This window comes from Amblyomma mixtum, chromosome 9 (genome assembly GCF_055824585.1).
Source record: "Amblyomma mixtum isolate Tamu chromosome 9, ASM5582458v1, whole genome shotgun sequence".
Classification (NCBI taxonomy): domain Eukaryota; kingdom Metazoa; phylum Arthropoda; class Arachnida; order Ixodida; family Ixodidae; genus Amblyomma; species Amblyomma mixtum.
The window spans coordinates 86,737,574-86,809,463 of NC_143020.1; the positions used below are offsets into that span (position 1 = coordinate 86,737,574).

General features: G+C 44.0%; 3 protein-coding genes, 3 long non-coding RNA genes and 1 pseudogene across 7 annotated transcripts; 5 read left to right on the forward strand and 2 right to left on the reverse strand.

The window, feature by feature from the left end:
* Positions 1-7,179: 7,179 nt before the first annotated feature.
* LOC149329995 (zinc finger protein 711-like) lies at positions 7,180-8,581 on the forward strand. The gene is made up of 2 exons (XM_089559339.1): positions 7,180-7,726; positions 8,083-8,581. Exons 1-2 carry the CDS (start codon positions 7,566-7,568, stop codon positions 8,579-8,581), a joined length of 660 nt encoding a protein of 219 aa, XP_089415465.1. The 5' UTR covers positions 7,180-7,565.
* A 7,792-nt stretch (positions 8,582-16,373) lies between these two features.
* Positions 16,374-22,500, reverse strand: LOC149329996 (uncharacterized). 2 transcript variants are annotated; one of them, XR_016285478.1, is made up of 4 exons: positions 22,400-22,500; positions 22,210-22,292; positions 19,581-19,659; positions 16,374-16,778 (listed from the first exon to the last, which is right to left on the reverse strand). It is a non-coding gene; the product is annotated as an uncharacterized LOC149329996 (long non-coding RNA). The 2 variants fall into 2 exon arrangements; XR_016285477.1 differs by having other exon boundaries at positions 22,210-22,494.
* A 956-nt stretch (positions 22,501-23,456) lies between these two features.
* On the forward strand, positions 23,457-30,142 carry LOC149329997 (zinc finger Y-chromosomal protein-like). The gene is made up of 3 exons (XM_089559340.1): positions 23,457-23,586; positions 29,079-29,244; positions 29,632-30,142. The coding sequence occupies exons 1-3, from the start codon at positions 23,457-23,459 to the stop codon at positions 30,140-30,142; spliced, it is 807 nt and encodes a 268-aa protein (XP_089415466.1).
* A 12,190-nt stretch (positions 30,143-42,332) lies between these two features.
* LOC149329998 (uncharacterized) lies at positions 42,333-45,689 on the forward strand (annotated as a pseudogene).
* On the forward strand, positions 44,701-50,939 carry LOC149329999 (uncharacterized). Its single transcript, XR_016285630.1, has 3 exons — positions 44,701-44,743; positions 50,043-50,121; positions 50,396-50,939. It is a non-coding gene; the product is annotated as an uncharacterized LOC149329999 (long non-coding RNA).
* Positions 45,697-49,604, forward strand: LOC149330000 (uncharacterized). The gene has a single exon (XM_089560713.1). It carries the CDS (start codon positions 45,709-45,711, stop codon positions 48,958-48,960), a length of 3,252 nt encoding a protein of 1,083 aa, XP_089416839.1. The 5' UTR covers positions 45,697-45,708; the 3' UTR covers positions 48,961-49,604.
* A 3,658-nt stretch (positions 50,940-54,597) lies between the features above and the next one.
* LOC149330001 (uncharacterized) lies at positions 54,598-55,996 on the reverse strand. The gene is made up of 2 exons (XR_016285479.1): positions 55,902-55,996; positions 54,598-54,725 (listed from the first exon to the last, which is right to left on the reverse strand). It is a non-coding gene; the product is annotated as an uncharacterized LOC149330001 (long non-coding RNA).
* Positions 55,997-71,890: the final 15,894 nt, after the last annotated feature.

The following is a 71,890-nucleotide window of genomic DNA, read 5'->3' on the forward strand; positions in this document are numbered from 1 at the left end:
CCAATTTACCGATGACCAAGGCATAGAGTCCCCCAGAATTTTTCCTTCCTCCTTGGAAAAGGCGTTCAAAAGCACTAGGGCCATTTTTTTTTACCTACACTGGCTACACTGCTCTAGCAAGTGCATCATAAAATTATGATACACTAGTGTAGCCAGTGTAGGTAAAAAAAAATAACTGTAGTGTTCAAAAGTTATACACAGTTCAGATAGACCACTACATGACCACTATGACGAGGACAGCTTAGGATAAGTGGATGGATGATGGGAGCGTCTTCTTTAAATTGAGGTAATGACAGCTGCAACCAAGCCCTAGTTTTTTGCTTTATAATTCTTCAACAGTGTTTTTATTATACATTTCGTAACTTTAGATGGCTAATGATTATTTACAGAATACGTTAGCAAGGGTGCGCGCGGGGGCGCTGGTGGCGGCGGCTCCACTGATCTCCACTAGGTGGCTGGATGCCGCAGTCCCGCTTTCCGATTTAGAACTTTTATTTAGATTTAGAAGAGCTTTCCGAGACGAGCGCGAGCGAAGTCTTTTTAAGCATGAAATGCTTCTAGCTCCCGTTGTCGGCAGTGTGGTGACGTCACTCCGAGACCGAGTTTCAATGCAAAAAGTCGCGTCTTTCGCCCCTTCGTTCTCAATTTTTTGCATTGTTCGCGTGTAATTTCTGCTGTTCTATGAAAGGAACAAGCAAGCTGAACGCGAGAAATGTGAGCATTGTGTCTAGAACGTTCCCTGTAATTCCAGAGAAACCGAAGATAACAAGCATGCAGGTCTCACCCTGCCGCGGCAAAAAGGCACGTGCATTAAACGCTATGTTCTTGTCTGGTTCTTGTCTTCCGAGCGTGAAGGAGAAGTAGTGGAATGACGATGAGGCTAGGTCATCTTAAAACCGAATTTTCATGCAGCAAAGATAATTCACAGCGCGAGAGGAACGACTGACAAGAAAGACGAATGCTGCAGTGCGCGTGAGAAGCGCTGCTAGAAGCTGCACCAAGCACCACGAAAAGCCCATTCAGGCTTAGCTTGCTACAATACGAAACAGTACATGATATGCTCCGTTGAAAAAGCAGTACCATACCTTTTGGAGGCGCTAATGTGAACCAACCGAACATCGTCGACACCTCACCAGATAGTAGCCTAGCCCTCGCTACGGTTCGGTCTAAACATAATTCGTTAAAATGGTCGCTTGAAAGTCAGCTGCTTGGTGAATGTTTCCTCCTATTCTTTCTTATATTTATCCCCTTTTGTTAGCGTAACTTGGTCTTGAGCGCGGGAACAAGCATCACAGTGAAGAGACGAGTTGGCGACGCTACCACGGGACGACACAGAGTTGGGCAGACGAAGCTCCACACTGGCTGTATACGTCCTGTCGTAGTGTCGTCCCATTGCGATGCAATGGACCCTTACTTTTGAAACGTCTTTCCCGAAGACTTCGCTGGTCTGCTCACTCAGTTGACGGCGCAACAGGTAGGCATTGTCATGTAAAAAGACGAGAACGGCGAAAAGACGGAGTGCTAAGTGGGAAAACAAAACTGGAACTGAAAAACCGTGCTGAGGTCGGATTTCACGCACTGCCAAAGGCTGACTTCCGGGACAAGGCCGCTTACTTCCGGTGGCTTCACTTTCGGGCGCTCAATGCGCCATCCAGATTCCTAGTGGAGATCAGTGGCCGGCTCTTACCTTCTGACCTCCCATCGCCATCACACAAACGCACGCTTCGCGCCTTCGCGCGTTTCGCGGCTTTTTTGCTCTGTCTCTGTTTCTGTTTGCTCTGTCTTTTTTGCTCTGGCCTCCGGAGTGCACGTGAACTTGTTGGTAAGTGCACCATTTTCTACTAGCCATTTGAAGCCTGTTTAACAGCAATGAGTAGCAGAATTCCGAAACTATAGTTTGTTCTCGTGTTCAGTGCTTGCGTGTTGAGTGCCATACCGCTACCGCGAGAACGCTCGCGAAAAGGCTGCGGGGGAGGCAAAAAAACTTTACAGCTCCTTGGATGTGCTAATATGGACGAAGAGGTAGTGCGTGCGTGCGATGTGAAATCAAAACACTTGTTGTTATACCCTCACTTGTAGCCATTTATTTACACTGTCTCGTTTTAAGACAGCTACCTCACCATATAATCTGCTTGTTGATGCCCTTCTTGCTCAATGCACACTGACAGTAGTTTTCTTTCATGGTGCAGCACAGATAGTGTGCCATATGATAATTCATTCAGTGTTGCATTTCACACAAGTGCAATCTAAACACATCTTTAGTTTTGTGTATTCTCATATTTTATTAGGTTTACTTTTTTTCTGAAACATCAAAACATCTTGCTGCGTGTATGAAGGAAGCCAGTAGTCATTGAAACCAAGGAAGGCTAATTATATTTCAGGTAAAAAATTATTACACTGCTAATTTCTTATTGATCAACACCACCAATAAAAATAAAAACGTTCCTCTATGCTTTTCTTGGTTTCAATGACCGCAGGCCTTCTTCATATGCATGTCTTAATGAGCCCGTCATTTTGTATACCCTTGCCTTCTCATCTTGCTGTGTGGTCATTTAACTGTGCAGAATGACTGAGTGACTGCCGACCCGAACCATTGCTACTGCAGAGTGACAAATTGAAGTGTTTCCTGGGTGGACATTTTTTTCTGGGCTGAGATTCAAGACACTTGTGCAGTCTTTTCCCTGATCTCCAGCTGTGGTTGCCTTGCATATTTTTTTCTCACCACATTGTTGCAACTTGTCCAGTAATGTGTCATATTGGTGAAGTTTTCATTCATAGGGTCACACTGTGAGGTTCTTGAAATTCCGCAGGTGGTGTGACGCTCTTCCTATGTTGAGATTTTTCTTCTTTTTGTATGGTGCTTTTAAACCTAATTTGTGCATCTGAACTATTATTAGGTATTCCAGTGACTTGTTTAGTGCTATGCCAAGAGCTGAGGTTTTTTGTTCTGCAGCTCTCATTTCTTTTCCATTTCCTCTGTTTTAGCAACTTGTTCAATGCTGTGGCATATCAATGAAGCTTCAGGACTATGAATAAAGCCTTAGCACTCAAAGGATGTAAGGAAAAGCTGGTCACCTTAAACCTCTTTCAGAGCAGCGTATTGAGAAACTCAACCACGATAGTTTCTTCATTTTTTCCCCCCTGATTTCTCGTCCTAAAATTTTTTACGCGGGTGTTAAACAAGTAAATATGGTAGCAATCGTACAACGGCCCTTAGGTTTGCAGATTTTCACATTTGGTCCTCCTGATCATGTCATGACCCTCTTGACTAATCGGGGAATTTCGTTACGGAGAAACCCCTTGGTTTGCGCAAGACGACAATCCAAATTGGCACCAATAAATGGCACGCAACCATGCACATGCACTCACATACGTACGTACACGTGCACGCACAAACGAATACATGCCCACTGGACGGGGGTCTCTTGACTGAGTGTTCACCTTTGTACGAGTGGACTACTCTAAAAATGTACTTACTGTTTTACAAAAGTTGTGTGGGCACGCAAGTGATACTGTCCCTTTTGAGACAGTACAAGACACCAGGAGTTTGGAAATTCTCGGTATGATTTTTTGCCCGGCACATACCTGTCTTAATTATGCCATGCCTGAATTCCTGGCAAAACTGACCATTAGAGAAGCTCTCAAACACCTTCTGAGGAGAGTACATAAACTAACATAAACGCCTAACATATCTTAAAGGACTATAGACACCTGGCTTTTGGGTGCATGTCTTCTGTTTGCAAAATGATGCGCAAAGCATTATTATACATGGATTACAACCGCATATTCTTGGTTGTGTGTCGTGTGAGGCATGAAAAAACTGCATATGGTCGCTGCTTCCCCATTCGTTGTCATTCTGTCTCTTGAAGAAAACTGCATTGTAGTGAATTAAAACAATTAAACAGTGAAAATATCGGAGTTTTCCCATGCCTCACGTGACAAAAATCCGCTCTTTGATGTCACAACTATCGTTTTCTGTTGAAACTGACACCGAAACAGTCATGACAAAAAATTAAGAGCGGCCGCCGTGGTGGCTCAGTGGCTATGGTGCTCGGCTGCTGACCCGAAAGACGCGGGTTCGATCCCGGCCGCAACGGTAGAATTTCGATAGAGGCTAAATTCTAGAGGCCCGTGTACTGTGCGATGTCAGTGCACGTTAAAGAACCCCAGGTGGTCGAAATTTCCGGAGCCCTCCACTACGGCGTCTCTCATATCCTTAGTCGCTTTGGGACGTTAAACCCCATAAACCAACCAACCAACCAAAAAATTAAGAGTACATATGTAGCGGCCGTAAGTGAACTCTGCAAGGTGATTCACGTGTTGTAATGTCTTCTGCATGATTGAAAAGAAGGAAACATGCCACGACAATTAGGTTTCTATATTCCTTTAACATATATAACGTAAACACCTGAGCCAAATCACGCTCTTCTACATGCAGCAGAGAATGCATACAAGTTGGCAAGTGCTTCTGGCTGCCTTTTCATGCTCGGGGACTCCTCCGTTGCATTTGCACCTGCCGAGTTCTGTTCGGGGGTGGCATTTGGTTAGATTCTTTCAAATGTAAGGGAGCTACCATGGCCACGCCAGTCAGCAGTCAGGAAGCTCCACCCCCTGGGGAATTACCGCGCGAGGGGCGCCAACCTTTGAAAGTGCAAGAAGTGACGAGAGAAGAGGGAAAGGCACGAAGACAATGAGATTTAAATTTCGACCGCTGTTTTAAATTTTAGGTTTAGATTTAATGGGCCTAATTGAAGATCAAAAAGCAACTCAGGCTATGAGGGACGCCTTAGTGAAGGTCTCCAGATAATTTCGACCATCTGGGGTTCTTTAATGTGTGCTGACATCGCAGAGTATACAGGCCTCTAGCATTTCGCCGCAATCGAAATGTGACCGCTGCGGCTGGTATCGAACTCTCGTCTTTCAGGTCAGCAGACAAGCACCATAGCCTCTGAGCCAACGCGATGGCCTGTTCCAGTAGTAGTTTTTGATCACAGATAACTAAGTTTCTACAGTTGGCAGAGCACCGGACGTGAGATTCGAAGGCCATGGGTTCGGATCCTATCAGTGACATGGGATTGTTTTTCATCTCCGTTGTCATGAATTATCTTTAAAATAATTACCCACTTAATCTTTGATTGATCAACATCACAAATTAAAAAATCCCTTATGCTTCTTGGTTTCGGTGTCTGTTGGCTTCCGTCATGTCCGTCCTTTATAGTACGCTCGAGTGTCAGCTGCAATCACTGCTACTTGCTGCTTTTGCAGAGCCAATCGAGGCGTAGGAGAGAAGGCCACAGGAATAGAAAATTAACTATTACAATTATTTATTTATTTATTTATTCAATAAACCCCTAAAGGCCCTCAATCGAGGGTATTACATAGGGGGGAGCAATGACACACAACGCAAAATAAGAATGAGCAAGCACCAAGGTGCAAAACATAAATACAAAAAGCACATGTAGAAAACAAAGCAAGAAACAAACAAAAACCTGTAGTATACATTGTAATTTACACGAAAAAAGAACAGATAGCGTTTTAGAGGCAATAACAATCGCAGGAACAAAAAAAATAATAAAACAGCTCAATGCAGCAAGTGGTACAATCAATTAGTAAAGCTAAACAGACATTTGGGTTAGAAGGTCGTGAAACTTGTTAAGATCCCTTTCAGAAGCGATGTGTGATGGTAGATTATTCCAGTCGACTATAGTACGTGGTACGAAAGAGTTAGCAAAAGAAGAAGTGTGGCATGATATCCGTTTAACTTTCAGCGGGTGGTCGCGACGTGGAAAAAAAGATTCAGGTGATTGAAAAAAAATGTTATGGAGCAGAACATGATGGTAAAGTTTATGGAAAAGGGTCAAGCGTGATAGTTTGCGGCGATGTGATAACGTATCAAGTTCGGCGCGAGCCTTTAGTGCGGTGACGCTAGTATGACGAGAATAATCAGAAAAGATGAATCTAACGGCACAGTTTTGCAAAGATTCCAAGTCATCTATAAGGTATGCTTGATCCGGGTCCCAGATGGCCGACGCATATTCGATTTTAGGCCGTATTAAGGTAACGTATGCTAGTTTTTTTAGGTGAAAAGGCGCTTGTTTAAGGTTACGTTTTAGAAGACCCAGGGAGCGGTTAGCAGCTGCAAGAATATGGCTAATATGGTAATTCCATGTTAAATTGGACTGAAGGTGTAGTCCCAAATACTTGTAGGAAGTAGAAAGTTCAACCGGGTTATTAAGGAGAGTGTAAGATGTCGGGATGCGGCAAGACTTGCGAGTGAAAGAGACAAGTTTAGTTTTAGAGGAATTAAGGGTCATTAACCAAGAAGAACACCAGTTACTAATGGAATCTAAATCAGTTTGCAAAGATTGGCGGTCAGAGTCATTAGAAATGCTACGGTATATAACACAGTCATCAGCGAATAATCTGATTTTGGATGATGCGCAGGCGGGTAAGTCATTTATGAAGATTAGAAAAAGTAAAGGTCCCAAAACGCTTCCCTGGGGAACACCGGACGAAACGGGTGAGGAGGACGAAAGATGATTATTGACAGAAATGAACTGAGATCGGCATGCAAGAAAAGCTTTAACCCAGGCAATAACATCGGAATGAATGTTCAAGTGGGTTAGTTTGAGCAAAAGTCTGTGATGGGGGACCCGGTCAAATGCCTTAGAGAAGTCAAGGAATAGCGCATCGACTTATTTGCCTGCATCCACTGATGAAAAGAGGTCGTGAGTGAAGCCGGAAAGTTGAGTGTCACATGAAAAACCCCTTCGAAATCCATGCTGATATTTGAATATGATGTTATGGTGCTCAAGATAGCTGATAATATTAGTGTAAACAACATGTTCCATTAGCTTAGATATGGAGCTAGTTAAGGATATTGGACGATAGTTGAGGGGATTAGAGTGGTCACCAGATTTGAATATCGGTATTACTTTAGCTACGCGCCACCAGCTTCACCAGTTCACCAGCTTTCTAGTTAAAGCAATTCACCACTTTTGTGGTGTTCGTTAACACAGCAGAACTATGCCGCGAAAGCCATACTGTTACCTCAAAAAGCCTATTTCTTTAATCAGTGCCGTGCTTTCCTGAAACACTTGGTATATATCTATCGCCCGCCATGAAAAGCTCCTAAAAAGGCCTGCATTAACTAATAATAACCTTCTCTTCAGGGTCTCTCGGAAGCGCTGGAAAAACATTTAATAAGGTCCGGCAGGTATCTGGGTTGGCGGCCACCAACCCTCGCTCCCCCTTGGCGCCGTCACTGGCATAAACGCTTATTTCCTCCGCTCTTTTGTCACCTTCGGAAAAGTCGAACCGTGAAGCAAGCACCAGATATGGTAGTAGCTTATAAGAACAACCGGCATTCATGCAGTTGTCCTTGCCAGTACACAGGTGCGTTGATGGTACTCCGCACAAGCAATTGCACAAGGCAATGAAATCAAAGCGATAGTAAACCTTCTGCGCACGTCTGTTACGTGGATTTGTGAGATTGATGCTGGAACCTCATACACTTGGTTGCTCACGAGCTCTTTGTCAATTGTCTGCTCTTCTGTCCTCAGAAGATGGAAACCACAAACCCAGACCACAATCGGTCCTCTCCTGTGACACATGCGGCAACTTCTTTTCCACGCAAGAGCACTTGTGGCGCACAGGAGGCGCAACACCCGCAGAGACCACAGGGAAGGCACCGTTGCGCCCACTGCTCCTACTCCAGCGATTACAAGTGAGACACGATTTGACTGCTCGCCTCGTTTGGGTGCTTTTAATGGGTATACGTACTGTACACGTACGGCTTCAAAAAGGAAGTGTTTTCCAATTTTTAGATGAAAGAATAATAGGATGGGAGAGGGAAATGCTCAGTTACAACAGGATAAAGGCGTTAGAGGAAAAAGAAAAAATATATACATATATTTTCCTCCCTCCTTTTGGACGAACAAGTGCCAGTCAGAGCTGGATTCGTGGCCACTGGTGGTATCGTATGCATGCAGTGGGCATCTTAGATTTTATCCTCAGGGCTGTCAGTGGGGCTTGCGTACTCAAAGTGTGCCGCCTCTCCTCCCTTTTTCTTTTCTCAACCAGAAATAATGTCACCACACACGAGCGTATCCACACTGGTGAGCGGCCCTTTGTGTGCCAGAAGTGCAGGAAAGGATTCAAACTGCGGCATCATCTCACCCAACACCTGCTGGTCCACTCTGGGGAGAAGCCGCACGAGTGCACAGACTGCGGACAGCGCTTCAGCCAAGCGTCCAATCTGTCGGTTCACCGCAAGGAGCAGCACTCTGTGGATGGCGGGGCTAAATCGCACCTGTGTCCCCATTGCGGAAGGGGGTTCACCCGGAGGGGCCACCTCAAAGCTCACCTGCTGACACACACGGGGCAGAGGCCCCACGCTTGCTCACAGTGCGGGGTGTGGTTCACGCAACGCAGCAACGTCATGAGACACGAGAGGGTGGTGCATTACCGCCAATACCGGCTGCACTGCCCCCACTGCGGGAAAGGGTTCAGGGACGCGGCCACCATGAGAAGCCACATGCGCACATGCTACGACTCCGCCGTGGAAGAGGGACCACTGTAAGGCGAAGAATGTGGGACTCAGTCCAGGTGGAGGTTTTAATAAAAGAGAATTTCGTTCGTGCTGCGACAGATTTTTGTATTATGAGGCAAACGTGAGGGAGGGAGGGAGGAAGTACGTCAGTCATAGGGCTGACATGAAAGAAGTTTATACAAACAAGGAAAGGAAAAGTGAAGGCTCTCTTCCCACACCCTTGTGTGCGTTTTTTCCCTCAACAGCTGTGAAGAATTACGCAAAGTAATTTTTAGCGCAGAAAGACAGCACAGAAAGGAAAGAACTTTACAGCGCAGAGCGCTAACATCTCAGGTTTTTATTGCCAGACCACTTGCTTTCATACATAGCGTGTTCATATCAACAAACTAAGGGAAAAGAATTCACACATGAATCTATCACTTAAATTGAGATCGCATTATCCCACGAGAAGGATGGGAGGAAATTCTTTCATTCACTGTGTTGATACGAGCAGCTGATGCATAAAAAGTAGTGGTCTGGCAATAAATACCCGAGTTGTTAGTTAGCGTTCTGTCCTATCAAGTTTGTTCCTTCCTGTGCTGCCTTTTTTGTCTTAGAAACAAATTCCAGTAATTTACAACAACCCTGCCGAAACGTTCTGGCAAGTTAGAACAACTAGCCCCAACACAAGTCTTACTCATCCTGTGTAGTTATTAGGGAGCAATTCGGAAGGATACTTAAAGAACACTCAGGACGTACGACTAAACCTAACGGTGTTGTGATCCCTCAAGGGCAAAAAAGTAGTTTGCTTTCAATGAACGCGTTAATCAGGTGAGTTTCAACAAAAACTGAAAAAATAAAGAAGATTTTCGCGACAAATTCATATAGAGCAAGGCTGTAGAGAAGAATTGATATACAGCAACACTAAAACTGGAAAAAAAAAGCATTTGCCGGAGGTGCAGTGATCTGCTCAGCTTCACTGTGGTTTCTAAAGAACAATAATATGAAAAACATACACGAATTTTTCATTAGCGTAAGTTCTCAGTCAACCATGACTGCTTAAATTCTACCCCCCACTGCATTCGAATTCAGTGCACTAACTCCTATGCACATCACAAGCGCAGTGAAGGCGCCTTGACGTACGGTGACTATATGTGGTTTGTTCCTATTGTCCTTGTCCGTAAACTCACCCTATTCAGTTCGCTTTTGTCTTGTTTCTGTTGTTCTGCTTGGAAAGTGATGTTTTTCATTGCTTCATTGAGAGGCGTAGTTCTGCACGAGCCAAAAAATAAGAAGGAAGGGGGGGCTGTCCAGGATGATTCATCATGCACCATTTTGAAAGTTCACTGTTTTTTTTATTTCACACTTGATGGAAAAGTGTCTGTGTGATGATACTGTTATAGCATTACTTTCATTACACTGCCTACTGTTCTTAGCATTCGGTGTTTAATGTGTTTGCGCTTTACGGGTTCTTGCTAACGGTATTTGACAATGCAACTGAGTTGCTACAAGTTTGGCATTTCAGCTATTTATTTTGGTTTTTTCCATTGTTTATGGTTGTAGTTATGAACACTTTCTGAGGTGCATATTGCATTTGTGGTTCCAAACCTCCCCCTAACATCCCTGCAACTAGCAGTATCAATAAAGGTGAATGAATAACCAAAGCAAATGCTCTTTGATCAGCATACCATGGATATGACCACCATGAATATGTCAACTGTGTGAGCTATTCGTATAGTTTTTTTTTCATAAAGCCTAGAGCAATAGTGATCATGAAACAATATTGCTTAAAATCAAAGCGAAAAGAAAATCTGGCTGCATCATGCATTCAGTTTTGCTGTAGGCTGTAGAAGGATACAACTTTAAAAAAAAAAGCAGCAGTTAATGGCACTAAGCCACGGTTCACAGCATACTGTATTGCTGTGTTGGCCAATCGCAATAACAAACGAAATCAGCCAGGTATCGAAATTCTAGATCTTATAATTTTTTTGCGAGCAGTTTTTTGTTTAGGTAACAAGGAAAGTTTTAGCAACTGACAATTTTTTTTGTCGTGGAGGAAATCTGTGCAGTGGACATGAATGTAGGTGGAGCTTCATAGCAGACTTAAACGAGTATAGACACCTAATTTTGGTGGCATGTGTTCTTGTCTGCAATGATGCAGAAGAGATTACTATGCATGAATCACCATGTGGTATTCGCCTATGACTGCTAGATAATTTATAACCAAATGTTTCTGCCATGCTTCTTTGGTTTCGGTTTCAACAGCCAAACGAAGGCTTTGACGTCAAAATGAGATTATAAGTCATGTAAGGTATGAAAAAACTGTGATTTAATGGCTACTTCATCATTTTAATTCACTGCAGTGATGAAGCCAGCCTTCCTCATGAGCTGCAATGACAACGAATGTAGAAGCACCGATTGTATTGCAGTTTTTCATGCCGTATATGAACTACGTCTCTTTGACGTCACACCTATTGTTCAGCTGTTGAAACCGAAACAGCAAAAGAAAGAAATTCGATTACAGATTATTTACCTGCCACAGGAGAACAACATGTGGTGATCCATGTATAATAATGCCTAACTCATCATTACAAAGAAGAAAACACGCATCAGGTGTCTATACTCCTCTATGTTGTATACGACTGCAGAGTGCCTGCTTTACACTAGGATTTACAGAAGACCTTCTGCTCACGTATGGACTTGCCATGGTAAGTGATGGAAGCTTTATTCGTGCAAGGATCATCAAACAAAGCTGCTCTGTTCGGTAGTGTGTGTTTTGTGTGCTGTGTTGTAGCGAACACTCCAACCTTCTTTACCCACCTGACGCAAACTACAGCGACCATGGGCGCCAGGAAGGGGGTGCAAAGGGGGGCGGTTGCCTCCCCCCCCCCCAGGAATTACGGATATAATTTATGCCCTAGTAGAAAACAACTACAAACCTATCTCATCCCCCATCCCGAGACATCGGGTGCCCCCCCCCCTGGAAAAAGTTCTGCGGACGCCTTTGACAGCGGCAATAATTGAGCTCCTTTTTCTGCCCACGGTAAGGGTGACAACGGGATGTCTAGACGAAGGCTGAAAACTACTTCCAAATTCTCATCTGTCCCTTCCACTCCAGCGCCCAGATGGCATTTCTAAAAAAAATCTCTGCTTCCGACAAAACTTACGCCTAGAAGCTTCACCAGAAAGCTTCGATTTGGCAAATCAGCATAAATCGATGTCATTCCTGACCGGTACATTCCGAGGAGCAATTAGGGCCATGCACGTTAACAACACGATTATCATGGCTTTATTTTACCTTTTGAAAAAAAAAAAAAAACGTGTGTTTGCAGATAATGCCCCAGGAACTTCGCGTGAAATGTTCCCCGGATGCAGGCTTCACTCACTGAGTTTTGACACACACTACACTGCAGTTTTGCGGAACGCTATTGCTATAATGTTCTTGCAGTAAAAAAAAAAAGCTGGCTAAACTACACTATGGTTCTGTTAACATGTCCGGCTAAAGCCGCGATGTCCCTCAGCTCACTCCCCTTTCTTCTTTCACTCTTCTTATTCTCTCTTTCTCTCTCTCTTGACTTCTGTGCTTTATTGCATCTTCTTTCTGTTCTTTTTATTCTCCCTTTTCTGTCTTGGCTTGCACATTCCTAGGACAATGACTACAATAGCCTTTAGTTACATGTGACTACAGTGGATGGTATCCCAGTAAAGGCTCTTGCCGTAAAATTGATTATGCTTATGCTATGCTGCCGCGTAAGCCACGCAAGAGCAAGCGTAAACGTCTGCTTTTTAAATCTCTCCCTTTTTTTAATTTCTTAAACCCTTAACAGACGGTCTAGGCACCCACACAGTGTAAGACTGCTGCAGCGCCTTTTCTGTAAACTACTTATAATCCCAACGGAGATGCGCAAAAAGAAAAAGATCGGTTATCAGGAAATGGAAGGCACAGTAACTGCCTCACTTCTTGCTGAGCTATTCACCCGCACCGTGAGGGAAGGGATCGAAGGAGGTGGAGGTGAAAGAAGAAAGGAGGAGGAGCCATAGTGGAGGGCTCCAGAATAACACAAACAACTTGGGGATCTTAAACGTGCACTGACATTGCACAGCACACAAGCACCTTTCGCGTTCCGCCTCCCTCAAAACGCGACCAGGTTCGAACTCTTGCACCACGGCTCAGTAGCCGAGCTCCCTAAGCACTGAGCCACCACCGCAAGTGTGCATAAAAGCACCCGTGCACTGATTGACGTCGGTTCACGTTGAGATCCCCATGTGCTCGAAATTATTCCAGAGCCCTCCACAACAGTACTTTTTTCTCTCTTTCTTCTTTCACTCCCTATGCTAGGTTGAGAAATAAGAAAGTCACCACAGTTTTCATTTCCTTCAAACCGGTTTTCATTTTCAGATGTGCAAATAGCGTCCCAAAGGCATTTCAAAGCATTTAGTGGCATCTTACAAGTGGGCACCAACTATGATTGCATGGTGAGCGAGGTGGTCCCTTCAACAGAGAGACAAGCCACTCGGCAAAGGTTGCAGGAAAGACGTGCACGGGGTGATCACGTGATAAAGGGCACACCCGCCTCGGTTTCGGGGCATGTCGCTGATTTAAGAGATAGAAAAGAGGCCAACGTCACCCAGTGGCAGCTCATTATGTACAGTCAGGCCGGAATGAAACGCAAACATGCATATGTCATACATTTCTGCTTTGCAGCGAGATATTCCTTTACAACCTATTTTCGATTCTGCATTTCAGTAGGCCCTTTGCCCAGACATATGAATCAGGCTAGTTGTACACTTCAGCTGAAAGTAGGCAGGTAAAATATTTTGTTTTCTTGACATACTCTGTTTGCATTTCATTCCGGCCTGACTGTACACGCACGCGAAGACATGAAGGCAGCCAAACACGTGGTTAAGGCTTAAAAAGAGCATCAAGGGGCCACCATGCATGAAGTAATGAAAGAGGCCTCATATGGGCAGGGCGGGAAAGATAGGCGGAGGAACTTAGCGGCCGTAAAGCACTAAAAGTTCCGAGGAACGCTTGCAGCGCTGTTCAGCTGGAGGAGAAGCGGTTCAGAGCGACGGCTCCTACAGCTGCGGAAGCTGCCAGGGTGGTCAGTGCTGGACACGTTGAATGCAAGCAGGTGCAAGTGGATCTGGCTGACACCCGAGTGGCTAGCGCCATCTATGAGGCACCATAGACTGTGCTAAATAATTTCCTGCAAAGCATTCCATCTTGACGACGAGATGGAGTACACATTTTTTATTGACTGCTTCGCCTGTATACAGCGCCCGTGCACTCCAGGTAATCATCGTTGTCGCAACTAGGCAGTAAATGTAACCATGGTTTATGGCTGTATACATGTTCGAAGCCATCTGTACACTAAGAATTTCCTGGCCCATATTCGTAGGGCAAAGCGTAAAAAGTTATGACAGAAGGGTACACGACGATTTGTACGTGTTAGATGGTTCACGAAACGGTTTACACATTAATGATACCTACAATATGGAACAGCACATGTGTTAGGTTATGGGATGATTAGAAGAGTGCTTAATGGTTTGTGAAGTTTGCAGGCACGAACTTGGAGGATTTTGTCGCACAGCACCCTTGCAGGCAGCATCCTGAGCTCATCTGTCCTCTGTTTGTCCACGTACGTGTTCAGATCAAAACCTGCTTTCGCACAATGTTTCATGAACAGCACTGCAAAATCACCAGTAATTTTTTTCACCAAGGTGGCAATTTGCAGTTTGGATAATTTTGAAGTTTTGGATACAGCAATCACAACCATTAGGTTGCACATGAAGTTGCAAGTATTTTTTTATTGGAAATCTCAAATAACTCACACCAAGCTACACGCACGCTGGGTGGACGATTTCAAAGTTCTGTGAAGAGTTGTACAGCACCCATACAGGTTTAAGCACCCTTCTTCTTTATTAATATAGAACATCCTTGAGCATGTATGTGTGTTCAACGTGCCCTTTCCAAAAGAAAAAAAATTAAGGGCACGGAACCTGCTTCATTGTGTGTCTCGTTTCCTGGCAGAGGTAATGAACCGATCGATTGAGACGGCAGCTCATAATAGGCTTTTTATTTCCATAGGAGACCTGCGGTTAGAAATAAGACAAGAGGGAGAAGTTCTGATGATAACAATGCAGGGCGTAGGGAAATGATTTCGAACAGACTTAGGCGGGACACGACAGTCGTATAACGCAGAACTGGAGGCCACACATCAGATCTAGCATGCTATAAATGCAGTGAGGCAAGAATCCCGAAATGTTTCGAGTGTGCCCTATGAAGTTTAAATTCAATAGTAGTTCTGAAAGGGTGAATGAAATGTTGCCTGTTAAATGTAGCTGTTGAAGTGTAGTTGCCATTTCGCCACAATGAATGTGCCGCCTACAGCAAATTTTTGGATACTTTTTTCCATTGTTGTCCATTGAAGGTAACTAACCCTAGCGAAAATTATTATAAAGGTACGTATTCGTCAGATACATTTTTGTAATTGCTATATCGTTACCCAACTCTGACACGAGTTTGTATCAGTCTATGGGGAAGCGACATGTACAGTATCAAAAAACAACAGCGCAAAAGTCTTAGATACCTGCAATTATTATGGTCCTCAATTAATGTCACAGGCAAACCTGCTCATGCATATGCCTGCATATGCTCTGCTTGTCTATATGGAGTCGCAACATTCAAAAGGGACTTCAGAGTAAACTTGCTGCAATTGGACAGTGCAACATGGTGGTAGCCCTGCAAACGCTACTTCTTGGCATCGAGGAATATAACAGCTTATTCAGTTTTCTTTTTAAGGCATCTTTCATTAGTCTGATTGCGTATTAGTTGTCAAAAAGCACATAGGCTATTAATTCTATCATAATTTTCGTTAGAGTGAATGATGTTCACTATTAATAGATAAAAACGTCTGGATGTTGCTTTCAGTTCCTTGCTATGGTAACTCAAGCCCTCCTTGTGCGTTCAAGACGACGCAGGGTTCAACGGTTTTGCAGGATCAAACGTACATCTAAGACATGCTTATATACAAGACACATCCTACTGTGCACCGCACTCATATATAAGCTCGTGCTACATAGCACATGCGAGTAACTTGATGTTCGCAAGTGGATCATGTTTTGACACATTTTCTCATATTCACAAAAAGTGGCACACATTACCAGTGCCGCAAATTTGTTATCAACTAGTAATATGCTAATTAGTAAAAAAGAAGCGTTCCAAGACGGGAAACAATAAAGGACCCAATACTGTGCCGATTTTTCCTGCAACAAACACTTGGCTGTTTTTCCCGCAACAGTTCTCACACAGTGAGGCAGAAGGAGTCACTGAAAACTGGCCGGCTGCTGTACATTGGCACTCTTTGTTCTTTCACACAACTTGCTCAAAGTGTTTTCACTAGAAAGCACTGCTAGTGGGAGCACAATGACATCAAAATCTGCATCCAAGCTCTTTTCGGTAATAAGTACGTCGTGTACATTTGGCATGTTGTGTGTTTGCAACACTGGCCATAAAAGGGGTAAATCTCTCTTGAACCTTTACAGTGCATGGCAGGACTTAATCTAGGGACAAGTTCTAAAAGTTCGTTTATCAAGCAAAAGGCCAGAATGCAGGGACTTATGAGGTATTTCATTGGCATGAGTGTATGCCAATAAGCACTAGCCTCATATGCGCATGCAGTAGCCTCATTAAAGGGTTCCTGAAAAAAGCATTCGAGGTTGCCTATAATACGCTCGCATTATGTAGAATACAGGCCATAGAGTGTTCATGCCATGTGCTGGACCTCAAACGCGAACTGATCATTTACAGTATAGTTTTAAAAACTCTCGTCAGTCGGTCGATAGCTCTGTCAGTCAGTCAGTCAATCAATTGATCTTCTTGGAAAATTTTAGCGTGAAAAACACGGACAGAAAGAGTGGACGACACTCTTTCTGTTCGTGTTTTTCGCGCTAAAAGCTTGCAAGATGTATGTCAATCAACTCACCCAATATGCAGTACTGTTGAATCTATTGATCAATCAGTCAATCAATCAATAAGACAATAAATCAATCAATCAAAGGAACTTTATGTCGCAACTTCGCAAGGGAAAAAGGTGGCCGGAGGAATCTGATGAGTGAGCAGGAAAAGTGAACAAAGCGAGTCCAAATTAGTGAGATTCCACTCCACTAGCTTCCGCATCGGAAGCACAACTCACTGCCCCAGTGCAGCCACTACTGAATTCAATGCAGTGGTAATCGGGCATGTCTGCAAAAAAAAGGGGCCCAGTTCAAGCAACCACACAGTGCAGAGTAGCAGCAAGACTCATGAACTGAGACACATTCGTATTCATTAAGTGCCATGTGATCCTTGGATTAAAGCTTAGTCTCAGTGAAGAAAATCAAAGGAATCTTTTATGCCAGGAAGGAGCAGATCAAACTCCGTTCAACTTGGTTCTAGAACTTGAAAATTCAACACAAGAGTTATGGGACATGGAAAACACTCAGACAGGAAGAACGCAGGTTTTTCAGTACAAGTATCTGAAAGTCTGTGATCGTCCTGTCTGCATCTTTTAGGCCCTATACTTTCCACAGGTTTTATGTTAAGAGATCATGTCGTGCCAACTAGCCCTTCACTGAGTGCTCCTCGATTTTATTTATTTATTATGTGATACCGTAAGATTGCAAATACCCTTAACTTTTATATGATACTGAAAACAATAAGGGCAACTTAATCTGCAAGATAAGGATTATGACTTGGGAATTTGAGCACGGCACTTCAGAATTAGCTTGAGGCCCCCTTGCAAAGCCAACAGCTTGCAATGAAATATTTGTTATTGTGATGAATTTTGCAGTTTACATCAGCTGGCAAAATTTTATCTTATCGAAGAGACTGTTCACGTGGTTATGTTGCCCCAATACAAGAACACCAAAAACCATGTCTAGCTCCATCCCAAATGCATCTAGAGGCTTTTCAATAGGCCCATTTCATTGCCAAATACCTCGAAAAGATGGCATAGCAGAAAGCATACCACAGAGGTTTAGTGTGCAAAAGTCCAGAAAAAAAAAAACTGTGGGGGACGCTTACGCTAAGCCTTTAAAGGTAGAATACAATAGCGTTAATGGATTAGTGCCGATGTCATTCTCTAATTTATAGTCACAGATCTCTGGGAGTCCTCATACCACTCCTCGAGCAGTGGTGCACCGTTTAAGCAACACGCCACTGCCATGTGAAGGCAGGAGCAGCCACTGGTGGGGCTTGAGTGACCCAGGCTGCTCTTCCCAAGCAACCTCTTGCAACCAATCATTAATTTAACTGCTACAGTGGGCAGTTTTCTCACAATCATGAGGGCAGGATGCGATGACATCACAAGGTGGTGTAGCCTATACTCAGTTTCATGCATAGCAGGCAATGCTTGGTGCCAAAGCTAGTGTGAATGTTCACGCAAAATAAGACCATGGCCAAAATTTTCTTTGCCATACAACTACAGTGACCAGGACGTATTTTGTGCAACATGTCGAAAGTATCGTGAATGACAACCACCTGCACTTCCTTTTACCTCTTGCCACATTTTTGGCCTGCGACTCATCGAGGCTCTAAAAAGTAAAAATGACATATGGCATTGTGATACGTGGCTCATAGGGCGAATCTCTCTTACTCCATCCGCGGCTAAAAAGTAGTCCACACTCGGTGAAATTTATAGCCAGAGGGTTGGAACACTCAGCGCCTCACACCTTTTGCCACAATTTTCGGTGCTACAACTTCGTTTTATACCGCTCTTTGTTTTTGCTCAAACACTGACCGAGGCTTCGAGAAGAAGAAAAGATACGTGATGGAGTAATATGGTTTCACGGACACACTACTTTCCCAGCATAGCCTGCTATGCATGAAACGGAGTAAAGGTGGGCCACATGTCACCTAGGTTGCTGCTCCGAGGATTTTTTTGTGTATTTCTACCTCACGGCAAACAACGCCAACTTTTCTGCAACATGGGGCTCTCAACGCTACGGCATGAAAACAGCGAAAGCTTTCGAGAGTACGACAAGTGCCACTTAGCACTTCACACATTTGAATGTTTCAAGATTTTTCACAAACAACAAAAATTTCACTTGCTCTAGATCTGCAATTGTTTTGAAAGCTGTCTAAAATGAAAATAAAAGATTGTTATTATTTTCTAACAAAACTAGCAAGCTCCATACGAAAGGTATAAGGGCCAAGCTGTGGCTAATGCACGAAGAGCTGGAAGATGAATCACAGCCAAGCAGGATGCAAGAGAAGCCTAATGAGCTTAGAACTTGCTTTGAGCCACGCAGTGCCAATAAAGCACTGTAGTGCTTGTTGGGGGCCGTCTCCAAACTTTATCTGACAAATGGATATAGATGATAGCACTGTGTCCTTGATCAGAAGTCAAGTATGTTGACGGCATTCCACACACTGCTTTACACAGATGCCTATGTTTCCCACCTCGTTTCGCCATGGCCAGGGAAATATTTAAGAAACCACTTCAGACACCAACTGAAGGTCTCGAAGGCAGCACACATGTCATACAGAGAACAATGTAAGCTGACGAAACTAATTAATAGGTTGACAGGACGAGGAATTTAAAGCAGCAAGCAGAGCCCAAAGCTGAATGCCAAAGAAATGAACTTCTTTTAGACACTAATGTAAAGTGCAAAGCTCAGAACTTAGCGTGTTTCACTTGCCAACAGAATGCTAGTGTTTCTGACTTCATCTCAAGATTGCAGGAATCACACTAGGAACACAGAGATAAAAAAAGCACAGGGATAAGAGAGTGATGGAGGCTCCTCAGCTCAGTGCAGACATTCTTAATTAACTGTAGTCATCTTTGTAGTGAGGAGAAGAAAGCTATGACGAGTGTAAAGATAAGGTAAACTGCCTCACACTGGGTGGACACCTGAACTACACCAGAAGGAGGAAAGGATGACAGAGGTGAAGAGCGGACATAGAGAAACAGAAAGAAGTGCACATAATGCATATTAAGCTCGGTTTACAGCATTGCGTGGATGAATCCAACCCGTTTATGCTTAGGACCATGGTCTCACAACTTACCTGCACACTACAGGAGCAGTGGCACATCCCTAAGGATTGCTCCCAAATGTTGATCATTGGGATACTGGGTTCTGCATGACTGAAAAGAGGAAAAGCAGTGCAACGAACAGGGAGGAAGGGGTAAAACAATGGATGGTAGAGAGAACCAGCTTAGAAGGACGTCTACTCTTCATCTTGCTAAGACTAAATTCAAGTTGGTATTGGAAAACACAAGAAGAATGCGCACACAGTAAAGTAGGATGGAGAAGAATTTCAGCTCGAACTGAAGGGTGCCATATATACCGGCAGAGAAAGCAGTGAAACTCTAATACTGAAAACACATGTAGTGCAGGGAAACAAAAGAAGCGAACAAAAAAGAACACCTTACTTTAAAAACGATCCCAGTTATCTCCTATTTAGAATATGATTTTTAAAACCAGCCTTGAATCAATGAGATAAAGGCAAAATTTAAATTTGGAGCACAAAGGATGGCTTAGGTCTAAGGCAAAAGCTTGAAAAGACTCGTGGTATTTCACTTACTCATGATTGCATGCATATTTCCCTGTTGATATTTCTTTGCACCCATGTTTGGGATGCATACTCACTAAATTGACTCGCAGCATGGTATAGCAAAGCATGAGCAGCCACATCTCTTTACTATTCGAAGAGTGAGCTCTAATTGCAGTCTATCATGCAGTGACATTAACCGACAGTTCCTTAGCCAACAGAGTGGATTACAGGCGAATGCAGATATACAAGAGGGTACCAATAGTCAGGTAAGCAGGAGATTATAGTGGGGTGCTTGCAGGAATGAAGAGGCTACAGGTGGCTCAGAACAGGGTTAATTGGAGGGATATGGGGGAGGCCATTGTTCTGAAGAGGGCATAGTTGGGCCAGTGGTGAATACACAGTAACATTAAAATATGTTACAAGGACAGACAGTTCATCAATGCCCCCACCACATTCAGTGAACTGGCTGTTTAATATTTGAATTGCATTCACCTTACCTTCATGACACAGGCCAGGAGCAAAGAATAAGATTAAGCACAAGAGTAACAACAAATAAAAATAACACATTTGTGAGATAAAGAGTAAACAATCAGCATAAAGTCTGGATAGGATCAGCATCGATGAATCACTAATTTGTGTAGTGTGTGCTTCTTTACTCTTTGATCCATTTCCGAAAGATGGAACGAATTTAGTTCAGAAATATTCCTCAGTGCAACCAACCGGATTATCGATTGAACAGTAATCAATGCAGTAGTTTTTCTTCTGCCAGTTTCCTGCATTGTGAAGGTAGCTTGAACGTTATTCAAAATTATGCCTAGCTTTGACCAACCCCCAGGACACTCAGCCCCTAATCACACCTATTGCCAAGATATAGGCTTCGGCATAAGACTTTGATGACCATCCTTATCGTTGTGTGGCACCTCTTCAATTACAGCTGTCCTTACATCGCGTTTGTTGTTCAAAATCTGTGCTTTGCAAAAAAGTATGATGGCATCAGTGCTTGCATAACTGCTGAAGCTGAATTAAAAATATATTTTATTCAACTTGCAATTGCAATGTATGTCCTGAATGTTGCAGCAAGTTCCTTGCGCCGTCGTCATACTTGTGTTGTTTTCCAAAAGAATGAGTTGAGAGTATGGGGCTGTGTTTAGAATTGGCTGGTTTTTGTACACTGCATTGCTGTTGCAAGTCTAGTCTTCTGGCCTGCTTTATTTTTTGTGCATCCACCAGCTTTTTTGAAATCTTCAGTAATGCTGAACTCAGAGGTGTATGCTTCTTTTCCAAAATCAAGTTCTTAAACACACACATTTCTAATGCGCCAAGATGATGAGCCAGCACTCTGGTTCTACCATTGTGCTAATTGATGGATCCCTCTCCCATCCACTTCACCGTTAGGGAGAAGGCGTAGGGGAGTGAAAAGAGATTAACAGGAAACCCGTCCAGGAGAAGGAATGAAAAACACGTAAACAAAGAAAAAAGCATTAGTTGATATCGAGACTTGCAGCTGCCTATATATGATCTACATCATGTGTCAACACATCTCATTGGCTTGCATTCAGGGAGTGAAAATATGTCCACACTGTTAAGAAAGTCGTAAAACTATATTTAAAGAATATATCCACAGCAGGGAAACAGCAAACAACTCCCTTTCACTAGATGCCAAAGGCAGTGGTTAGTGTAGAGAAATGCATCTGGCAATTTGCACCAAGCGTCATTTTTCATCTTGGAAAGTGCAAACAAACAACAAAAAAAGGCTGCAGTTCATACTGCTCCAGTCAAAAGACGGAAACACGCCTCTGCACAATTCACAACTGAAGTAGGTTAATTCAGACCTGTTACCACTTGACCACACAACTGCTTAATTGCTCCTGAGACCTTCTGAAGAGCAATGCACCAGAAATGCAGAATTTGCAAACATGAAACTATAGTACCTTTCGGAGCTGCGCTAAACGATATTGCTATAAGCTGAATAGTTCATTAGCAGTGGAATCAAAAGAACAATTTTCACATGTACAAAAGCGCTCAACCCACTGACATAATCTTGATTCTTTAATACACTGAGAGGACCAGCTCAGTCAACATGTTGTAGTCGCTATGCAAAGCTGTGGCACAGAATTGAGGAAAAAGATCTTGCACTCACGTCGGACCGTATGCGTCAGGCTGACAGCGCTGCATCGGTCATCGCAAAATTGTGCGCGCCGATTTTGAAGAGGCCCACCTCACCTTTGATTAAAAATGCGCGCGCTGTTGAAACAAATCGCCATGGCGCGGTTGGTGCTCGCGCTATGTTTCATGCCGTGAAAATAAGACCGAGACCTGTGAAGCCTTACCACTATATTCGCGCGATTCCAGAGACTCAACATACTACCACACAACAACGCAACCAAATGGGCTTCCCACATTCAACCAAACTCTGTAATATAAACCAAAATGAACTGATCACATTATGTTCGTTGGATGGATGATAATGGCTTTACCCTTTGTACCGGGCGGTAGCTTTCGCCACCTAGCCTACAGACAGTTGCGCAAATCAGAGAAAATCGAAGAAAAATTCTCTCGGCTTAACCGCGCGTTTGTTCGGGCTCAAATTTCGCACAGAGGTTGCATTTAGTGGTCAGTTTTGTTTTATACTACATTTAGGTGGGGTACTTGCCTGATTCGAGCAGAATTATTTGGAAATCCCCATCGTCTGTGGCGACGGAGAACCAAAATCGAAAGACTTCGCAGCAATGGTACGCGTGGCGCCATCTCGCAGCCATCGGAGAAACGAGCTCTCCACTTAGCACAGCTGGGTTTCTCCGGTGGGTGCGAGATGGCGCTACGGGTACCATTGCTGCGATGTCTTTCAGTTTTGGATCGTCGTCGCCACATACGATGGGGATTTCCAAAAAATTCTGACTGAATCAGGCAAGTACCCCACCTAAATGTAGTATAAAACAAAACTGACCACCAAATGCAACCTCTGTGCAAAATTTGAGCCCAAACAAACGCGCGGTTAAGCCGAGAGAATTTTTCTTCGATTTTCTCTGATTTGCGCAACTGTCTGTATACTTCCCCCATTATTAATTTATTTTTATTTTTCGTTGTTGCCCGAGTGGCAATGTGGCCAGATGAGTACTCGGACCTAGTCAACACTGCTCTAGGTTTATGACCATTTGTAATCACGTGTTCATAATACAGGAGGAGTGTACGCAATATTTATCACAGAACCTTTAAAAAGAAATTGCTAGTTGCGTGATAGCAAAGCTAAACTGATTCTGCGTGCTTAAGCTGCATTTTCTTTGCATAAACCGCTAAGCGCTCAAGCAGACGACAGCCTTTTCGAGCGTCAGTTGACACGCGCAAGTTGAGAGAGATCTTTGCTGCGACTTTCGGGCGTTGATTGAGATGGCGAGCGAACACGACATTGCAGAAATTCACTACCATTTAACGGACGGAGAATGGAAGGGCCTTTCGGAAAACACGAAAACGCATTGCGCGAACATCAAAGAGAACTACGAGCTGATGGTGAAACAGGGTGAGTGAACTCCTTTTCGCTGCCTTCCTTCTGAGCTGCTTCTTTGAAAATACGTCTTGCTTCAGCAGTTTTCCGCGATTAATTCATTTCATGGCTATCAAAATGACGCAGTTTCAAAACACAACTGTGCATATTAGAAAAGTGCATATTTGAAACTTTGAATGCAAACTTTTCTGGGCCGGGATGAACTCCACATCCAACGGTGTACCAAAAGAGATATCGCTGATTGCTAGTACAAAAGGAGATACAAAGAGTTAAAGAATTGCCGAAAATTTCGAAGAACGGAAACGATCGCTTCCTGAATTTATAAAACCGATAGCGGCTCTAGCTAAGCCTCCAAAAAAGTGACACTCCCGTGAGTATGCAAATAACTGCCACATACTGTGAAGTTCTGAGATAATTCTTTCATTTCTTTTTAACGCCGCTTTCTTGCTTCATATGCAGAAAGAAAAATTTGCGTCTCTGTCAATGTTGGAAAATTGGCAAACTGAAAATATGTTTTTGAGGAAAGGAAATGGCGCAATATTTGTCTCACATCTCGGTGGACACCTGAACCGTGCCATAAGGAAATAGAGGAAGGCGGTAGAGGAAAAGAGAAACAGAGAAAGAAGTACCGTAGTGGAGGTCCTCGGAATACTTTTCGACCACCAGGGGATCTTAACATGCACTGACATCGCACAGCACACTTTTTTGCATTTTGCCTCCATTGAAACGCTGCCGCCGCGGTCGGGTTCGAACCCGAGTACTCCGGCGTGGTCGACGAGCGCCTTAACCTCTGAGCCGCCATGGCGGGTATTGGAAAACATGTTGAACCAATATTTTGTTGCAATCGAGGAAACAGCCCTTAAGATTGGACGGTCGATAGACTTGTCGTGCAAGCTGCTTTTCATATGCAAATGACAATATATACATTATGGCGCGTACGTCATGCTGGCTTTATTGTTTCAACGCTCCACATCTGCGAGGCACTGTTGTGGAGGGCACTGGATTAATTTAGACGACCTACCTAGCTATCTATAGGTTTTTTAACGTGCGGTGAGATATCGCACAGAACATGCATGCGTCTTTGCATTTTGCCTCGATCAAAGGCGCTTACTAGCGAAGCCATGCATGGACTGCCCCTGTATACATGCTGCGTATGGTCTACCAATACAGCTATAATGGTAGTCTAAAATAAACTTCAGGCCTTCGTACCCACATTCTTAGAAAAGAACATGTGATAGCATTTGCAAGTTGGCCCACCCCAGATATTACAAAGGGCTAAAAAATTTTGCAAGTAGGTCCCCCCCCTTGCATAAAATGGATTAAGGTGAGTATTGGAGATTAGGGGAACATTATTGTGGATTAGTGGGGATTAGTGGATTAAGCCGGAAGATTGGGTGTAGTGTACAACTCCATGTGATAATCCCAGGCAAGGTAGTAACTAAAACATTCCTGAGATTTTCATAGTCAGTCAGTCATTCAGTCAATCAACTTTATTTGCCCCAAGGGTGGTAGCTTGATTCCCCGGGGCCCTCAGACTAAGCCGAGGGCCCGGGGGTTGGTCTACCGGGCCAGAGACGATGCCGTTGGTTAGTCAAAGACTCGGCTGCCAGGCTTATGAGTTTTTTCTCCATAGCAGGATCCTAGCTTTGCAGCAAATTGTCCCAGGAGGTTCCATGATTGAACTCCGAGGCCCCTGGGGAGCTGGCACATTCTATAGTTACATGTGCCAGAGTGCCTTTAGCTCCACAGTACTTACATACCGTGTCGGCTACCTTGTGCTGATTGTATATACCAAAGATTTCTGGCATAAAGTAGGTGTTCGATTGTGTCTTTCTCCAGGCCATTGCTTCCTTTAGTGAGAGCGATTTGTCTAGGGGTGGTAGCTTCCTTCTATTGAGTCTGTAGCTTTCCGTGATTTCTCGGTTTGTGACGGGTGCTTCTCTTAGATTTTCAAATTTTCACATCTGGTGCTCCTGAAGACGTCAGACAACCACGCATATGCTCTCACATATGCACTCACATACGTGCACGCACAAATACATGCCCACTGAACAGCGGTCTCTCAACTGAGTGTTCACCTTTGTACGAGTGGACTACTCTAAAAATGTGCGCACTGTTTTACAAAAGTTGTGTGGGCATGCAAGTGATGCAGTCCCTTTTGCGACTGTGCAAGTCGGTACACCAGGAGTTCGGAAATTCTCGGTATGATTATTCACCCGGCACATACCTGTCTTAATTACACCATGCCTAAATTAATGGCAAAATTGATCATTAAAGAAGTTCTGAAACACCTTCTAAGAAGAGTACATAAACTAGCAGAAACACCTCATATCCTACAGCAGTAGAGACACCTGACTTTTGAGTGTGTGCTTTACTGTTTGCAAAATGATTCGCATAGCATTATTATACATGGATTACAACCTCGTATTCATGGCTTTATGTCATGTGAGGCATGAAAAAACTGCCTATAGTCGCTGCTTCCCCATTCGTTGTCATTCTGTCTCTTGAAGAAAACTGCCTTCAGCATTGTAGCGAATTAAAACAATGAAACAGCGAGAATATTGATGTTTTGCCATGCCTCACATGAAATCAATCCAATCTTTGACGTCACAACTATCGCTTGCTGTTGAAGCCGATACCGAAACAGCCATGACACAAAAATTACACTTACAAATTATTTAGCGGTCGTAGGTGAATACTACATGGTGATTCATGTGTAGTAACATCTTCTGCATCATTGTAAACAAGAAAACATGCCACGACAATTAGGTGTCTATACTCCTTTAACATATATAACGTAAACACCTGAGCCAAATAAGGCTCTTCTATGTGCAGCAGAGATGTACAGTCAAGTCCACTTATAACAATACTGGTTATAACAATATATTGGATATAACAATGGTCGGTCATGGCACCATCAGCTTTGCCATGTGTTCTATGGTAAAATAAACTGCTTATAGCAATGCTGTCAAGGCACATTATTGGTTATAACAATTAAATCTGGTAATTGAGTGTCAACCATTACAGAAAAAGAAAAATGCTACAACCACACCAGCAAAACCATGCTTACAACACAAAAGCGTGCATGTGTGGGGCCAACCAATGGACTTGCTGGCGCAGCAACGCCACAAAAGCAAAAGAGGCAGGTGTCATCGCGTCAGGAGAGCTGCTGCATTGCTGCATTGGCTACGCACGCCATGCGTACCCATAATCAGTCAGTGCAGCGCGCGTGCATGCAGCCAGCGCGGTTTTTCTCTTGTCAGCTGTCACCGCACCCTTGGTTCTGCATGCTTCTTGAATTTCCCATAAGAATAGCTTCCAAAAAGCTGGCTTGATTCCTGTGACGTGGAGGTGCACAAAGCTCCCGGTGGCACAGTGATGGCGGTGCTTTGGTCATCGGTGAACGGTGAACTTTGTTCTGGTTCCCTGAAGTTCAATTTAACGAGCTTTTACAGGCATTAGAACAATCAAACCCCTCTGGGTATTTATTGTCAATAAATGCTCCGAGTTTGTCATCCTTTCTTTTTTTCGGCACAACCCTGTTATAACAATTATTGGTTATAACAATGGTATTTCCATGGCACTTGAATATTGTTATAAGTGGGCTTGACTGTATACAATAGCGCACGAAAAATGGCGAGTCCTTTTTGGCTGCCTTTTTATGCTCACAGACACCTCCATTGCATTTGCACCTGCCGAATTCTGTTCGGAGGTGGCATTTGGTTAAATTCTTTCAAATGTAAGGGAGCTACCATGGCTGCGCCAGTCAGCAGTCAGGAAGCTCCACCCCCTGGGGAATTCTGGTGTGAGGAGTGCCGACCTTTGAAAGTGCAAGTAATGGTGAGAGAAGAGGGAAAGGCGCGAAGACACTGAGATTTAAATTTGGACCGCTGTTTTAAATATTAGGTTCAGAGTTAATGGGCTTAATTTAACATCCAAAAGTGAAAAAATTGCGCAGAAAAAACGAGGACGAAGCAAAGACAAGACGAGGACGAGCGCCAACGCACAACTGAAGATTTATTCAGAAACACATGCACTTATAAACAGGCAAAAAAAACGAACCACACCAATCTGACATCAAGAACATCACATGTCACCCCCTGTGTACCCGAGTGATTTTTCCAAAAAGCGGAACTCCCTATCAAAGAAGCGGACGGAAGTCTGGCTGACGCATGTATCTCCGCTGATACGCATATGACATGCTTCCATGAGTTCCCGCACAAGTTGGTCCCTATGCCTAAACAGAATTGTTTTGTTTTTTCAAAGAGCGGTTTACACTGCTGCTTCTTATCACCAGTATTTTCTGCGCAATTTTTTCAGAATGCATATCAACCAACTTGCCCAACTTTCTGCTATCCAAAAGTGACTCAGGCTATGAGGCACGTAGTAGTGGAGGGCTCCGGATAATTTCAACCACCTGGAGGTCTTGAATGTGCACTGACATCACACAGTACACAGGCCTCTAGCATTTCGCCTTGGTCGAAATGCGACTGCCATGGCCGGTATCGAACCCTTGTCTTTCAGTTCAGCAGCCAAGCGCCACCATGATGGTCTGTTTCAGCAGTAGGTTTTGATCACAGATAACTAAGTTTCTACAGTTGGCAGAGCACCGGATGTGAGATTCGAAGGCCATCAGTTCGGATCCTACCAGTGACATGTGGTTGTTTTTCATCCCCGTTGTCATGAATTATCTTTAAAATAATTACCCAATTAATCTTTAATTGAGCAACATCACAAATTAAAAAATCCCTTATGCTCCTGGTTTCGTGTCTGCTAGGCTTCCGTCATGTCCATTCTTTAGAGTGCACTCGAGTGTCAGCGGCGGTCACCGCTGCTTGCTAAGCTTTTGCAGAGCCAGTCAAGGCGTGGCAAAGAAGGCCACGGGAATAGAAAATTAACTATTACAATTTAGTTCACCAGCTTTCTAGTTAGAGCAATTCACCACTTTTCTGGTGTCCGTTAACACACACATTACTATGCCGGAAAAGCCATACAGCTACCTCGAAAAGCCTATTTTTTAATCAGTGTCTTGCTTTCCTGAAACACTTGGTAAATATTGCCTGCCAATGATAGTGCCTAACAAGGCTTACATTATCTAATAACGCCCTCCTCTCCGGGGTCTCTCGGAAGCACAGGAAAAATGTTTAATAAGGTCCGGCAGGTTTTCGGGCTGGTAGTTGCCAACCCTTGCTCACCCTCAGTGCCGTCACTGGCATAAACACTTATTTTGTCCGTTGTTTTCTCACCTTCAGAAAAATCGAACCTTGAAGCAAGCACCAGATATGGTAGTAGCGTATAAGAAGGACCGGCATTCTTGGAGTTGTCCTTGCCAGTGCAGTGGTGCGTAGATGGTACTCTGCACAAGCAATTGCACAAGGCGATGAAAGCAAAGCGATAATAACTCTTCTGTGCACATCTGTCATGTGCATTTCCGAAATTGATGCTGGAACCTCATGCATTTGGTCGCTCACGAGCTCTGTGTAAATTGTCTGCTCTTCTGCCCTCAGAAGAAGAAAACCACGAACCCAGACCGCAATCGGTCTTCTCCTGCGACACATGCGGTGAGCTCTTTGCCACCCAAGACCACTTGGAGAAACACAGGCGGCGCAAGCACCCGCAGAGGCCACAGGGAAGGCACCGTTGCACCCACTGCACCTACTCCAGCGATTACAAGTGAGACACGATTTGACTCCTCGCCTCGTTTGGGTGCTTTTAATGTGTATACGTACTGTACACGTACTTCTTCAAAAAGTAAGTGTTTTACAATTTTTAGATGAAAGATTAATAGGATGGAGAGTGTGCAGACTGGCTCGGTATTCATTAAAAGATGGAAGTGCTCAGTTACAAGAGGATGAAGTGGCATTAGAGGAAAAAGAAAAAAAATATATATATATATTTTCCTCCCTCCTTTTGGACGAATAAGTGCCAGTGAGAGCCGGATCGGTGGACTGGTGGTGTCGAATGCATACAGTGGGCGTCTTAGTTTTTCTCCTCAGGGCTCAGTGAGGCTTGCGTACTCAAAGTGTGCCGCCTCTCCTCCCTATTTCTTTTCCCAACCAGAAACGATGTCACCAGACACGTGCGTATCCACACTGGTGAGCGGCCCTTCATATGCCCGGAGTGCGGGAAGGACTTCAAACAGCGGCATCATCTCACCCGCCACCTGCTGGTCCACTCTGGGGAGAGGCCGCATGAGTGCGCGGACTGTGGACAGCGGTTCAACCGAACGTCCAATCTGTCGCTTCACCGCAAGGAGCAGCATTCTGTGCATGGCGGGGCTAAATCGCATCTGTGTCCCCACTGTGGAAAGGGGTTCACCCAGAGGGGCGACCTCAACAGACACCTGCTGACACACACGGGGCAGAGGCCCCACGCCTGCTCACAGTGCGGGGTGTGGTTCGCACGACGGAGCACCGCCATGAGACACGAGAGGGTGGTGCATCACCGCCAATACAGGCTGCACTGCCCCCACTGCGGCAAAGGGTGTAGTTACGCGGCCAACATCAGAAGCCACATGCACACATGCCATGGCTCCACTGTGGAAGAGGATCCGCAGTGCAGCGTAGAGTGAGGGATGCAGTCCAGATGGAGGCACATGTGAGAGAGGAAGGGAGGCAGTGCTATCCCACGAGAAGGATGGGAGGAATTTCTTTCATTCACTGTGTTGATACGAGCAGCTGATGCATAAAAAGTAGTGGTCTGGCAATAAATACCCGAGTTGTTAGTTAGCGTTCTGTCCTCTCAAGTTTGTTCCTTCCTGTGCTGCTTTTTTGTCTTAGAAACAAATTCCAGTAATTTACGAACAACCCTGCCGAAACGTTCTCGCAAGTTGGAACAACTAGCCCCAACACAATCTTACTCATCCTATGCAGTTATTAGGGAGCAATTCGGAAGGATACTTAAAGAACACTCAGGAGGTACGACTAAACCTAACGGTGCTGTGATCCCTCAAGGGCAAAAAAATAGTTTGCTTTCAATGAACGCGTTAATCAGGTGAGTTTCAACAAAAACTGAAAAAATAAAGATTTTCGCGACAAATTCATATAGAGCAAGGCTGTAGAGAAGAATTGATATACAGCGACACTAAAACTGGAAAAAAAAAAGCATTTGCCATAGGTGCAGTGATCTGCTCAGCTTCACTGTGGTTTCTAAAGAACAATAATATGAAAAACATACACGAATTTTTCATTAGCGTAAGTTCTCAGTCAACCATGACTGCTTAAATTCTTCCCCCCACTGCATTCGAATTCAGTGCACTAACTCCTATGCACATCACAAGCGCAGTGAAGGCGCCTTGACGTACGGCGACTATATGTGGTTTGTTCCTATTGTCCTAGTCCGTAAACTCACCCTATTCAGTTCGCTTTTCTCTTGTTTCTGTTGTTCTGCTTGGAAAGTGATGTTTTTCATTGCTTCATTAAGAGGCGTAGTTCTCCACGAGCCAAAAAATAAGAAGGAAGGGGAGGCTGTGCAGGATGATTCATCATGCACCATTTTGAAAGTTGACTGTTTTTTTTATTTCACACTTGATGGAAAAGTGTCTGTGTGATGATACTGGTATTGCATTATTTTCATTACACTGCCCGCTGTTGTTAGCATTCAGTGTGTAATGGGTTTGCGCTGTACGTGTTCTGGCTAGCGGTATTTGTCAATGCAACTGAGTTGCGACAAGTTTGGCATTTCAGCTATATATTTTGGCTATATATTTCAGCTATATATTGTTTATGGTTATGCACACTTTCCGAGGTGCATATTGCGTTCGTCGTTAAAACCCTCCCCGTAACATCCCTGCAACTAGCAGTATCAATAAAGGTGAATGAATAACCAAAGCAAATGCTCTTTGATCAGCATACCATGGATATGACCGCCATGAATATGCCAACTGTATGAGCTACTATTCGTATAGTTTTTTTTCATAAAGCCTAGAACAATAGTGATCACGAAACAATATTGGTTAACATCAAAGCAAAAAGAAAATCTGGCTGCATCATGCATTCAGTTTTGCTGTAGGCTGTAGAGGGATACAACTTAAAAAAAAAGCAGCAGTTAACAGCACTAAGCCATGGTTCGCAGCATACTGTATTGCTGTGTTGGCCAATCGCAATAACAAACGAAATCAGCCAAGTATCGAAATTCTAGATCTTATAATTTTTTTGCGAGTAGTTTTTTGTTTAGGTAACAAGGAAAGTTTTAGCAACTGACACTTTTTATTGTCGTGGAGGAAATCTGTGCAGTGGACATGAATGTAGGTGGAGCTTCATAGCAGACCTAAACGAGTATAGACACTTAATTTTGGTGGCATGTGTTCTTGTCTGCAATGATGCAGAAGACATTACTATGCATGAATCACCATGTGGTATTCGCCTATGACTGCTAGATAATTTATAACCAAATGTTTCTGTCATGCTTCTTTGGTTTCGGTTTCAACAGCCAAACGAAGGCTTTGACGTCAAAAAGAGATTATAAGCCATGTAAGGTATGAAAAAACTGTAATTTAATGGCTACTTCATCATTTTAATTCACTGCAGTGATGAAGCCAGCCTTCCTCATGAGCTGGAATGACAACAAATGCAGAAGCACCGATTATATTGCAGTTTTTCATGCCGTATATGACCTATGTCTCTTTGACGTCACACCTATCGTTCAGCTGTTGAAACCGAAACAGCAAGAGAAAGAAATCCAATTATAGATTATTTACCTGTCACAGGAGAACAACTTGTGGTGATCCATGTATAATAATGCCTAACTCATCATTACAAAGAAGAAAATACGCATCAGGTGTCTATACTCCTCTATGTTGTATACGACTGCAGAGTGCCTGCTTTACACTAGGATTTACAGAAGACCTTCTGCTCACGTATGGACTTGCCATGGTAAGTGATGGAAGCTTTATTCCTGCAAGGATCATCAAACAAAGCTGCTCTGTTCGGTAGTGTGTGTTTTGTGTGCTATGTTGTAGCGAGCACTACAACCTCCTTATACCAACTGACCCAAAACTACAGCCGCCATGGGTGCCCGGAAGGGGGTGCAATGGGGGGCGGTTGCCCCCCCCCCCCCTTAGGAATTACGGATATAATTTATGCGCTAGTAGAAAACAATTACAAACCTATCTCATCCCCCATCCCTGGACACCAGGTGCCCCCCCCCCCCCGTAAAAAGTTCTGCGGACGCCTTTGACAGCGGCAATAATTGAGCTCCTTTTTCCGCCCACGGTAAGGGTGACAACGGGATGTCTAGACAAAGGCTGACAACAACTTCCAGACTCTCATCTGTCCCTTCCACTCCAGAGCCCAGATGGGATTTCTAAAAAAAATCCCTGCTTCCGACAAAACTTACACCTGAATGCTTCACCATTGAAAGCTTCAATTTGGGAAATCAGCACAAATCGATGTCATTCCTGACCGGTACATTCCGAGGAGTGATCAAGGCCATGCACATTAACAACACGAAAGTCATGGCTTTATTTTATCCTTTGAAAAAGAAAAAAATGCGTGTTTGCAGATAAATGCCCGACGAACTTCGCGTGAAATGTTCCCCGGATGCAGGCTTCACTCACTGAGTTTTGACACACACTACACTGCAGTTTTGCGGAACGCTATTGCTATAATGTTCTTGCAGTAAAAAAAAAAAAGCTGGCTAAACTACACTATGGTTCTGTTAACATGTCCGGCTAAAGCCGTGATGTCCCTCAGCTCACTCCCCTTTCTTCTTTCACTCTTTCTCTCTCTCTTGACTTCTGTGCTTTATTGCATCTTCTTTCTGTTCTTTTTTTTCTCCCTTTTCTGTCTTGGCTTGCACATTCCTAGGACAATGACTACAATAGCCTTTAGTTACATGTGACTACAGTGGATGGTATCCCAGTAAAGGCTCTTGCCTTAAAATTGATTATGCTTATGCTATGCTGCCGCGTAAGCCACGCAAGAGCAAGCGTAAACGTCTGCTTTTTAAATCTCTCCCTTTTTTTTATTTCTTAATCCCTTAACAGACGGTCTAGGCACCCACACAGTGTAAGACTGCTGCAGCGCCTTTTCTGTAAACTACTTATAATCCCAACGGAGATGCGCAAAAAGAAAAAGATCGGTTATCAGGAAATGGAAGGCGCAGTAACTGCCTCACTTCTTGCTGAGCTATTCACCCGCACCGTGAGGGAAGGGATCGAAGGAGGTGGAGGTGAAAGAAGAAAGGAGGAGGAGCCATAGTGGAGGGCTCCAGAATAACACAAACAACTTGGGGATCTTAAACGTGCACTGACATTGCACAGCACACAAGCACCTTTCGCGTTCCGCCTCCCTCAAAACGCGACCAGGTTCGAACTCTTGCACCACGGCTCAGTAGCCGAGCTCCCTAAGCACTGAGCCACCACCGCAAGTGTGCATAAAAGCACCCGTGCACTGATTGACGTCGGTTCACGTTGAGATCCCCATGTGCTCGAAATTATTCCAGAGCCCTCCACAACAGTACTTTTTTCTCTCTTTCTTCTTTCACTCCCTACGCTAGGTTGACAAATAAGCAAGTCACCGCAGTTTTCATTTCCTTCAAACCGGTTTTCATTTTCAGATGTGCAAATAGCGTCCCAAAGGCATTTCAAAGCATTTAGTGGCATCTTACAAGTGGGCACCAACTATGATTGCATGGTGAGCGAGGTGGTCCCTTCAACAGAGAGACAAGCCACTCGGCAAAGGTTGCAGGAAAGACGTGCACGGGGTGATCACGTGATAGAGGGCACACCCGCCTCGGTTTCGGGGCATGTCGCAGAGTTAAGAGATAGAAAAGAGGCCAACGTCACCCAGTGGCAGCTCATTATGTACAGTCAGGCCGGAATGAAACGCGAACATGCATATGTCATACATTTCTGCTTTGCAGCGAGATATTCCTTTACAACCTATTTTCGATTATGCATTGCAGTAGGCCCTTTGCCCAGACACATGAATCAGGCTAGTTGTACACTTCAGCTGAAAGTAGGCAGGTAAAATATTTTGTTTTCTTGACATACTCTGTTTGCATTTCATTCCGGCCTGACTGTACACGCACGCGAAGACATCAAGGCAGCCCAACACGTGGTTAAGGCTTAAAAAGAGCATCAAGGGGCCACCATGCATGATGTAATGAAAGAGGCCTCATATGGGCAGGGCGGGAAAGATAGGCGGAGGAACTCAGCGGCCGTAAAGCACTAAAAGCAGCGAGGAACGCTTGCAGCGCTGTTCAGCTGGAGGAGAAGCGGTTCAGAGCGACGGCTCCTACAGCTACAGAAGCTGCCAGGGTGGTCAGTGCTGGACACGTTGAATGCAAGCAGGTGCAGGTAGATCTGGCTGACACCCGAGTGGCTAGCGCCATCTATGAGGCACCATAGACTGTGCTAAATAATTTCCTGCAAAGCATTCCATCTTGACGACGAGATGGAGTACACATTTTTTAAAGACTGCTTCCCCTGTATACAGCGCCCGTGCACTCCAGGTAGTCATCGTTGTTGCCACTAGGCAGTAAATGTAACCATGGTTTATGGCTGTATACATGTTCGAAGCCATCTGGACACTAAGAATTTCCTGCCCATATTCGTAGGGCAAAGCGTAAAAAGTTATGACAGAAGGGTACACGACGATTTGTACGTGTTAGATGGTTCACGAAATGGTTTACACATTAATGATACCTACAATATGGAACAGCACACGTGTTAGGTTATGGGATGATTAGAAGAGTGCTTAATGGTTTGTGAAGTTTGCAGGCACGAACTTGGAGGATTTTGTCGCACAGCACCCTTGCAGGCAGCATCCTGAGCTCATCTGTCCTCTGTTTGTCCACGTACGTGTTCTGATCGAAAACCTGCTTTCGCACAATGTTTCATGAACAGCACTGCAAAATCACCAGCAATTTTTTTCACCAAGGTGGCGATTCGCAGTTTGGATGATTTTGAAGTTTTGGATACAGCAATCACAGCCGTAAGGTTGCACATGAAGTTGCAAGTATTTTTTATTGGAAATCTCAAATAACTCACACAAAACTATAAGCACGATGGGTGGACTATTTCAAAGCTGTTTGAAGAGTCGTACAGTACCCATACAGGTTTAAGCACCCTTCTTCTTTATTAAGATAGAACATCCTTGAGCATGTATGTGTGTTCAATGTGCCCTTTCCAAAAGAAAAAAAATTACGGGCACGGAACCTGCTTCATTGTGTGTCTGGTTTCCGGACAGAGGTAATGAACCGATCGATTGAGACAGCAGCTTATAATAGGCTTTATATTTCCATAGGAGACCTGCAGTTAGAAATAAGACAAGAGGGAGAAGTTCTGATGATAACAATGCAGGGCGTAGGGATATTGTTTGAAACAGACTTAGGCGGGACAGGACAGTCGTATAACGCAGAACTGGAGGCCACACATCAGATCTAGCATGCTATAAATGCAGTGAGGCAAGAATCCCGAAATGTTTCGAGTGTGCCCTATGAACTTTAAATTCAATAGTAGTACTGAAAGGGTGAATGAAATGTTGCCTGTTAAATGTAGCTGTTGAAGTGTAGTTGCCATTTCGCCACAATGAAAGTGCCGCCTACAGCAAATTTTTGGATACTTTTTTCTATTGTTGTCCATTGGGAGTAACTAACCCTAGCGAAAAGTATTATAAAGGTACGTATTGGTCAGATACATTTTTGTAATTGCTATATCATTACCCGACTCTGAAACGAGTTTGTATCAGTCTATGGGGAAGCGACATGTACAGTATCAAAAAACAACAGCGCAAAACTCTGAGATATCTGCAATTATTATGGTCCTCAGTAAATGTCACAGGCAAACCTGCTCATGCGTATGCCTGCATATGCTCTGCTTGTCTATATGGAGTTGCTGCAATTGGAGAGTGCAACATGGTGGTAGCCCTGCAAACGCTACTTCTTGGCATCGAGGAATATAACAGCTCATTCAGTTTTCTTTTTGAGGCATCTTTCATTAGTCTGATTGTGTATTAGTTGTCAAACAGCACATAAACTATTAGTTCTAACATAATTTTCGTTAGAGTGAATGATGTTAACTATCAATAGATAAAAATGTCTGGATGTTGCTTTCAGTTCCTTGCTATGGTAACTCAAGCCCTCCTTGTGCGTTCAAGACGACGCACGGTTCAACAGTTTTGCAGGATCAAACGTGCATCTAAGACATGCTTATATACAAGACACATCCTTCTGTGCACCGCACTCATATATAAGCTCGTGCTACATGACACATGCGAGAAACTTGATGTTCACGAGTGGATCATGTTTTGACACATTTTTTTATGTTCACAAAAAGTGGCACCCATTCCAAGTGCCACAAATTTGTTATGAATTAGTAATATGCTAATTAGTTAAAAACAAGAGTTCCAAGACAGGCGACCATTAAGGACCCAATACTGTGCCGATTTTTCCTGCGACAAACACTTGGCTGGTTTTCCTGCAACGGTTCGCAGAAAATGAGGCACAAGGAGTCACTGAAAACTGGTTGGCTGGTGTGCATTGGCACGCTTTGTTCTTTCACACAACTTGTTCAAAGCATTTTTGCTAGAAAGAACTGCTAGTGGGAACATGTCGACATCAAAATCTGCATGCATGCAAAATTCGCATCCAATGTGTACACTTGGTGTGTCGAGTATTTGCAACACAGGCCATAAAAAGCTTAAATCACTTTCGATCCCTTACCCACTGCGGCCCACTGCGAATGTTAACTAGTTTATCATTCGGGTAACTCACAAGGTACTTTACTGGAACAGTTGTAGCAGTGTCATTACTTCAGTTCACATTACTGACGTGTGACGGCAAAGGGCAGAAGCCACCATCCTCCAGTAGAGTCATCCTCCCACCAATCTCTACCACAGCAGAGGCTTCACCCTACCTATCAGAAGCCGATGAGAGAAGCCTCATGGGATCGATCCTCATGGATGAACCTCGTGGTTTGATCTATCGATCAATCAGTCAATCAAAGTAAGTTTATGTTGCAACTTCGCAAGGGAAAAAGGTTGCCGGAGGAATCTGATGAATGAACCGGAAAAGTGAATAAAGTGAGCCCAAATTAATGAGATTCCACTCCATTAGCTTCCATATTGGAAGCACAACTCACTGCCCCAGCCAGTCACTGCTGAATTCGATGCAGTGGTAGCTGGGCATGCCTGCAAAAAAGGCCCCAGTTCAAGCAACCACACAGTGCAGAGTAGCAGCAAGACTCATGAACTGAGACACATTCGTATTCATTAAGTGCAGTATGATTAAGTGAAGAGCAATAGCTTTGATTAAAGCTTTGTCTCAGTGAAGTAAATCAAAGGAATCTTTTGTGCCAGAGAGCAGCAGACCAAACTCCATCCAACTTGGTTCTAGAACACAAAAATTCAATGTAAGGGATATGGGACAAGGAAGAGACTCAGACAGGAAGAACACAGGTTTTTAAGTACGACTATCTAAAAGTCTGTGATCGTCCTGTCTGCATCTTTTAGGCCCTATACTTTCCACAGGTTTTATGTTAAGAAATCATGTCATGCCAACTAGCCGTTCACTGAGTGCTCCTCGTTTTTATTTATTTATTATGCGATACCGTAAGAACAGACTCATGTCTATCTGGACCCACCACCGGTGTCACACTTTGCCACAGGTGAAGTGGAGAGGGAAATGTCACTCTCCACTCTGGCATGTGTGGTCGTGCATAGATGAGCTTCTTATGCTATCCCATTGTCACAGCCAATGGCAATTAGGTGTCCTCCAAGTTTTTTATTTATGTAGTTATTTATTTATACATACTGCAATGCATCGAGTGCTATGACAGGAGTGGGTTGAAAAAGTACAAGGTACACATTTGACTATAACAAAAAGTGATATGCACGAATGAGTAGTTTTATAAACAAAACATACAGTGCAGAGAAAGGACAGGGTAAACAAAAGAGAAAGTTTACAACTGGCCACCATAGTTTGGACATGCAGTGATTATGCATCTTGAAGGGCAGATGCATAATTTTGGATAAACACTGGTGAATGGACCCAGGTAATGAATTGCAGACTTTGATGGAGCAGGGGAAGAAATGAATTGGAGCACATCGTATAAACTCATGTAAGGGCCACACTTTTTTTTTCTGATGTGAATTTTGAAGACACCACTCATACACGTATTAAAAAACATAATGCCATATTTTTTTCTCAATTATCTTGTCCAAAATGGGGTACAACCTTTACACAACTTTATATGATGTATAGTACATATGTAATATGGTATCAAGTTTAGATCATGATGTCTTCTCACTGATGATTCTGGCACAAAGCATATATAATGATTATTTGAGAGCATAGCCTAAGAACTGGTAATGCAAAGTAAGATTTTTAATGATTAACTGTTACAACCTGAAGAGAGCGAGAACATGTTCTAGGAAAGAAGTGGACAAGAGGATGAAAGGTCTTGATCATAACAATGATCTTTGCGTCTTTTGGTTATTGCTGAATGTAGATAATCTAGTTTTGTTACAGCTATACTACATGCGTAATCAATGCGATTAGACCATGACATGTTATACGCAAAAATGACAGCCAGACAACTTTTACTCAGAAACCTTATCTACGGTATGGCCACTGAATGAGTGACTAATAAGGGAAAGATAACGTTTGCCACTGAAAGATGTCGGAACGGTTTTATCCAAATCGATGTTCATTGATGATCAAGAGAACAATCCTATCTAAAGCAAGCAGTGACTCCAGTGCCGCATCATAAAAGTGAAATAACTATGTAGTAGAATAAGAATTGAGTGGAGGGCGCTTGGCAGGCACTGTCAGGTGATTAATATCAGTTTACCAGTATCCCTCAGGAGAAAAGTATAACAGCTGTATCTTACCGGCAGTCACCTATGGGGTAGAAACATGGAGGCAGAAAAAATAAAGAGGTAATGAACATATATTAAAAAAATATTTAGGAAATGAAAAATACGAGGAATACGCAGCATTTATGTTGAAAATCACGCTACGTTGGAGGTGCCGTAGTACAAAACAACTGGGATAGAAGAGTATGTCTATCTCTGTGTGATTCCATCTTCATTGCAGTATTACGCTATGTCTGTGCCTTTAGAAAAAATAATAAAGAATAACATTGTTTATGGCATCATTTCCACTGATTCTCTGATCATACTCGCCTTGCTTCACCATACAAATACAGTTACACCACTAATCGGAGACGTCATACAAAATATAACAAGACCCATAACACGTGGACATAACAAAATTTTGCTGTGTTCCGAGTGACTTCAGAATCAGTGGCAGTGAGAAAGTAGATCAATTTCTTGCAGAAGCACAGCACAAAGAAATCAAGAGTGAACATTCCCTACAAATTGTAATCTCTAAGCTCTATACTATATAACCTTTCAACCATCATTGTTGAAATCTTTAGCCTATGTAACATTTGTACTGCACAATGCAGAGTGTGCATGAGAGATTTGGGACCATAATCAAGATAATCCAATCCTCTAGAAGCAATACGAAACTGTGCCACTATAGGTTCATCTTGTCTGCTCATCTCTCATTTTTTTTTTTGTACACACTGCGAAAGACTGGAATGACTTTTCCAGACACGTCCTGTTCCATGCTGACCCCATCACTATTCAAATCATCAATTGAAGCACTGTTATGCTTTGCAACGCAATCCCTCAATTGATACCCCTTTAAAGGGCCTTGGAGGTAGTAAGAAAGTAATTAAATAAAAACGTCTAAATGAAATATTGAAGTAAATCTTAAGATACACCTAGCAAAACCTATTATAGCTGAATGGAATTCATGGTGACTCCAAAGACAATTCACTGAAATCATTTTGTGTGTGTGTGTGCGTGCACGCGTGCGTGCGTGCGAGTGTGTATGTGTGTGTTGTGTGTGTGTGTGTGTGTGTGCGCGCGCGTGTGTGTGTGTGTAGAGAGAGAGAAATAGGCTTGAAGATCCTTCAACTAAGTGCGGAGGTAAAATAAGACCCGCTTCATTTTTATTTAAAGGTAAGGCATTTTGATCAAACAGAGAGAGAGAGAGCAAAGATTAAAAGTTTAATGCGGGACTTGGGTCACATGATTACTTAATTGGACATCTCAAAGCTGAACTTTTCTGAATAAATGTTTGTAGAAATAGTTTGTTTATTGTTAAGTTTTCAGGTTGAAAGCTCTTTATGTTTGTTGTTGTCAAAGTTACTAATCAAGCAAGAAAACTGTGTAAAGCATATATCAAATCCTATTAAAGGTGAAGCCTCGAGGAATATACTATCGGATGAATCTGCGTTCACAGCAGAAACAATGCAAACATTATAATAAGTACTAATAGCCCCTATAGATGAATTTAAATGCCCATATTGCAATAAAAATCCATTGAATCAATAATATGTTCAGAACAATGCTTGCATAGTTGCAAATCGGCTCATTTATTGAGCAGAGCTAAATAAAAGGCACTGCACTATTTTTCTCTATAAGTTGATGAAAAGGCATGAATTCCTGACTAGTGTATGAGCTCTCTTTCCTATTGGAGGCATTCATTGAAGTCATTTTATGTCGCCTTTGCATATTGGACGTACACACAGCATAGTTGGTTGTATTAACTCTATGCATGCCAGAGCGCCCCTGGTGGTGTATTTTTATTTTACTTGCGTTGCAGGGCTTTTATCTAAGACAAACAAGTTGTTTTTGTTGATCTAATATAAAACGCAGAGAGGTGACAAAATGTGCCTGTATTTATGCACCCAATTTTCGTATATTTACTGTTTGTCCGATCATCAAGCTCGCGCCAGGTGATGTCATATCCGCTGCTCAAACCCGCCACTGTGTGACGCTACCATCAGAGCCATGAATTTGTTTTTGGGAGGACATTAAAATATTAAAAACGAAATATACGCGGTATTAACAACGCTAATAGCACCATTATAACTCACTGCATGCGACCAACAGGCAAAACAGTCAACTAAGATTGTTTTTCTGGGCCCCTTTAAGGATGAAGAGATTTGTGTCTCCTTTTTGCCTTGGTACTGTCTCAAGTAGAGTGTAATCTTCATCCAATTCGTTTATAAAATGTTGAATCGCGGTGATATTTCTATGCACGAGCATGGCTGTTGAGAAGCCGGCTGCGTTACTGGTATCAAAGTGGGGTGGCAGATATGTTTTAAAGCCTGGAAGTGGTTGGTTGGTTTATGGGGTTTAACGTCCCAAAGCGACTAAAGCTGGAAGTGTAGCCCTGCCGCTAGCTAGCTTCTTGCAATGCAATCACGTCTGGGATTGTAGCAGACGGTGTTCGTTGGATATGGAGCTGCAAATGGGCCCGCATGCAGCGCAAACCTCTGCAGTTCCATTGCCAAATTTTAAATTTTTGGCGTGGAGCCATTCTGATATAAAATTCAAGCATTGCGTTAAATAGGTGCGAAATCGAAACCAGTGTCCAAATTCGGTTTTGCTCTCGATCGCGCTGGAAGGTCACAACTGACAGCCAGTTTTTAATCAACTGCACCTTGTGCACAGGTCAAACTTTTTTACGTCATTATTACTTAATTCAGGCTTTCTACGTGGTCCTGGTATTGTTTTTTATGTTTATTTTTTCGTGCCCACGCCAACTATGCAGGGAAAATATGGCAGTGGCTGGAGACACGCGCGTGTCACCAGCCAGGTAGGGGGGCTAGATGGCTGTTGACACGCAAGGAAGTACGTCATACCCACGTGATAATTTTCTTGTGACGTCACAAGTTGCGCATTTCCGGTTATTGTGGCGCGCTTTTTGATTTTTGCGCTTCTCTCAAAATTGCAACAGGGAGCACTTCAGTCAACACAGCTGCAGGTGGCTGCTGGTGTCTGCTGGTGTCTGCATTCGCTCGTGCTGTTTCTTCTGGAGGCTTCTTCTGGAGGTGTTCTCGACTGCCTCGTGCGACGACGTGAACGCAAGCCAAAATCATCCCTTTTTCCTTTGCGCAATCATTGCATTTTAGCGTTCCTTGTTGCTGTCAATAGGGTTTAGCATATATTGAATTATTTATTTTTCGTTTTTTTTTTTCTTTTTTTGAATAATTTGCTCATTTGTAGGCACTTGTGTACAGGCTTTGTAGAATACTGTTGTCTTAATATTTGCCTCTGCGCTGCAAGGCGTTTTAGGTTTTAATATCTCATTTGTAATCGTTGCAGTAGCTTATATAATAGAGACGATAGTTTTTGTGCGTTTGTGTTAATCTTTGCGAATTGCACACATAGTACAGCTTACGTGTTGAGTTGCTTGTGGGTCTATTTTAACTAAAGCGATCTTTCAGAGAAAGTCATTGTTGCGTTTCAGTAATTACAAGTTCTAGAATAGAAGTTCTCTACTTTTATTCACCTGTTGCGCGGCACAGACCAACATGCGTCGCATTTTGGTGGCTGGCGATTCGATGGTAAAATACCTTGACCAGTATTTTCCATCGCGTCGCGGTCTCGCTGTTGACGTCAGTGCACACAGAGGAATAAAGATTGAACATTTGCTCTCGGCAATAGCTACTCAGCTAAGCGACATCGATGTTCTCATTGTGCATGTTGGCACGAACAACTGTCTTGAGAGTGTCAGCACGTACATGGAGAAGTACCGTCGGTTAGCTTGCGGCATTGTCGAGAGCAAACCTTCGGCGCTGGTAGCTTTTTCCGCCGTTCTCCCACGCGGGCAGAACGAGTACAGGGCTGGTGAAAGCCAGATCACTCAGCTGCTCCGCATGAACGAACGGTACAAGGAAGTAAAGGCTGCGTTACAGGAGCTGTGCCGAGAGCGCGGTTTTCACTTCCTGGGTGGCTTGGTCGACTGCTGGGGCAGCTACCTCAGCCGCGATGGTGTGCACCCGAGCCGGCGAGGCAACCAGGTCCTGGCGAAGTTTCTCTACCAGGAGGCCTCCACCCTGGCTGCTCTCCCTAGCAAAAATTCTGATAGGATAAACTGTTAAGAATCCTATCAGTTCTGTCTATTGCATTATGAAACGATACAACTAATACACTGATAAAATTCCTTTTAGTTCTATTCTGGATGTATCAGCGTTATTCTGCGTATATAAGTCTATCAGTGTATTAGAGTATTCGTATTAGTGTACCAGATCTATGGCGCCTATCAGTACCTATATGTGTTGTATAGGTGTAGTATGTGCATCGAGGAGAAACAAGCTTTCTCGACAGCCAAGAAAATAAGTAAAAAACAATCTTTCTGTATTATCACAAAAGGCAGTACATATAATTCAAATGATGAAGCAAACAATTTGTGAAGGAATGCATAATAAAAATCTACACAACAAAATTAATGTGCCAAGCAGTTCAAAAACGACTAATAAATTGATCACATTTAAAACAGCAAAGGTTTTTACATTGAATAACAATGAAACCCACATCGTATTCACACCTGCCTTGTCCTGCAGGAAACAAAAAAAAAATGCTGTGAAGAAAGTATTAACCCAATAAAAATCAACCACACCAACAGGAGGAGTGACAGAAAGTATTTCAAAACACTGCATATCCTGCAAGTTGTAAACCATAAAACAAACGAAAGGAGCCACTGACTAGAAATTCACTGTAAATGAACACATACCTTCTCGTCAAGAACACAACAGGAATAGCAGAAGGGTGATCACATTTAAAACAGGAATAATATTTTCGCATTAAACAGTAAAAGCTTGAGCCCAGAGTAGCAGGCAATAAAAGAAAACTGCTATAAGCAAACTACAAAAAGCAATCAACATCAACCACAGAACAGGTGGAGAAAAAAAATGCAAAATATCTCTGCACTTTATGACTAGGAATTTACACCAGCGCTTTTCCAATTCGTGAAACATGTACCAACCAGCCCGTATTTGCCCTCTTCTGTAATATATTCTACCGGGCTTTATTAGTGTGTCAGTTGGAATTCTGTATGTTTTATGAGGATCTCTGTTTTCTGTAAAAGACTGATACATCATCCTATCAGGTCTTGTACATGGCACAGTGAGATCTATCTGCTCCCTACCAGTCTGGTACAGAGTTCTATGGGTCAGGTAGGAATATAAATCAGACTAATAGAAGGACCTGTACGACCTATACATATTTTTAAGAGACTTGTAGAAATTTCTATCAGTTTTTTTGCTAGGATCTCGCAGAGAGGCGGTGCATTCAGCTGAGCTACCAGGAAAGTCGGAAACCGTCATCGTGGGCTGAATGGGCTGAGCCAGCCAGAGAGAACATGATTTGTAACTATCACTTTCCTGCTCTAGGGTCACCTGCTTTTATTTCAGGAGCAGTCAGCAAGCCACCCACAACACCCACTTCTGTCCAGGGAACAAGCAGCACTCCTTTGCTAAGGCATGGTACTGACCTGCTCCCAACTACCCCTCGGGGAGCTGGCTTTGCGCTCGTGGGCGGTGTCCGTGTCCGGCACAAAGGTTGCAAGGTTTGGAGTACCTGGGACAGTCTGCCTTCCCCGGTGTCCCATGGCTCAGGTGTGTACCCACTTGGGGAAAGACTGAGAGGAGGCTCCAAGGCTGTGTGTCAGCTACGAAGCCTATGATTCTTAATCGAGGTGCAAGCACCACCTGTGCCAAGGCACCAGGTGGAGCCTCACAGGTGCCGCATGTGAGCAGCCCTGTTGAGTGCTCTTCCGCAGGGGAAGGTGTGGTCAGTGCTCGTGAAGCAACTGCGCCAAAGGCTGTCTGCGATTCTCGCAACAGTGAGTGGGTGGTTGTCACCTCCAGGAAGAAGCGGAAGGCTGCGGCACTGTGTAGGCAAGGAAAAGGTAACAGCCCAGCCACTGGCAGGGATGCCAAAGTACTTGCTAAGACAGCTGCCAAGCCCTTGAAGCGTGCCACACCTTTGTCTGTAGCAGCGAGGAAGGTGCAGAATTACTTACACAGGAGTGCTTGTGAGCCCCCTTCTGTTGCAGCCATTGGTGTGGACGATAAAGGGCAAGCTAGTGACCTGTGCAGCAGTGCTCGTTATAGCTGTGTGGTCAACCAGCACCAGAGCAGTGGTGAGCTGGTTGGCAAAATAGACTTTGCAGCTGTCTTCTGTGGCATTGTTGTAGAGGTCACTGGCTGCAAAAGCCGCTCACCATCGACAGCTAGAGAAGGCCAGGGAGCATGCAAACTAACCAAACTAACCAAACTAACCAAGCATCAGTCGGGTGCTGCTAAGCGGAAGGCGTCGTTTGGCTGCTTTGATGCCGTGCAGAGAGGCTGGCAACCTTGATGGCCCAATCCACTCTAAGGTTCAAACTTCTGTGCACAAGGGTGACACAGCAGGTTGTGCCTTGAGCACTGCACGACCCAGTGCTGCCAAGCGACGCAGACGCTGTCAGGCAGCATCAGCTTTGAGCTGCAAGAATAACCAAACTAACACTTCAGGCAATCAAAATGTCCAGAAAGCGGAGTGTTCTATACAGGGAGGGGGGAGAGGAGCAAACAATTCCCAGTGCAGGCATCACGAACCTTCACTGCTAGGCTGTAGTGGCAACATTTTTAAAGCTGGTAATGTGGGTCGTGTGCACGCAAATGAGGCTGCAAACACACTATCTGGTGGGGGCGGCAGCAAGATTTGTCTGAATGGCACGTTTGATAATTTTACTACCTTTAAGGAATGCTTAGATGTCTGGTGTAAGGAGGGAAAGCACGTCCTTAAAGTCAGTAGGTCTAACAAAAACCCATTCGATGCAGAATCTAAAGAGTATGAGTTTTTGAGGATTACTTATCAGTGCATTCATGGTGGTACTGCTAGGATACGCGCCACTGGAAAGCGCCCGAAGCAGTCATACAATGGTATTGGATGTGAAGTGTTTCTTTCATTGGCTCTGTGCAAGACACCATCTCTGCACTACAAAATTACTCAGCTGAAAACTGAGCACAATCATGACCTTGGTCATTACAATCTTTATCCAAGCCAAAGACTTCTGAACAGTACAGAAAAAGCTGAACTCGTTGAGTTAGTTAAATGTAAAGTTTCTCCAAAAGAGTTCAAGAAAATGGTCCAACAGAAAACAGGCAAAACTGTAACTACAAAAGATGTGCACAATTTCAAAAAAATGTACTCTGTACCAGTTCGGAACCAGGAAGCTCACGGGCAAATGTTAGTTCAACAGATAGAAAGCTTAACTGAGAGAAATCCAAATTGGGTCATTCATTATGAAAAAGATCAGAACCATGCGTTGCAGTTTATCTTGTTCCAAACAAATGAAATGCGTGAAATGCTTGAAAAATATCCTGAAATTATATTTGTAGATGGGACATATAAAGTTAATATTGAAGGTTATGTTCTGTACTCAGTCCTCATTGAAGATGGTCGTGGGCGTGGGCGGTGTGTCTGCTATGCATTTGTACAAAATGAAACTGCTGGAATCATCCGGGGCATGTTTGAAAAGTTTATAGATTTTAATCCGTTCATTGTAGCAGCCTGTAAAGTGGTGATGATAGATAAAGACATGAATGAGTTGCGTATCCTAAGCAGTCTTCTCCGAAAGAGTAGAATTTTACTATGCACATGGCATGTGCTTAACTGCTTCCACAGAAACATTGATGAGAAGGCAAAGGGGCAAAGAAAGTTACTAATTCCGCTTGTAAAAGCATTAGTTTATTCTCAAACCAACCAGGAGTACTCTGACAGGCTAAATTCTCTTCGTAATGCAGCTCCTGCTGGATTCCTTTCCTATTACATGCAGCAGTGGGACACGTGCAGAGAGATGTGGGTGCATGCTTACAGAAAAAATCTTCCAACCCTAGGAAATAATACTAACAACCGAATTGAGAGCCATAATCAAAAGCTGAAAAGTTTCCTTCGTCCAGGTATGCATTTAGTGGAGGCTGTGGAAGGGTTGATAGAGTACGTTAACAGCGACACTACCTCTCTACAGTTTGCTAAGCTGAAAGAAATGAAGATGAACGTCAATGTTAACTGCATAGACTCATTTCAATTGGAAATGTCGAATACTTGCACATCAGAGGCAAAAGATAAAATCCTAGAACAGTACGAAAAGTTTAAAACTGCAGGTTACCAGGTCAATTCGCTGCTTAACTCGTATTCTGTGACTTTAGGAAGTAAGGACTATAATGTGAGTCAAAACCTTTGCAGTTGTACGTGTAGTTTCTACAGCCAGTATGGCTTGCCATGTGCACATATTATGGCGGCCCGTTCATTTGCAGGACGAGGATTGTTCGATGTAGCATGCATTCCCGACAGATGGCGAAAGGAGCATTTTCTAGGCGAAAGCTGCATGGCTTCAAACATCAACTCGGTAGTAACGAATAGCATTCAGGCACCTCCTTGTGTTAAGCTGGACACTCCGCAAAAGATATTCTGTTGGGCGTATAAAGAACTTGAAACTGTGGCTAAGACTGTAGCAAATATTGTATCCATGGGTAGCGAGAAAGAGGCACGGGAAAACATCTCGACCATTAAGGCAATTGCAAGGCAGATCACTGGGACATATGCACAGCATAGTCAGACTAGCATAAATTTGCAAGGCTTAGCAAATCAAACAAGCCCGCCAGTTCAAGCAAGCACCATAAATCCAGGAAGTAATTCTGGGAGCACTAAGCTCGTGGTACCTGTAGTTAAGGCCAGAAGAGGGCGTCCTAAAAAAGTGAAAGCCACTAAGCGGGTGTTTTCAGCACAGCATAATAGAACAACCCTGGCTTCTGTTAAAGCTGATATGTTGCGACTTTATAAGAGTTACTCACTATGTGACAGAGATCTACATGATATTGTAAGACACGCTTCACTGAAAGACAGTGTCATAAATGTTGCCCAGTATTTGATTCACAAAAAATTTCCTCACATAGGAGGGTTTCAAGACGTTTTACTGGGCCAAGGGCTACTGTTTTCTCAAGTGAAAGGCCCATTTGTTCAGATATTGCATATTTCTAACCCAGATCACTGGCTTACTGTCACTAATGCAGGTGCACCCTTAAATACAGTATATGTGTACGATTCCCTTGATCAAAATATTCCCCCGGATGCAGTTAAACAGATCTGTCACATATTAAAACCGTCATCTGCAACATTGACTATCTGCACTAAACCTGCACAAAACCAAGGCCTCACTTTAGACTGTGGCTTGTTTGCAATTGCTAATATGTATTCCATAGCATCTGGCAAAGACCCATCATCTGTGAATCTCAATCAGGGTAGGCTACGGAGCCATTTACTGAACTGTTTAAAGAAAGGTGCCATAGAGGATTTCCCGGAAAATAATTCTTTAACAGTCCGCGTACGGTCAAGAACTTTCGTGTACAATTTGCACTGCGTCTGCAGGCAGCCACTGACTGGCCTAGTGGCTGGAAATGTCCAATGTGGTCTATGCCTGAAAAGTTTTCACAGGAAATGTGTAGAGGACTTAATAGGAAATTTAGGTGGCAGGGTATTCTTCTGCTCCCAGTCATGCTCAGGTAGCGCTAAAGAAAAACTCCAAGCTCTAAGTTAATGAAGTACTGATTTATTCTACTGTTCACAATTGTTTGTCTCTGTCTGTTGTTTAAGCTCACTGCTAAGCTAAGCATTCTCTTAAGTAAAATTTTCCGCTGAACCTGATCTCCCTTTGGTTCCCTTTCGCTGCTTTTTGTTTTCCTGCTTGTCTCTGAAATTTCTTTTCAGGTTAACACAGTATTCCCGCATCAGCACTTGCTTTCCTTACCACCCGGATGAGAGGATTTGAAGATTAAGTGCACCACCTTCCCTCCGGTCCTCCACAGCACCCTTCCCCGAATCCTTCCTCTCCTCTGCCTTGGACTTTACCAGGGAAGTTTTGTGCACGATTGATTTTCTAGCAATGTCCAGGTAACTTTCATGCATTCAACATCCGTGACAGACATGTAGGTCATGACTTGGTTTGAGATTTTGGTGCATAGTTGTGGCCAGTAGTATCTGTCCTCCTGTGCACAGTGCTTGGGGAAGTCATGATTGTGCGCAGCTCTTTGCTTAATGTTTAAAATTACTGCTGGTGTTTTTAGTAGTCTCATTAAATAATCCACTGCTGCCTTTAAATTGAGCTAAGCTGAGAACAACTGCAATTTTGCTCCTCGCCTTGTGCGTCTGCTGCTTCTGCCAGTGGTGAATCCAGTTTCTAGTACCTGCATTGCACTATCCGGTCAGCCATATGTCTGCTCCTGTCCTGGATTCTTTGAATGTATCCATTGGACTCTAACCTTCATCTTTTTATGCGACAGCATATGCAGCTTGTTTGGTCGCAAAGCCATCAGTATAGTAGTAGTGGTCAGCACCGCGTGTCAGAAAAATTCACATCATTCCAAATGTTTGCCGCAGAATGTTTCAGATGGTGCCATATGATTCAGTGTTTCATGCAGCATAAACTTAGCAGTTAAGTTAGCGCCTAGTTCGCGGCAGGGATTCTAAATGGTGGCCTATAATCGGGGTCTGCGTATCATGCATGGTTCGGGTGATACTGTTACTGCAAGAGAAGCGATACAAGTTATAAGACAAGTGATACTGTTACTGTGTCATTTCCTTTTCTCAAAATGCCAATTTTCGATTTGTCCAATGGGCAAGGCGTCACACAGAATGGGCGATGGCATTCCTTGGACTCCCTGGCAGTGCTACAAGACATTGTCACGTTCCACTCTTAAAGGTGAAGCTTAAGCATCCTCTAAATTTTTGTCTGTTTGGAGCAGTAGTCGTATCACTTGATTCAGAACTCCCATGTCAACTTCTTCTAATTTCTTTCATCTTTGCCTTCTGCATACCCACTGATATCACTTCTAATACCCCTTCCTTTTTTACCTTTCTTCTGGCATGAAACACACTTTTCTGTGCACTCTTTCCCTCTATTCCCCCCTCCCCCCTTTTTTTACCTTCCCCGTATTTTGTTTCGCTGTGCTGTTTCTTTGTCTTGCATTTTTCAGGTCGACCCGACTTCGTGTCTACCATGTCACCTGGCACAGTCCCCTCCTTGGCTGGACACCTTCTCATGCGAAAACACTGCTGCTACACCACCCAGTGGAATCTCTGGCATCACAGTGAAGTGCACCTCACCTAGGCGATGAGATTAAGGCACATCTAGGGGCACGAGCAATAACAATCTGGCGACACTTGTGTCATGGATATACCAGTCACTGATGAGCCTAGTGCAGCACTGACAGCGAGGGGCACGAGACATCGCAAAAAACACAAATTCACAGTTATGCTTAAAACGAAGCATCTGTAAAATTCCATAAACTACAAGTATTCACTCAGTAATTGGCGGGTGTAAGCAGTTGCGTCTGCTTACACGGGTGGTGGCGGGCAATAACAATAATGCAGGAATGACAGCGCAAGCATTATGGTTAGCAAAAGCATTCATTAACAACTGACGGGTGTAAGCAGTTGCGTCTGCTTACACGGGTGGTGGCGGGCAATAACAATAATGCAGGAATGACAGCACAAGCATTATGGTTAGCAAAAGCATTCATTAACAACTGACGGGTGTAAGCAGTTGCGTCTGCTTACACGGGTGGTGGCGGGCAATAACAATAATGCAGGAATGACAGCGCAAGCATTATGGTTAGCAAAAGCATTCATTAACAACTGACGGGTGTAAGCAGTTGCGTCTGCTTACACGGGTGGTGGCGGGCAATAACAATAATGCAAGAATGACAGCGCAAGCATTATGGTTAGCAAAAGCATTCATTAACAACTGACGGGTGTAAGCAGTTGCGTCTGCTTACACGGGTGGTGGCGGGCAATAACAATAATGCAGGAATGACAGCACAAGCATTATGGTTAGCAAAAGCATTCATTAACAACTGACGGGTGTAAGCAGTTGCATCTGCTTACACGGGTGGTGGCGGGCAATAACAATAATGCAGGACTGACAGCGCAAGCATTACAGTTAATCATTCATTTCAAACATTGTGGCAAGCCCAGGGGAGACTTTCAATCAAAAGCAAATGCATTAGTGCTGCAAGTTCAGGTAATCCAGAGAGATGATATATAGGATAACTTGACTCAAGTTCAGGCAATTTGATGTGGCAAAATGGAAGCACACAGTTCACATTCGTTATGCTGCTGCTCTCTACTTCATCACCCACCTCATCAGTCTTCCTCCTCGGAGTGAAGGCTCTCTTTAATCCCTGCTAGTGATGAATGCATAGCCCAGACATACAAGTCCTCTCGCCGAAGGGTTGGCTAGCAGACAACTCCCATTCCAACCGTTGTTCATTTGGGTTTTTGACATCAAGAACCCCATCCTCCTGTCTGCTCTGTACCCCTTAAATCGTGTAATAGCTATGTTCCTCGCACTCGGCGCAAATTCTTGTATTATGTTCATTCCACTATAGTAAAATATCTTGTACTTTATATGCGAGCCTATAAAGACCATTTCCTTGTTTTTCAGCTTTTAAAATGCCTCTGTGTCACTCACTGCATGTGTTTACCAGGTCTGCCAGGCATTGAATGGGCACTGACATTTTTTTCTTCAATCCTGATTAGTTTGGTTGAAGGGATTCTCCATGCTATGCCAACATGTGTGCAAAAAGAATTATTAAAATTGAAACATGCAAACTAAAGTTATTCCATTTAGAACAAATAAGAAAGCAGACTGTATTGCATTTCACACACCCTACCAATCGGAGCCAGTCCTGCACACATGCAGCAGATGCTTGCATGTAACAGCTACATTGCTGGGGCTGTCCACAACAGCCTATACCATTGGCCCGAAACAAGCTTTTCCTTATCCAATTTAAATATCAACGATGATTTTCGCTGCTTCCTTGGGATATCGCAATGTATCATGCCGTGCACACAAAGTGTGAAAAAGACTTGATTTGCATTGCAGTGGCCCATCAAGCACAGGTGTCAAGGTGTTTTCTTTTTTTAATTGTTCATGTATTGTTTTAGTTTGATAACTGTAAAAGTTACATTGAAACCTGGTAAAAGCAAGCTACAGAAATAACTGGATAAGTTATGGGTTGGAAGTCCAGGAGCTTGGGAACACCTTGCTGAAATTGTCAAAAAAGGTATATTCCTAGATAACTGGAAATAGCAATTGGCAGCAGAATTTGCAGGTAAGAAAGGCAATGGCTGTCCTGTGACCGTGACACTACAGGCAGAAATTTAAACAAAAACATCTGGCACTAACAATGCTTTTCGTAAGATTGATAGTATTACAATAGAAGTGTTGGCAGAGCACCTCGCAAGAAAGGAGATGCCAAGGTTAACCTAAATATTTGAAAATTGAAGCATAGAAGGACGTTGCAAGGCAGTATTGGTTAGAAAAGGAGAGCCAGTGAATGAGCACATGGCTAACCTGCTGAAAAGCTGCAAATTTGTCAGCACAACTCTATGCCGGCTAACATACAAGTCCTAGCAATGATATGTACTACCTAATGCCTATTTCCATCTTGTCTACAACATTGCAAATATATGACTCTGATAGAAATACGCAGAACCTTAACCAAATCGCAAATTACTATGACAAGAGATTTCCACATTTCAAGACTACTGTAATGAAAACATGCGTACCAGGAGGCGCCGAAGAGTGACATAGATGGATGTGATTAAGAAGCTGACGGGGATAAGGTGGCTACACATTTCACTGAGCGGGGTTAATTGCAGGTTTAGGGAAGAGGTCTTTGTCTTGTAGTGCGTGCACGTGGGCTTATGACAACGATGTAATGAGGATAACCACATTGCAAAGAAAAAAATCCCATGCTCATTTTGGCTCGTTTATAACATGTAAACAAGTCAAGCAAATTTCAGTACACCCTGCTATGCGTGAAATGGGCAATGTAAGTAACAAATAAATCAACAAATAAGACGACCACATACGCTCACCGGACCTTTCTGGTATTGTGCATATGCTCAGATCCAAAGTATTGCATCTCAGTAGTACAGTGCACCATAAATCCTACAGATATGGCAACTGCAGCCTACAGCAGTTGCATGCATGGAATGTACAGTCGTCCGCACACCATCTCTAAAGAGCCCGAAGGTATATCATTTACGAGTAGCCTAGGGCTGGCCTTATCTTGCATGCACATTCCTATGAATTGCGTTTCACTCCTCATAACATTGAAAGCTGTACGGGCCCACCAGGCAGTGGCAATCGCACACAACTGAATGCACCATTCAAGTGCTGTACACAAGTGTGCACAGGTGTACACTTAAGGTCTCTTCGATTTGGCTGCACTAGCTGCACGAGTTCAGAGAGTGCAGCACTGTGGTATAAGTTTTGCCAGTGCAGCGCGCGTCCCCTGCACTCACTCGCCTCTTCGTTCTGTACAAGTGCAGTCCTAGTTGTCGACGAGTTCTTGACTGCGCTGCACTCACTTCGGAGCCAGTACCAGCCAGTTCACGATGCCGGGTGGCCTGCACACTTTGTGAACTTTCCTATTCGCTTTGACAGCGACAGTGCGGCGCTAGTGTTGTGAACTGCCGGAACCGGCCTTGCGCGCTCGTTGCACGGTGGCAGAACTTTAGCAAAACTAGTGCAGCCAGTGCAGCCAAATCGAAGAGACCTATAGAGACACACATACGACAAGCAACGCAATTCATTGCAGCAATGTTATCTGAATGGTACCGAAACGTTACCTTGTAACGTTATCTGAAAGTTGCTAATGTCCTTTTTTTTTTGCTTGTGAGATCATTTTTGTAGAAAAGTTGCACAACACAAAGCTAATAATCTCAACATTTCCACAATAAGGAGGTAATGTTTACACAAGAGTGTTAAATTTAGCGTGATAATTATGTTTCAGGTAGCATATAGCTTTAACATTCTTACAGCGTTACCACCATGTTACAGGTGGCGAATAGGGGTCATAATTGTTGGCTTAACTACATCTTCAGGTCTTACCCATTGTTACTGGTTTTTGACGATGGTCATCATACAGCTAGCAACCACGTGCAAAAGCTGCAGCGCAGTTTTTCACAAGTGTGTCAGACGGTAGCAGAAGGAAATGTTTGTACATGTAAAATATAGGCAAGCTAAGCACCAGCACCTACCACGAGCCCCATTGATGATGTGCCACTAAATGAAAGGGTTGCACAGCACAGCAGGTCTGTGAGCTGAAAGCCGTTATGGTAGCATACCACTGCAGCTTGGCACAAAATTCACCCAAGGCCCACTTGGTTAAAGTGATAAAGATGACATGAAGGCCATCCAGCATTTATTGTCTGTTGGCTCAGATATACTCGCCACTTGATCTATGAAGTGAACAGGAGGATTAAGCCCCTGAGGTCTTCACTGGAGCACATATCCTGCACAAATGGCAAAACACAAAAAAAAAAAATTGATCACAGATGCACCTAGGAGAGAAATGCATATATGCCAGCACTTCACTGCAAAATGCCCAATAAGCTGCTGAAACACTTCAGCTACACTGGAACTATGCTGCATAGCTGTTTGATACATTTTAGTGCACTGAAGGTATCAGATCCAATTATGCGGCTGGTCGCTTGACTAGGCATTTTTCTTCCTCAAAACAGTCCATTTACGGTTTGACTTATGGGTTGACTTGTACAGCAATAGCAATGCAATGTACACTTTACGCAACACAGCAGAACATGATCTTTAATCCTTAATTACGAGAACTTAGGTGTGCCTTTGTTTTCCTTGCTCTCTTCAAAATTAACTTTAGATCGTTAAAGCGTTCAAAAAGACAAGGATACAGAAAGAGACAGACACACAGTAGACTTACTTCCATTAAGAAGTAAGTGCACTGTGTGTGCATCTCTTTATGTATCCTTTAGAGTGCTTTCATGATGTAAACATGGTTACCCAACTAGCCTGAATGCTGCTGCTGTTCTAAAATTAAAGCTTTCACAAAGTGGGAGCCCCTTTCAGCATACAAGGCGCACCATAACTAATGTAACATTATTTTCATTACATGCTTTCTCCAAGAATAAACACAGCTTGAAGATTCCGCAGTAATATTTGTCCAAGGTTCTTCAAATGTAACATGCAAGTTTTCATTGAAATGACCCGCTCCCAATCTTGATAACAGTCTCAGAAAGAGGGCATCTAAGTCTACTTAACATAGATTTCATGCTTGTATATGTCTGCTATACACTGAAACATGTACAAATCAACTTAGACTATGCACACAAGCAGCAGAAAAGCTTAGAAAGAGCAAAGAAATACAAAATAGGCTTACTGAGGATACAAATGCATAACTGTATTTAGTGCATGTTATATAATTGTTCCAACAGAAAAGAACAGTGACAATTAAAGGTGTAGGTTGAATTAGCAGAAATCACTTCATCTATAAAATTTCTGCACATACAGCAGTAACTGATTTGCAAGCTGAATGGCCAGTTCAATAGTTAAAAGAAACATGCTGCAATACTTAAAAAAAATACTTGATGTGCTCTCTTTCGCTTGACATCAGCTCATGCAGAACACATACATGCACAGTTTTTTTGTTCACATCTTACCATGGCCTGTTATGTGCTCGGCAAGAAAGTAGTAATGAGCAATGTTGTGTCACAGCCTTTCTTCTGGTAGAATTTGAGTGATGTGGAATACAGCTGAAAGAAATTGTTTCATACATAAGTATACTTCACATAACATCACAAAAAGTGTACAGCCCCATGCTGGGTATTGGTTTGAACTAATAGCAAGCTTTTCACTCCTCTATTTAACATGCGATGCAAGTCAGTGGTGCCAGAGGCACAAAACTATACATCGTGAGGTACCAAGTGCTAATATCAGCGATCATGCCTTTAAGAGGTATTGTCAATATACATGTTCTTGAATGGACTAAAGTTATTCCTAGGAACATACAGAGCAAAACAGTTTTGCTAAGTGCCGTTTGCCAGATTTGGCCTTTTACAAGCCAGTTTTTTAAATGTAGAGAATTTGGAAATACCACGCTAAATGTGGTATGAAACGCTTATGTTACGTTCCGACAGGTTATTCCTCATGGCAGTAAAGAAGAGCCTGCAAGTGGCGAACATTTAAATACTTATTTGAAGGGGCTGTTCGAAGCGAGGATCCACAGTGCCTTCCATTTTACGCCTCGATGTATTCGTCGCTACCTCAGGATTTGGAAGTCGAGTGGAAAATGCACATGCCTTCCGACAGCATGGCGATACAGGCACGGCATCGACGCGTAACGGTGAAGGCGCACCGAAAACGGAGGAGAACCCGGGAGCAGTTCGCCCTACTTTCCCTCCAGAGACTTTAGGCGCTTTGCGATGCGCGCTACCCTTCGTCGCAACCGTCGGCTGCAAAGTAACGCCGCACTAGAAATTTGTCAAGCGTGATAAGCAACCGCGCTAAAGCGAGGGTAAGTTTGTCGCACTCGTGGCACTCTCGCAGCGAGCGTGCGGCGCGAGATAGCAGCGCGCAGCGCAGTGCGGCCCCGGAGCGCTGCTCCCGCGCCCGAAGCCGTGGTGGGCGTGGTCTTTCCACTTTTGCTCACGACTGTAGTGCATGAACACAAAACAGCTTTTTAGCGTTGTTGCAGTGGGATGAATGGTTGCAAGCCTCTACACTATACCTGGTAATAAACAAATTATCAGAAGACCATCTCGTGCGGAGAATCATCTCAAAGCGCATTCGAAAAGCAGTACCAACATGGACAGCTTGTGCTTAATTCGATCCAAAACTTTACGCTGATCAACCAATGTTACTCCAAATAGAGACAGAAAACCATCCACGTCGTACTGATGTTATCGTGAACGTAACATGCGACGAGACGCAGTGTTGCAAGGTACGACTCACGAAACCCTGCCGTGTTGCAATACAAACAAAAGCACTGCGTGTTTAAAAAGGGAAACAAGAAGCTTCCAAATTACACAATACTTACATTCTCACTAGCTCGCCAAACCGGAGACGTTGCCGGGTGGCTGCCACCTAAGTTACTCGCGATGCATGGGAAGAAAAATTTAGTGCCGCTGACTTTCCTTGTGCAATTTCAAACGCTTTAACTTCGAACCGTTCGCACTGACAAACGTCCACTCCTGGCGCGCTCCAGGTACTGTACTCCAGGGCACGCCATTTCAGTGCTCCACAGCCATAGAGTTAGCGCTATTCACGTATTTCGTCTACATGCTCGCGTCGCTGACGTTGCAAAGACGCACAAAATAAATCATATAAGACGAACTTAATTTTACAGTAGCTTTTCCAGCGTGCAACCTGAATGGTTTGATAAATTATTTTTTTTCATTTCATTGCTTAAACGTTGTTACCTCAGGACGGCTGCTTAACTTGGCCATGGCGAAGTCGAAGCGCTAGCCAAGCCCGGAGTCGTTACTGACGGCGCGTAGTGCGAATTTGACTGAGCAGATGCTTTGGAACATTTTTGTTCTTCCATGTTCGGTGCGTGCGTCCTGCGCGTTGTATTGTCGTTTGTATGTGTGTACGTGTGCTTGCCATTTTGTCAAAGGCTACAACAACAACGACTAGACAGACGAGTGCTGTGTAGTCTTCTTGCTTCGTCCTTCGACTTCTTCGCGCTGTACCCCCCATGATGAATTATTACAAACTCGCTCAGCTGTCCATTCTTGCCAAAAATTCTCACTCAGCGTACTTGTTTAGCTAACAAACTACTTGTAGTGTACTAATGTGCATTACATTGTGGGCAGTACGTGCAACTGCTATCTCAGGAAACCACAAAATATCGGATAGACGGATATGAAAGCACCAAAAACCCCAACATAAAATCCTATATTTATTCATTGCCAACTCTTGGCAAAATGAGGCCAATGGAAATTGAGAACAATGGGTCTAAAGGCTGCCCCTGCTATCGTGAACTGGGTCGTCGACTGCAAACCAGTAAATATGCGTTGATATTTTATGGTTCATGGCAACATACAACGCATTCTATTCCATATGTCTCAGCTCTTACCTCTCAGGGGGCGGGTGATAACAATCTAGGTTGTGTAAATGTTCCTAAATAATTTTCGTATTACCTATAAAACACCGCTATCATACCTTGTTTGGTAACGAATCAAAAATATGTCTGAGGACGTTGTAAGCTATACCTATGCAATTGTGTCTTGCTGTTCTTTATGTCGATCTTGTATGATTTGATGCCTGTGATTTTTCTGCCATTACCTCATTTCCCTTTTTCATTGATGGGTGGCACACATCACACTCCTCCTGGCATTACAGTTTTCTTCGTCTCTCATGAAGGAGTAGAACTTGTCGAGTCAGTTGGTCCATTACAGATGCAAAAAAAAGAAATGTGCAAATGAGACGGACGGCGAAGAGGTAAACATGCGTTCCTTGTGTTTCTTTGCATAATAAAGTTGTTGTTCTGCATTTCTGTGCGTTTGCCTCTTCGCTGCCCGTGTCTCATTTCCGCAGTTCTTTCTTTGCATCTCATAAAGGGTCCTCCCTGTAGACTCGTTGCCACAGAAGCCTTTAGGCTGAAGAATATTAGCTCTGAAAGCAATTTTATCAAATTGCAAAGCAGTTAACGAAGTTACAATAATTTTTTTTAGGAACAGGAATCTCCTTCATGCATATGGAACAGCAGGAAGCGGATGCAATATGCAAACATGTGCTGATTGCAACTTTGCTTTATGTTCCTGGCACTATATGATGCAGCAATGTTAACTTACCTTCACACCCATCACCATGAACACGTATGATTGCATATATGTATGCGGCTTAAGGTGCCCTCCACATCTTTCAGGGCTTCGTTAAGTTTGATCAGGCAGTAGCACAGTATAGTACTATACAGCTTCCATCAAAACCGCAGCAGTAGGTCAGGTAAAAACACTATTCTCAGGACTTAAGTGGCATGTCACAGGCATAAATCTGTTTCATTCAAACCTAACACCGAAATACCCAGGTTCAAAACATTTCATAAAACTTAATCTGGGTGAGCTTTGCCACAAAAAAATGATGAGATTACATTGTTTACAGTAGCTAAAGTTTTTACACTGAGCTGGTTTGATTGGTTCACTGGGGTAAGGAGAGTCTATGCTTGCCTTGTCACTGCATTCTAAAGCAATCAGTGTGCCCAATATGTCTCGGTGGTAAAATTAGCAAGGTGACAGCTGGGTTGGGCGAGCTGGATTGTTCACCTTGAGAAGAAATGTGAGTGCATGCTTGTCTTGAAGTTGCTCATAAGCAAATTTCCTAGTGAAAAGATGATTAAGTCTCAAAGGTCCCTCGGCCTCGCAGGAGCATCTACAACATATGCAGGTGATGGTCAGTTAATGGTGCTTCCATTTCGACTTCTAGCTGGACATCAAAACATTCCAGCTGGAGTTAGCTGGAAGCAAGAAATACATACTCCAGCTGGATATGCTTTCCAGTTCCATAATCTGGCTGTAAATAGAATTTTCCAGCTTAAATTTAATGGTATCCAACTTGAAAAGGGCGTGGTTTCCATTTCCATAACCCAGCAAGCAATAGAAACATGTCTGGGGGATCTTGGTGAGCAGTGCGCCGCCACGAATCTGACCACCACGCCTGGTCGTGCGTGACATAGCCATCTCCGGGGAAAACATCTTGGCAATTGAACCGATGCTGAGCATTTGGACCATTAATTAAGGCCCTTCAGTGGAGGCAACACACCACTTTGCCTCCAGCTTCCCGCAGACGCGGCACCTCCGGCCTGGCCCGACCGGGGGAAATCGGCAGTCGCCTTTTCCTGTCCTCCCCTTCATCTTTCACCTGTCTTATTGCTGTTGTTGTTATCTTAATACAATGGCACATGTGCACACAGGGGCACAGTTAACTGTCCCATCTCCTGTTCTTGCCTTTTCATTTTGCGTGGGTGGCTATAGGGCTAACCTTGCATGTAGAACTACCCTGGGTGATGCCATATTTTTATTGCTGGGGTGTAGCATATATGGCGTGCATGCCAACGCATATGACGTCTACAGCACGCTGTAGACGCCAATGCAAGCACTGCCCGTAGGCAGGGCTTGCGTGCAAGTACCTGTCCCGTCCCTTCAATGGGCTCTGTGGAGGGCACTCATAGCTGGCACCGAGGCCGAAAAAACAATTATTCATGGCTACCATGCATGCATCAAATGATCGCCCTCAAAAAAAGGGGATGGACCGAAGTAACAGCTTCATTCTTTAAAAAAAAAACAGAAGTTTTCCCAAGGTACCATGTGGTACGCACATAGCGAAACAGCATAAAAAAATGGTGCTGTTCAACACTGCTGAACACGGTTACAGAGCGAAAGCTATGGCCTATCGGGCAACTAACTATATATAAGCGGCTTGGCATCTGTAACGTTTAGTGTGTTCCGAACACTGGTGGTGGTGGTGGAACTTTATTTCCAGCAGATATAGAGGAGTGACTCAAAGTCGCCCCTCGCTTAAACGACGGCCGCTGTCCCTTGGGCAGCGGCGGCATCTTCAGCCAGCTGGAGGAGCTTGATCTGTGTCCCCGGGTCGGGGCTGAGCAATAGAGCTTCCCAATGATCAGAGTCGGTAACGAATCGACTCGTGGGTATACGGACTGCGGGCAGTTCCAGATCATATGATTTAGATCGGCTTAGCTATCACAATGTTTGCATTTGTCTGAGTAGAGTCCTTCCGAATAGAAGCTACATAATCGGGGATTTGGATAGGTGTTAGTTTGAAGTTTATGCCAGGCTTTGGCCTGTTGTTTGGAGAGCATTTTATCTTCTGGGGAGAATCTGCGTCTTGCAAGCCTGTAGTGGTGCAGGATTTCTCTAAGAAAACAACCTGTCCTTGCCGGAGTATAGGGTGGGAGGGCTGCACGACTCAGCTCGGCCGGACAGTTCTCGAACTAGGTTATGAGCCACCTCATTACCAGCAAGGGAGGCATAAGCAGGCGTCCAGATTAGGCGAATGCGCCATGTGGGCTGATAATTTTGCAGAATCCATGCTGCTTGTGGAGAGATTTTTCCCAATGTATAGTTACGTATCGCCAATTTTGAGTCGCTGACAATGGTTTCTGCCGAGGATCCCGCAATGGCTGTTTCTTCTCCAACATATGTGCGTGCTGAATGCATATAGTGCCCCCAGTTATGAGTGTACCCCTTTCCATGGTGACCACAGCTACCGTCTTGTCAGCCGAAGAATCTGCTGCATCTACATATACCACAGAAGTATCATTAAGAAGGCGTTTTCCTAACGATTTGGCTCTCTCTGTACGACGTTCAGCGTGGAAATCTGGGTGCATGTTCTCAGGTATTGGAGGAATGACCAGAAGTTGGCGTATATGTTTGGGATGGACACTGAATAGGCAGCACACCCCCCCCTGGCAGGTGGCAGTTAATGGTTGATCGCGAGTGCTTGCTCACCTAATGAACGCTGCGGCTTATTGCAGCAGTGCCACGTGTCTGCCACCACGCTGTCAGCGCGCACATGCAGCCAACATCTCTTTCTCATCACCCCACATATACCTATTAGCACGATTCAGGCACCGGAGCCAGTTATGCGCCCTTCCTTTCCTTAAAATCATCTCAATGTAAAACGTTTTTAACGCCACTGAACACAACGAATGCCGACGGCCTATTGCTTCAGTGCCGCGATTCTGCCACAACGTTGTCAATGCCAACGCATGCAGCGCACAACTGTCACTGCCACATATCTTGAAGCACGACTGAGCTAGGTGTCCACTGTTCCAATAGGGCAGTTATGTGCCTTTCCTTTGCTTTCCAAACTCCCGCTGCATTGGTTTTATAGCATAAAGCAGGTGTCCACTGTCCCTGGGTGCCAGTTATGTGCCTTTCCTTTGCTTTCGAAGCTCAGGGTGATTTCAAGGTCAATTCTGCATGGTCTGTGATTGAAGCCCGAGGTCCCGTAGTGAAGCTTTCACTTCAAAACAGCTTAAATCATTTCACTTGAGATCCCAGCAATGTACAATATTCCAACCTCCCATACCGACCTAGCTTGGAGACATCCCTCCTCCATCATGCGCTCACAGATCTCAATACAGTCAAGGGCATAATTTCAAAACATGGTTTCCTGACTCTCACTGAAAAATAAATGTAGGAGGGTCTTAGAGACCAGAACGTCACCGCGATGTCCATCGTATAAAAAGATCTCAAAAAACAAGAAGGAAACTTTGCCTCCAGCCAACTCCCGATGTGCACTGAACCTCCCCCGGACGTCCTCAAGACGTCTTGAATGTCCGCAGGACGGCAAAAGTAGTTTTAATGCCCGCGCGCTCACTGAATCCAAAGACCATACATCCCAATTAAAGGGTCAGTCTACTGAATTTTATCGACCATATTTTCTTTGCGGCAACCGATAGCTCTTCACTCAAATTACCGTTTAGCCAGCTGTGGTGCCAAGGAGTGCGGTAGAACATTTTAAAATAGAATTTATTAATGTGGGAACACATCTGTATGAGATGGTAGTCTCATCTGGCAACCATCTGGATTTCCGCCGCGGGGCGACAAACATGGCGGCGCCCGTCGAAGCCGGACCTCTCGCTTCGGACTGAATTCTCGTTGTTGCTGCCTTTTTCAGTGCGTTAACTGGCCATAAATGGGGCGCCGGTCTATCGCTTCGTCTCATCTCGCCTATAAGAAAACATATAAGAGATAAATTTGCTTTATTTTAATAATTAGAGTGACGATTCTGCCGCTCCTAGGCTTAAGTGGAGAGTCGGTTTGTTTACAGCGATGGTTCCCGTCCTGACGACCAGATGGCGCCACTATAGGCTGAGTTTATTTTTGCGTCTCTGCGAGCATACGCTGAACTAAAGGTGGGAATGTGCCTGCGTTTTGCGTACGTGTAACTATAAATATTCATGTGATTTACAGAAAAAGCGAGCGGTACGCCTTCTACAGTTTACTAGAACAAAATGTGCGTTTCTCTGACATTGGGGCATACAAATGGTACGTAGTATATTCACTTATGCTTCTACAAAAAAAGACTACCACTTTCTTGAACAAAATGAACGTTTGGGGTCGCCACCATGCTTTTTTACACGACTTTTGACGCCGAAATAAAATATAAATTCCTGCCTAAACCGGGCGCAGACCCCTCGTTATTGATGTTATAGGGTGCCAACTACCAGAATATGCCATTATTTATACACTCATCTCGGTGAGTAGACTGACCCTTTAAATCCCAAACGGTGCTTCAAGTGTCAAAATAGCAGCCGCCAAACCTGAGCCAAATGTGCATCTGATGAACACAAATCCAATGACTGCGCCTCAGCACCAAAGTGCACTACTGTGGTCACCCTATCATGCCCAAATATCCTACGCTCAAGAGAGCTCCGCCTCTGCTGAAGCGAAGGCAAAATTGCCATTGTGACCATCGCCTCCCTAGAGCCTGGAGACGTTCGTTGGAGGTCCGCAGAGTAGCTGCGGGTGCATGAGTTGCAGGCTTCTCCCGATTGCGGGAAGCCTTCAGAGCTGCCAACCCAGGGGCCTTTGTCAGAGGTGGCCGAGCAGTCTTTGCTGCGTTTGCCGGGGCGCGATATGGCCCTGCCTCCGGCTCAGTGTGTATTGGACGGTGTGGTTCTCCACTCGTTGCTCCACATCGGTAGCGAGAGCTACGCTACCTGCAGTCTCTCAGTTTCGCTGTGGGCCTTCGGCGCCACTTGTGCGCATGCGCGAGGAGCCGAATGACGTCACAGCCACGCCTTTCCTCCGCCCGGGAGGCGCCGCCGAGTGACATCCCAGCTGCCGGCGCCACGCGCCAACGCTGCTCGCCTCCGACCGAGACTGCGCATGCGCGCGACACGCAGCTGGCGTGTCGTGCTCTACTGCACATGCGTGGCAAGGGGAGGAGGAGGGTCGCGGTGTATAAATGACGGTGATGCGGCAGTGGAATAAGCAAAACAACTAGACGTAACAAGGGATATACCGTACCTCTCACTACGTATATCCTGGCATAGGTGAGCTAAGCCACTGCGAATTTTTTCCTGTGAGCAAGAACATTCCTTGTGTTTGTGTGAATCGTCTTCGCGCTTCCTGAAACGTTGTATTTTCCTTAGTCTTAATAGTTATCTCTTTTCTTCCAGCTGGAAATAAATGTGCAAACCGAAATGAATGCGTAAGTGCTAACCCCCTTTGTCCTAACTGCGGTAAGCCCCACGAGGCAACGTTTTTCTGCTGCACTGTTTACCAAAAGAAGAAAAATCATCTACAAGTACATTCCAACAATACAGACTATAAGTCAGCAAAAACTGCTTTAATTGAACAAAACCAAATCCAGGGAAGTCACCGCAGGAAAAATTCATCACCGGGGAAGAAAGCTCCTCAACCGCCGGACAAAAATAAAGGCAGTCATCTGTGCATTAAGGACGTGGTTGAATTCCCTCCTCTTCCACCGCATCAAAATGTTGAGCACCTCCTGTAGCGAGTACATGTGAACAGTTCACGGCAGCCGCAGTATGCAACCAACCACCCACACGAAGCATCTGTTCACCAAAACTTTGTTCACCAACTTTGTTCATCTGTTCATCTTCACCAACTTTATTCATCTGTTCACCAAAACTTGCTAAAATGTTCAGCACTATGGTTATATGAGCGACTTCGAGCAATTTGCCGCAGAGCAGAGAGACGAGCATGCCGGATGAATTATAGAGAAGACATCAGAGTTGTTAGGAGTGCACAGAAACATATTGAGCGCCATTTGGACAAGCTCGCAAGACGGGAATGGCGATCCTTTTGCGCAAAGCATTATCCCAGAAAGTCTCTTTCTAAGGTATGTAGCAGTGTATGCAGCCAGTCAGCCGTGCCACTAAATCCTTTTAAGTGCTTAGGTGTAAATGCGAATATTTTTCGTCTCGGCGCAGCGGAGGCTTCTTGTTCTAAGATCATTGCTCGATTAACAGCCGTATTGGTGCCATTGCCTCTCCAAAGCTTTACCCCTTCACCTAACACTGTCCTCCATGACGAACTGTTCTCTACGGAAGAACTCCATGCGGCTCTGGCAGCTACCAATAAAATGTGTAAGCTACACTGACCTTTTTCACTTGAGAAGTAAGGCCAAGGTTCAGCTCACAGTTTATAACACCTCCTGGGGGTCCGGCTGCCTTGAAACATGCTAGAAGCATGCACATGTCATTCCTATTCTCAAGCCTAGAAAACCATCAACTGACTTAAGCGCCTACCGTCGCATTGCACTTTTAAGCTACATCGGAAAGCCGATGGAGAAAATGGTACACTCTCGCTCTACCTGGGACTAGATGAACAGGGGAATTTACCGTCCGACCATGTCTGGTTTCCAAAAAGGATGCAGCAGCAGCATTATTGCCCATACCAGTTGTGTCAAACGCAGCAGAGCAGAGTGGTCTATGACCATTGCTGTGTTTCTTGACATGAAGGAAGCCTTTCATAATGTCACACATGAGTCAATTCATTCAGCCTTACAATAAGTTAGCATTGGTGGACGAATGTATGACTGGCTAGGTGACTATCTGCATGAAAGATGAATTTTCACGTCAGCAAGTTAAGGTGACACAGCTCTGCATCAATTAAATATTGAGCGGAGTACCTCAGAGGGGGATTTTAAGTCACACCCTTTTCAATATCTCACAATTGGCTTGGAAAAATGGTTACCACCTACAGTTGAACTCTCCCTCTATGTACATGTATGGTGTTCCGGATGCAACAGGCGCATTGTGGACGTCTGACTACAGAGGGCGAAACGCTGCATTGAATCATTCTTAAGTCAGCATGGCCTCAGCATGTTGCCAGATAAAAGCCCAGCAATTGCATTTTCGAGGTGCAATCTTTCGCGCTACGTGCTGAAAGTTGCTGGTCCCCCAATACAACACGTCACAAGCCATAAATTCCAGAAGGTGACACTTGACAGGTCGCTATCATGGTCCCCACATGTGCAACAGCTGAAAGTCAAGCTCTGCTCTTGCGCCTCTATCATTTGTATGCTCTCCACTATCAGAAGAGGCTGCTCTACACCTTCATTACTACGACTGTATGGAGCGCACTGTGAAGGCCTTCACTACAGTCTCCCAGCTCTTCAGGGTATTTCTCAAACAAATATTAAAATCCGTGAAGCTATGCAAGCTAAAGCCTTGAGAATCTGCATTGACCTTCCCAAGAACACGTCCACAGTGGGTACTCTAGCAGAGAGCAGACGCCTATCTGCATCAGTACTGTTAACCCTGGAGCTCCTTCGTGCCGAGGTGCAGTTTGTGGCTCGTGTATTTAACCATCCATTCACAGAGTACTACATAGAGGAAGTTTCTGATTTCTGACCTTCTTCCATAAAAATACCAGCACTCGTCACAACCTCCTCCCCATCTTAGAGGTACATAGCATGGCACATCAGGACAACAGTCCCTGGCATTAAAATAAAAACAAACACCCCTGATCCTGCACTTGAGTACTTTGCTCTTGAGAACAATTATGGTTGCTACAGTGTGCACTGCCACATCTACACTGATGGTTCTGACACTTCCATCTCATCACCAATTGGCGCCTGGACTCCGTCATTGTGCACCACAACTACAGCGACTCGACGACTGCTACCGAGCTGGCTGCTCTCAGAGCAGCATTTACTTACATTCTGCAACAACTGCCAACAGCGTGGGTTATCTTCAGTGACTCTTGCACTGCACTACAATCAATAAAGTCATCACGAAGCCTTCAGGAGCACATCGTCGATGACTTGAACTGATTACACACCGAGGCTTGTCAGCTACGTCACCGTGTTGTGCTGCAGTGTTTACCCGCTTACTCCAGCCTCGCAGACAACGATCATGCTGACGGTGCAGTGAGGTCGGCACATGGTGACACATCCTTGCTCCCACACGTACCCTTTTCTCGTTGTGATGGCATGAGTCTTCTGACTACTAAATGCTGGCAGATGCAACACTCTTTTTGGTGTAATCCGCAGTGTCAATGTAGACCCCTTCTTCATATCAACCCAACCTGTGACTTCCGCATGCCACGCAATTTAAATATACATGATTGCAATTGCTTGCACTGAATCCGCATGGACATTCCCTTCACTAAATGCCATCTTCATAAAATTGGTGCATCAAGTAGCCCTCTGTGCCTGGCATGTGGTGTGCGCGAAGATCTTCAACACTTGATCTGCTGCTGCCAAACCTTTATTAACCATTGCAAGGCACTGTTAAGTGCTTTAGGACTCCATCAGGATGGCCCCGTGCACCTGGAGCATGTTCTTTGACCCTGGAGTGATATAGCTTTGGCTACGTAAGGGACAAAAGCGTTATTAGTTTTTCTTAGCGAGATCAGTTCGGTGGACACACTTTGATAATTATGTGTGTTTGTGAGCACGTGAGTTTTGAGTATGCTTGATTTCACTTTCCACCCTTTATTTTTTTCCTTTTCCTCTCTTTTCCACCCTCATCTTCTCTTCTTTCACCCTCACCTGGAGTAGCATGCTGGGCTAACAACCAAGCAGACCTCTTCTGTATTCATTAGTCTCTCTCTCCCTTCAGCAAAACAAGGGTCCCATGCAGCACATAAAATACTCTGTGTCATTTCTAAAGGATCAGTTGGTATTTGATTTCAGGGAAAGAAAAGTAAATATTATTTAACGTGACGAGGCTGTTCTTGACATTTCGAGACGCATAATCTCACAGTTCCTTTTGTGAGAGAGCAACGCCATGAGTTGTATTTTGTTTACAGATTACGTGATACAGGTGGACCAGCTCTGCAACTTTCATTGCAAGGCTAATCTTGCCTGCCCCTTAACAACATCACTAGTGCCACAACATCTACATGTCCTTGACAAGAAGTGAAATGTTCATGTAAGTTACTCTCTTAAGGTAACTGGCACAAATTTTTTTCCCTTCAAAAACAGTACACTGCTTGAATTATCAGTTACCCTAACAAATAAAATTTTAAGACTGCTAGGCGGTGGCCTAGAAGTTTGGGCATGTGCCTGGCATGTGGACGGTGCCGGGTTCAATCCCCAGTGCTGCTGGGTAGGTGCCAGCTTTCTACAGGCCTTGCGTGTAGCTTTTGTGGCAAGAAATGCTTTGGAGAAGAGCCCTTGATCGGAAAATTTCTTCAACAAGCCAGTAACTTAAATCTGCTTTATGCGATAAAGCCCAATTGTGGCCCTTTTTTCAATGTTTTAGGACAGGAAGACTACTGTTCCTTTGTCTTAAGAAGTACTCATCAAGCTACTTTAGGCAAAATCAAATTTCAATGTTGGAAAAGAACATTATGTGTTGCATAGGTAATGTTGGTTTACATTACACACAGCAAAGCCGTCAAACATGAAAGATCTATTTTTCACCGTGACCATACATCTTTCTACAACTGTCGCACCTCAAGCCAACCTCGGCACCATTTTATAAATTTTGAAAACAAGTAAATTGGAACCTTTGCTTCAGCCTTACAGGACTTGGCTGACAAATGATACATCATGCAGCCCCATGATTAATAAAGAAACTAATTTCAACAGGTTTTTCAGTGCAAAAACCTAGTCTCTGAACACTAAGAATATTTTCTGTAAGCGTCTTTGTATTTCCCCAGTGTTATGTGGTATATGCATTTCAGTTTGCACGTGTCTTTTGGTAGCGAAACGTCCTATGTGTGTTAATGAAAATTCATGAACACTTACCATAGGTGGTTGCATTTGACAATTTTATTCCCCTCTTCTGCTTTGTGCTCTGCACCTAATTTTTTTTTCTTTACTGCTTGTGCTTGCTGTATGCCCTCCTCATATCATAGTGATGTAACGAAATCTGACTCGACATAATTGTCCTACCATAACGCAACACAACCGATACAGATGGCTTAGTAGTCTTATAAACTAATACTGCTCATGTTGCCGATACTGGCAAGCATCAGACTGATACAGAGTTGTGGTACAGTTTTCATATAAAATTATAACGCATTCTGACGTGCTTACCAAACAATGTGAAACATTTAGACTCTTTTATAAGCATAGCATTCATATTGTGTTTAGAGTACACTCAAAATTATGCTTGATATGTATCTGGTCTTAAAGGGCAACTGCACCACTTTTTGAAAATTCCAAGCTACTCAAGGATTCAAATCTATACAAGCTGTAGGTAAAGCATGCCAACAGTTCTGGAGTCAGCATTTAAAATATTGACATAATCAAAGATTAAGTTTTAGCCTTTTCCTCACAACACCGGAGGAGTGCAGAGAAGGTTGGTGTGACGTCACGGAAGGCAAGATTTCAAATTTTCACTGTCGTCGACCACACCCTGTCGTGCCTTGTTGTGTGCTGCTGAACAATGGTAGGCGACATTTGCCTTCGACGACCTTAGATTTTTTTTCCTTGAAAACAAGCCTTGATGCATTGGAAATGTAGCGGTACCTTCGATGACATCATGATGCACACCCCAACTTGGTGCTATGCGCTGTGGAGAAGCTTCAACGCCGTCAGGATTTCAGACAGCATTTAAATCATCATTTCAAATACTCGCCCGAAAGGACTTCTCATGCTTTACCTTCAAGTTTCATACATTCACCCCCTTTAAGCTCTTCGAATTTCTGTAACCTATGCAGTTGCCTTTTCAATGTCAAACTTCGCTAGTTATGAAACTTATTATATTTGTGCCATTAAAATGCTGATGCTTGAAATCATCTGCTTCCCAGAGCCTCCACTGCTAACGAGTAAAGCTAGCACAAGGAAGCATGCCTTTTCTAGGCACATAACTTTCATCCTTAGAAGCACCTGATGTAACATCGCTTGGTGAACTCCATCCATTGCGAGATGAAGTCCCCTCCAATATCCCACATATTAACCATGTCCTCCTGCTCTAGATGCGGCCACCTTATCCCTGCAATCAAAATAATCTCACCTGCCCACCTGACTCTCTGCTATGTCTTTCTTGCAACAGAATCCATTCCTTTAGTATAATGGATCATCAGTTATCCGTCCTCCACATACTCACTGTGTACATTTCCTTGATTTCAGCTAGCATTTCCTTACCTCCTACTTGCTCCCTAACTCATTAGGATCTCCTCAAACCCTTTATCGTTGCCCTGCCATGTTACTTTCCATGCTTCACTGCGCTGTCCTTAATTAAAATACCACCCTCATTATCACTCTCAGAGTTTTTCCCTCATCAGTGAGTGCAAACAAGATATCATGCTTTCCTCTTGAGGAAAATAGGTTACCTGGTTTTCATGGCTCAGTTCAGAATATTTGCCAGCTACGCTTCACTATTGACCTCAATAAAAGTCCGACTCCCTGGGCCACTTTACTATTCTATACACATGAACACATCACAAGAGGCACGTTTTGAAGACTCTGTCATGTGCCTGTGCGTACTTAAGAAAATTAAACGTTTTCTCTGACTTTCAGCCTTATTGTATTGTCTTCCTTTTTCCACACTAAACATGGACAAGAATAAGCTGGATGGTCTCCGCCACAGTTCACACAATATGTTACAAGGTCACAAAGAAGGTCTGTTAGAAGGTCTGCTAGCTAAACTTGCTTTACTTGGAATCCCGCAAACATTACTTATCTGGCTCGAGCACTTTCTTAAAGGGCGCGTGCAATTTACATTCGCCAACTGTTGCAGCTCATCGCATACTGACGTCACATCAGGTGTCCCTCAGGGCGCAGGGTTATCACCGTTGTTATTCTTAATCTACATGAATGATCTCCCATCTAACACAATAACCAAACTTCGACTTTTTGCAGATGACTGCGTCGTTTATAACATCATCCATGCCCCTGAAGACACCATTAAGCTACAAAATGATATAGACACAATTGCATCATGGTGTTAAAAATGGCACATGCCACTTAACCTAGACAAATGCCAACTCATGTCCTTTTCTCGTAAACAAACCTCTATTATCTGCACATACCATATTAATTCAACTCCCATTGCCCGAACTTCCTCTTACAAATACCTTGGCGTTCACCTGACATCATCCTTATCATGGGTCACTCATATAAATTCAATATGCTCCCAGGCCTCACGCACTCTTGGTTATCTGCGACGGAATCTAACATCAGCACCACCTGAAATCAGACAACTAGCTTATCAGACATACGTACGCCCAAAGCTCGAATACGCCTCATCCATCTGGAACCCTTCACAAGCATACCTTACAAATGAATTAGAAGCCGTTCAAAACTGAGCTGTGCGGTTTATCATGTCACAGTACTCGCGTGATAGTAGTGTCACTGCACTAAAACGAGCCCTTTCCCTCCCAAGTCTCCAATCACGTCGCATCGTATGAAGCCTATGCCTCCTTCATTCCTTCTTCTACCGCCCTATTAACAGGAATCCTTTGCTGCAGCCGCCATCGAGAATATCCCCTCGCCTAAACCACACTCACCCCATAGCTCCCATGAAAGGCCGCACATCAGCTATGAATGATTCCTTCTTTCCAGATGCAATAGCCCCATGGAATGCCCTGCCTGATAATATTGCTTCTTGCACAGATCGAGCAATTTTCTGCACTGAATTAGCGAATCACCTGTGTCTTACGTGATGTATTCGGCTTCATCAAATAATCTGATCCTGTGTTACTGTCTCCTTGAATGGTTTTTTTTGCTCTGTTTCGTTTCATTGCTTTTTTGT

Bases quoted from the DNA above. Each gene is read 5' to 3' on its own strand.
- LOC149329995 (XM_089559339.1), top strand. From the start codon at position 7,566: ATGGAAACCACAAACCCAGACCACAATCGGTCCTCTCCTGTGACACAT. The intron at 7,727-8,082 runs GTGAGACACGAT...TTTCTCAACCAG, and splicing joins TCCTACTCCAGCGATTACAA to AAATAATGTCACCACACACG.
- LOC149329997 (XM_089559340.1), top strand. From the start codon at position 23,457: ATGGCGAGCGAACACGACATTGCAGAAATTCACTACCATTTAACGGAC. The intron at 23,587-29,078 runs GTGAGTGAACTC...TTCTGCCCTCAG, and splicing joins CGAGCTGATGGTGAAACAGG to AAGAAGAAAACCACGAACCC. The intron at 29,245-29,631 runs GTGAGACACGAT...TTTCCCAACCAG, and splicing joins ACCTACTCCAGCGATTACAA to AAACGATGTCACCAGACACG.
- LOC149330000 (XM_089560713.1), top strand. From the start codon at position 45,709: ATGCCGTGCAGAGAGGCTGGCAACCTTGATGGCCCAATCCACTCTAAG.